The sequence below is a fragment of the Nerophis ophidion genome, linkage group LG08 (genome assembly GCF_033978795.1).
Source record: "Nerophis ophidion isolate RoL-2023_Sa linkage group LG08, RoL_Noph_v1.0, whole genome shotgun sequence".
Lineage (NCBI taxonomy): Eukaryota > Metazoa > Chordata > Actinopteri > Syngnathiformes > Syngnathidae > Nerophis > Nerophis ophidion.
In genome coordinates, this window is record NC_084618.1 from 28,641,777 (window position 1) to 28,713,865 (window position 72,089).

General features: G+C 40.4%; 1 protein-coding gene and 1 long non-coding RNA gene across 2 annotated transcripts; both read right to left on the bottom strand.

Moving 5' to 3' along the window:
• Positions 1-11,466: 11,466 nt before the first annotated feature.
• LOC133557607 (myb-related transcription factor, partner of profilin-like) lies at positions 11,467-22,117 on the bottom strand. The gene is made up of 2 exons (XM_061908191.1): positions 21,535-22,117; positions 11,467-12,373 (listed from the first exon to the last, which is right to left on the bottom strand). Exons 1-2 carry the CDS (start codon positions 21,974-21,976, stop codon positions 11,943-11,945), a joined length of 873 nt encoding a protein of 290 aa, XP_061764175.1. The 5' UTR covers positions 21,977-22,117; the 3' UTR covers positions 11,467-11,942.
• A 759-nt stretch (positions 22,118-22,876) lies between these two features.
• LOC133557609 (uncharacterized) lies at positions 22,877-27,724 on the bottom strand. The gene is made up of 2 exons (XR_009807801.1): positions 27,642-27,724; positions 22,877-23,486 (listed from the first exon to the last, which is right to left on the bottom strand). It is a non-coding gene; the product is annotated as an uncharacterized LOC133557609 (long non-coding RNA).
• Between the last annotated feature and the right edge of the window lie 44,365 nt (positions 27,725-72,089).

Consider the following 72,089-nt stretch of genomic DNA (forward strand, 5'->3'; position numbering starts at 1 on the left):
TAACTTTTAAGGGGCCCATTTTTTCCCACATAAAAGAAGTGTCAGATGGGTTCTAATTAAGGGTGGGTATCGATACCTGGGCAATATCGCAAATTTACCAATACCGGAAGTGTCATCTGATGGGGGCGGGCCTTCGGCGTATCGATACTTTTGAAAAACATATTTGTACTTCTGCTTTTATTAATTGATTATGATAATAATACAACACAGGACAACGATTTGATTCAAAAAATAAAATATTTATTACAAAAGTAATATCAGTAGCAATAAAGTAATGCATATAAGGTGCAAACAAGAAATTAAAATAAAAAAGTAATGGATCCATTATGGATCGAACTTTCACTCACACACTATGGCCGCTCGACATCCATTGCTTTCCTCCTCTCCAAGGTTCTCATAGTCATCATTGTCACCGACGTCCCACTGGGTTTGAGTTTTCCTTGCCCTTATGTGGGCCTACCGAGGATGTCGTAGTGGTTTGTGCAGCCCTTTGAGACACTAGTGATTTAGGGCTATATAAGTAAACATTGATTGATTGATTGAATTTCAATAAAGTGAAGAGTGCAAATAAGGTGAAAACAAATACTGAACTTGGCTAGTCGCCTCACAACACACAAGAACTTAAGTAAAAAAGACAACACTAGTTAGTAAACAGCAAGGGCGTAGAATTGGGTAAGGACGCTAGGAACACGTCCCTACCAATATCCAGCCGCTACTGTGTAGTCACTATCAATACAAGCGCTGCCCGTAATGTTTAGTCAATGATTATGGCACAGAAAGGGTTAAATGTCGGTCCCCGCTAGAAGTCCCTCCTCTAACCTAAATATCGCTCCCTGATTGGTTGCCGCTTTCATGTTAATTTACGTGTGATTGGCTGTACCCGCTGTCACTCCTTCTGCTTGTATAAGCTAGCCTACATGCTAGTTTGCTGGCAGGGACCAGAAGCAGTTAATGCATTCAAGGCTGATCTTTTAAAGCAAGACTGGCAACATGTTTTTGTGGAGGATACTAATGAAGCATACGATACATTCCTGGATATATTTCTGACACTTTATGACCATCTTTGTCCAATGAGAGAATATAAGCAAAATACTAAAAAGAGTGATAAACCATGGATAACAAAGGGTTTAGTAAAAGCCTGTAAAAAAAAAAAAATTGTGGAATTTATTAAGAATCGAACAAAGGAAAATGAGGACAAATATAAAAAGTATAAAAACAGATTGACATGTATCATGAGGCTGGAAACAAAAAAACTATTATGAACAATTGCCGCATAAACATAAAAAGAATATCATTGAAACCTGGCATGTGCTTAATACTATGATTGAAAAATCTAGCAATAAGGATTTTACAGCATATCTGGTAAAAGATGACAACTCAATTATTGAAAATATAGAAGAAATAGCTGAGGAATTCAATAAGTTTTTTTGTGAATGTTGGACCAAATTTAGCAAAAAATATTAATTTAAAAATGAAGCATGAGGAAAAAGTTAAAGCCTGTATCTCACATAAACAATTCAATGTTTCTTGGTGGAGTTTGTGAAAGTGATGTGTCAGAAGTGGTCAGAAAGTTTAAAAATAAAAAATCTGTCGATGGTAACAACGTGGATATGTCACTTGTTAAAGAAGTGATGGATTGTGTCCTGAAGCCGTTTACTTATATATGCAATACATTTTTATCAACTGGAATTTTTCCTGACAAAATGAAAATCGCAAAAGTTATTCCAATTTATAAAAATGGTGATAAACATATGGTCTCAAATTACAGACCTGTGTCCTTACTACCTCAATTTGCAAAAATTCTTGAGAAATTATTTGTATATAGACTTGACAAGTTTATTGACAAACATGAGCTATTGAATGACCATCAGTATGGCTTCAGGAGTAATCGATCTACATCCCTCGCAGTGATGGACTTTGTAGAAAACATAGCTACAGCAATAGAAAAAAAGCAACACACCCTTGGAGTATTTATTGACTTATGTAAAGCTTTTGACACAATCGATCTTTCCTTACTTTTGCAGAAATTGGAAAAATATGGCATAAGAGGTGTTTCGCAACAGTGGTTAAGTAGTTATTTAAGTAACAGATCTCAACATGTGGAAATTAATAAGATTAAATCACAGCCAAGAAGAGTAACTTGTGGGGTTCCACAAGGCTCGATATTGGGACCTTAGTTATTTATACTCTACCTAAATGATATTTGTTCAGTATCTAATCAATTAAAATGTATTATGTTTGCAGATGATACAAATGTATATTGTTCAGGAGAAGACTTGAAGGAAGTGTTGAGGATAATAGAGGTTGAGTTAATTCAGCTGAAAAAAATGGTTTGATATTAATAAGTTATCATTAAATGACAAGAAAACTAAATTTATGGTGTTTAGTGGTGGGTGCAAGGACAAATTGTGAAGCAAAATTAAAATTAAATCAAGTAGAAATTGATAGAGTATATGAAACTAAATTCTTAGGAATAATAATTGATCATAAACTGTGTCGGAAACCGCATATTGAGTATATAAAGGGAAAAATATCCAAATCTATTCCTATTCTTTATAAAGTAAGATTGAATAAGACATGCGTGCATATGTTGTATTATCCATCCATCCATCCATTTTCTACCGCTTATTCCCTTTCGGGGTCGCGGGGGGCGCTGGCCCCTATCTCAGCTACAATCGGGCGGAAGGTGGGGTACACCCTGGACAAGTCGCCACCTCATCGCAGGGCCAACACAGATAGACAGACAACATTCACACTCACATTCACACACTAGGGCCAATTTAGTGTTGCCAATCAACCTATCCCCAGGTGCATGTCTTTGGAGGTGGGAGGAAGCCGGAGTACCCGGAGGGAACCCACGCATTCATGGGGAGAACATGCAAACTCCACAAAGAAAGATCCCGAGCCTGGATTTGAACCCAGGACTGCAGGAACTTCGTATTGTGAGGCAGACGCACTAACCCCTCTGCCACCGTGAAGCCCTATGTTGTATTATTCTTTTATTTTTCCATATTTAACGTATTGTGTTGAAATTTGGGGAAATGTTTATAAAACAAACATAGACCCAATAATAAAACTTAAAAAAGGGTCATTATAATAATACACAAAGCCTGCTACTATGGACATACCAATCCATTATTTATGAGTTCAAATGTATTAAAATTTTCAGACATTGTGTTTTTAAAAACAATTGAAATTATGTTTCGAATAAAGAACAACAGCCTTCCAGCTTGTATTCTCAGGCTATTTCATTTAAGAGGAGAAAACTATAATTTACGGGGGATATTGATTTTTGAAATAGGTAAAGCGAGAACAAATATAAAATACAAATGTATTACAGTTTTAGGAGTTAAATGGTGGAACAAGCTCAGTGATGAGGTGAAGACATGCACGTCTTTGGTAAGGTTTAAGAAAAAATTGAAAGGTGAAATAATTTTAGTTGCTTTACCCTATAACATCTGCATGACGTGATGGGTCAGAGTCTCGGAAAACTGGCGTGCACAAGCGATCCCTCAGAAAGCTGGCGTGCACATCACCTGTGCACGCCAGCTTTCCGAGACTCTTATTTTGTTAGCGCAGGCAGCATGAATCAGGGCTTTTATTGTGAAGATAGGAAATGTGCAGTGGGCCTTTAGAGTTTTGACGGAAAGGACGGCGCGAAAGTCCGTTGAAATGAAAAGTGTTTCTCGCCTTCCTCTCTGTCATTTTTTCATAATAATGAACTGGCAGCAGCCAGCGTCATCTCACAAGACCCTCGGGTGTTGGAATGTCAATCAAGCAAGCTACGGAATTTGCCGCCAATGTTTTTCTTGTAAAGTGTATGGAAGCTGGATGAATTAGATGCCAAAAACCAACCACTTTCATGTGGTATTGTACAGAAAGGACAACTTTTTTTCTCCTCCATTTGAAAATGTGGGCGTTATCATCATTACTGTCTGATTCCAATCAATGCAAGTCATCAGAATCAGGTAATACACCAACTTATATTCTTGTCTTCGTGAAAGAAAGACATCTATATGTGTTACACATGCTTGTATTATCATTAAACACATTTAACTTGTTTACAAAAATGTCTCTTTCATAAATAAATAAATATAAATGATATATATAAATGAGGTAGATCCCCTCGAGTTGGTCAATTGAAGGGTAGCTCGCCTGCAGAAAAAGTGTGGGCACCCCTGCTTTACAGTATAAACACATTTGAAAAAACAAGGGCAACTGTACTTATTTGCACAAAAGTGTTAACATTGTATTTCCATGGCATTTTGCATTGTAACTAGTTCATCAGCAGTTTATATCATGTTGTTACCTTATCTCATTGATCTCATCTCATACTGTATGTGTTTATGTGTGCGTACACATGAAAAACAACAAATACATGAACATAACAATGAACAGTGCTGTACTTGTTAGATGTCAGGGCTCTATGGAATATGTACACATATTATTAATATAGTATATGTTGGGATGTCGCATGGCTGCAGTTGTGTGACCTCAAGTATGCAAAAATCCAGGAGAGCAGAAAGCAGGTAAGATGATCTTAATTTCATCAAAGTAAAATATATAAACAGAAAGCAGTCTTGCATGGAGATGTTCCCAACATAGGTTTTAACTTCGAGCACTGAGGAGTGCTCGAGTGAAACATAAATAGACCTATGTTGATTGACAGCAGCTGAGGACCGCTGCCAATCAACGGCGAGTGTGACAAAAACAGTGCTCAGCGGAGTAAACAGGAAGTATGACAAAATAAGAGCACTGAACAGGAAATAAAGTACAAAACACGAAAAACTATCAGAAAGTAAGTGACAGATCGTTACAGGACCTCCCCCTCAAGGAACAGATACCAGATGTTCCCTGGAAAAGAAAAATGGAAAAAAATGTCCACAAAGTAAGGGAGGATGGAAGGAGGATTTGGTGGAAGGTCGCCAAACCTCGTGTCCCCGCAGCCAGCGAGGGAAAGTCAGGTGGCGACGGCGCGTAGAGCGCCGCTGGAACTGGCGGGGCGGGCGGCCACGGAACAGCCACATCATTGGCCGAAAAAGAGACGAGTGCATCCCGCGAGGAGGACGCCCAGGGCACGGCCACATCCGCGGCTGACGTGGAGGCGGGCGCGCTGAAGCAGGCCCGGAGACAGCAGACAAAGCGGCGGGGGCTGCAGCCAAAACAGATACCTCTGCAGGAGGCGGCTGAGGAGCCGATGTTGGTGCCGGCGTGGAAGCGGCAGACGTCATCAACGGCGTGGAAGCGGAAGACGTCATCGGCGGCGTCGAAGCGGCAGACGTCATCGGCGGTGTCGAAGCGGCAGACGTCATCGGCGGCGTGAAAGCGGCAGACGTCATCGGCGGCGTGAAAGCGGCAGACGTAATCGGCGGCGTGAAAGCGGCAGACGTCATCGGCGGCGTGAAAGCGGCAGACGTCATCGGCGGCGTGAAAGCGGCAGACGTCATCGGCGGCGTGAAAGCGGCAGACGTCATCGGCGGCGTGAAAGCGGCAGACGTCATCGGCGGCGTGAAAGCGGCAGACGTCATCAACGGCGTGATTGTTGCAGATGTCATCGGCGGCGTGAAAGCGGCAGATGACGCCGGGCGAGGAGCAGCAAATGCTGGCCGAGGAATAGCGGATGCCGGCGGTGACGAAGCCCGGCGTGGTGCTGCTCTTGGCGGCGTTGGAACCGTGCGTGGAGCCGGCGTTGGGGCTCGGCGTGGAGCCGGCGTTGGGGCTCGGCGTGGAGCCGGCGTTGGGGCTCGGCGTGGAGCCGGCGTTGGGGCTCGGCGTGGAGCCGGCGTTGGGGCTCGGCGTGGAGCCGGCGTTGGGGCTAGGCGTGGAGCCGGCGTTGGGGCTAGGCGTGGAGCCGGCGTTGGAGCTGTGCGAAAGCCCGCTAGGGACGTAGATGTCTCCGTGGAAGGAGACGCTGGCGGGGATGACAGCGGTGTGTGCCTGGCTGCACCGCAGTGTATAGTGGGCCCCCCTCCACTAGGTGGCTGCCAGACACCGTTCACACATGCGGGAAAACGTGCCTGCTCGTCGGAGTCCCCCGGTGCGAAAACCAGGGACGGGCGGGAGGGGACCAGGAGGAGGGACGAAGACACGTCCCGTGCCGAGTCCCAGCAGGAGGACAAAAGCGACCTCACTGTGGGCTCCACTGGAGCTCTCGGCGAACCAAAAAAGAGAGCGGGAGCTGGCAAAAAGAGCAGCCGGGGAGCAGCCGCTGGAAGCTGCGTAGGAGCAGGGAGAAGCAGCTCAGCAGACGACGGGAAGGATGGCGGCGGCGGACGTGCCGGTCGGAGAGCCGCAGTCGGCGACGGAGCCGCAGGAGCCGCGAGACGTGAAGGAGGAGGCGGGCGCGCCGGTCGGTGAGCCGTAGCCGGCAGCGTTGCCGAGAGGAAGGATGGCGGCGGAGGACGCGCCGGTCGGAGAGCCGTAGCCGGTAGCGTTGCCGCGGGAGCCGCGAGGCATGCAGGAAGTGGCGGACGTGCTGGTCGGAGAGCCGTAGCCAGCCGTTGAGCCGAGAGGAAAGATGGCGGCGGGGGACGCGCCGGTCGGAGAGCCGAAGCCGGTGGCGTTGCCGCGGGGAGAGGGTCCGCGTCTGTAGGCTGGGACCGCACAAACCTGGCCTTCAAGTCCTCCAGGAATTGTGCGGTCCAGAACGTCGGCTGAGGATTGCCGACAGGGATTCTCGCGAGGTCACAATTTTCTGGCTCGAAGTTACTGTTGGGATGTCGCATGGCTGCAGTTGTGTGACCTCAAGTATGCAAAAATCCAGGAGAGCAGAAAGCAGGTAAGATGATCTTAATTTCATCAAAGTAAAATATATAAACAGAAAGCAGTCTTGCATGGAGATGTTCCCAACATAGGTTTTAACTTCGAGCACTGAGGAGTGCTCGAGTGAAACATAAATAGACCTATGTTGATTGACAGCAGCTGAGGACCGCTGCCAATCAACGGCGAGTGTGACAAAAACAGTGCTCAGCGGAGTAAACAGGAAGTATGACAAAATAAGAGCACTGAACAGGAAATAAAGTACAAAACACGAAAAACTATCAGAAAGTAAGTGACAGATCGTTACAGTATACATTTTAACTGACCTTTATTTGACTATGTTTGTCCATTTGTAGGTGGCTAAAATACGCGGTGCTGCTTTCCGCCATCTAACGTTACGTTACTGTGTGTGATACATTCACTAACGTAACGTTATGTGTAGGTACCTCATGCAACCCTGCTTAAAAAAAAATCACTTGACAAAAAGTATGAATAAGGTAGCGAACTGCAGTGGACGCAACAGATTGGCGTGTTTGCAATGACGTTATAACCATAGACATCTTATAAGTAGACGCAGAATTGGGTGCTATGACGGAAGCAATTTGGCCGCCATCTTGAAGTAGTGATGAGGAGCCGGCAAGCAGCCTAAACTGACAGTTGACAGGTAGAAAACAAAGATGCTGGACTGTTATTCAGTGTTTTCCTGCTCAATTGAGCGGACTGTTGAAAATAGGAATTGGAGGATTAATTTTCACAAGTAAGAATTTACATTAACATACTATTGGTTGTATTTTGTGAAAAGAATATTACCACAGAGTTAAGCAGGAGCAAAGAACTACAATATTTGTATGTGAAAATCACAAAGAAATCTTCTGAGGGAGGATGATCCCCCTACAGGTATTTGGTTTACAAACTTTCAGGCCCACCTAAAACAAAATTCACCAGCCGCCGCTGATTATGATGCATTGTCATTTTATTGTAACCACAGATAAGTCTTCAAGTAACAATATTCAAATACTAACTTTGTTGAGTAAGACAGAATTTGGTTTTATTCTGAATCCAGTGAAACAGATTGGTGGTGTTAGCTAAAATAAAGACTTTCAGGTGTTTATATATGATCAAGTATTTGGCAGACACTTTTATCCAAAGCAACATACATGAAAAATACATATAAAACAATCACTGTAAACATGATCATTTAAAGGAAGAATGTAATAGAAAATATCAATATAAAGTGTCAAGACAGAATAAACTCTCTGCTGTTGCAGCAATAGAGATAAAGTCTATAACAGAGGTTCTCAACCTTTTTTCAGTGATGTACCACCTGTGAACATTTTTTTAATTCAAGTACCCCCTAATCAGAGCAAAGCATTTTTGGTTGAAAAAAGAGATAAAGAAGTAAAATACAGCACTATGTTATCACGTTTTGATTTATTAAACTGTACAACAGTGCAAAATATTGCACAATTGTAGTGGTCTTTCTTGAACTATTTGGGAAAAAAAAGATGTAAATATAACTAAAAACTTGTTAAAAAATAAACAAGTGATTCAATTATAAATAAAGATTTCTACACATAGAAGTAATCATCAAATCAAAGTGCCCTCTCTGGGGATTGTAATAGAGATCCATCTGGATTCATGAACTTCATTCTAAACATTTCTTCACAAAAAATAAATCTTTAACATCAATATTTATGGAAGATGTCCACAAAAAAATCTAGCTGTCAACACTGAATATTGCATTGTTGCATTTCTTTTCACAGTTTATGCATTTACATTCATATTTTGTTGAAGTATTTTTCCGTCCATCCATCCATCCATCTTCTTCCGCTTATCCGAGGTCGGGTCGCGGGGGCAACAGCCTAAGCAGTGAAACCCAGACTTCCCTTTCCCCAGCCACTTCGTCTAGCTCTTCTCGGGGATCCCGAGACGTTCCCAGGCCAGCCGGGAGACATAGTCTTCCCAACGTGTCCTGGGTCTACCCCGTGGCCTCCTACCGGTTGGACGTGCCCTAGGGAGGCGTTCGGGTGGCATCCTGACCAGATGCCCGAACCACCTCATCTGGATCCTCTCTATGTGAAGGAGCAGTGGCTTTACTTTGAGTTCCTCCCGGATGGCAGAGCTTCTCACCCTATCTCTAAGGGAGAGGCCCGCCACCCGGCGGAAGAAACTCATTTCGGCCGCTTGTACCCGTGATCTTATCCTTTCGGTCATGACCCAAAGCTCATGACCATAGGTGAGGATGGGAACGTAGATCGACCGGTAAATTGAGAGCTTTGCCTTCCGGCTCAGCTCCTTCTTCACCACAACGGATCGGTACAACGTCCGCATTACTGAAGACGCCGCACCGATCCGCCTGTCGATCTCACGATCCACTCTTCCCCCACTCGTGAACAAGACTCCTAGGTACTTGAACTCCTCCACTTGGGGCAGGGTCTCCTCCCCAACCCGGAGAAGTATTTTTCAATAAATATATTTATAAAGGATTTTGAATTGTTGCTATTTTTAGAATATTTAAAAAAATAGCATGTACCCCTTGGTATACCTTCAAGTACCCCCATTTGAGAACCTCTGGTCTATAGGTCCGTAAGATATATAGATATCTAATGTATTCATACATTGTTTATGTAGGATATACGCATGTATTTACAACCTAATCATATTGTTTCTTCAACTTCAAAATAGCTGACTGTTTTTTTCCCCTTCTCTGGGATTATATTCCCAGTTTTGATCTCAGACGTCTGGTCACTTATAGCATGTAAGAATATTCTATTAATATTAATATCGCTAAAATTCGCTCCATTTTGTCCACTAAAGACGCCGAGATCATTATCCATGCATTTGTTACGTCTCGTCTCGATTACTGTAACGTATTATTTTCGGGTCTCCCCATGTCTAGCATTAAAAGATTACAGTTGGTACAAAATGCGGCTGCTAGACTTTTGACAAGAACAAGAAAGTTTGATCACATTACGCCTGTACTGGCTTCCTGTGCACTTATGATGTGACTTTAAGGTTTTACTACTTACGTATAAAATACTACACGGTCTAGCTCCATCCTATCTTGCCGATTGTATTGTACCATATGTCCCGGCAAGAAATCTGCGTTCAAAAGACTCCGGCTTATTAGTGATTCCTAGAGCCCAAAAAAAGTTTGCGGGCTATAGAGCGTTTTCCGTTCGGGCTCCAGTACTCTGGAATGCCCTCCCGGTGACATCTGAGGTCCTCTCCAAGGTTTCTCATAATCAGCATTGCCACTGGCGTCCCACTGGATGTGAATTCTCCCTGCCCACTGGGTGTGAGTTTTCCTTGCCCTTTTGTGGGTTCTTCCGAGGATGTTGTAGTCGTAATGATTTGTGCAGTCCTTTGAGACATTTGTGATTTGGGGCTATATAAATAAACATTGATTGATTGATATTACTGTTAAGCAAATTATGAACACGCCAAGACATGTGTCCTTTATCATAGTTACATGTATGACAAAAAAGCGCATGAATATAAGTGGTATTTAGTGAGTTAATATGAATTAAATGCGCAGACAGTTCATTGCTCCTGACAAATGAATTGCCCTGAGTGGAGCGGATCACCACTCCAAGATGGCGGCCCCGCGTCTCGTCAGCAGCAATGGTCGATGCTGCGTCTACTTAAAAGATGTCTATGGTTATATCGTTAGCAGCGAATTTACAGCCTCACTAATTTAACTACACAGCAAATAAAAGTCACGTTACTCAGCCAATAAACGTTAGTTTACATCCAAAACGTACCCTTCTTTGTGCAACTTCAAATGTCAAACGAAGTTGTAAATTGATGAGTCTCCGTCTGTATTCTTCCAACCGCATGTTTTGCATACGGCAATTCCTGTTTTGTTGACCAAGTCGTACTTTTAATACCCGAACGAAACACTTTATGGCATAATTTTCTTCACTTATTCTTGTTTGAAAGCTCTTCTTCGTTGGTTTTCCTGCAATTTGATTGGCTGAATGCTGTGTGACGAAAACAACGTGGATGTAATTTGATTGGCTGTTGTATTGACGGGTAGCGCACGGGCTGTCATCTCACACATGTTGACAAACACGCGCACACAATAAAAGATACGGAGCGCTCCTGAATAACTTTTTAATCGTTGGGTTTTTGGGGGAAAGTAGCAAGTCATGTCAAGTCAAAAGGCTCAAGTCCAAGTCAAGTCACGGGTCAATGATGTTAAAGTCTAAGTCGAGTTGCAAGTGTTTTTACATTTTGTCAAGTCGAGTCTAAAGTCATCAAATTTATGACTCGAGTCCGACTCGAGTCCAAGTCATGTGACTCGAGTCCACACCTCTGAAACAAACACTTACCAATCGATGGATTTAACTTAATCCAGTGTCACAAGATGCGAAACTTCCGATCGTTGGTCTGCACATTTTACCGGCGAAGCTAAGGCAAACATGGCCAAATAGCATCAATAGCTTCAGTTTCTTCTTCAATTTTGTTTTCTCTATTTGCCTCCATACTCCAACCATCCGTTTCAATACATGCGTAATCTGTTGAATCGCTTAAGCCGCTGAAATCAGAGTCTGAATCCGAGCTAATGTCGCTATATCTTGCTGTGCTATCCGTATTGGCATCACAGGAAAATGGACGATGGATGGATAGCGAAAATCAGGAACTTTAAAGCTTTTTTTAGGGATGTTTCGGGATGGGTAAAATTTTGAAAAAAATTTCAACAAATAAAATAAGCCACTGATTTTTATTGGTTTTAACCCTTCTGAAATTGTGATAATGTTCCCCTTTAATCGACTGGAAGTGGGTCTTGCCTTTCTTAAGCAGCACTAATTTTACACCAATTTGTTTTACTGTAATTGTCAGCATAATTTTATGTAAAAATAAACAGTCCACAAAATTCAAATGCAAAATATTCACTTGCATAAATTCAGACACAAAATAACCTTCGGTGAGCGCTTCTGTAAGACCCAGAAAAGGTGGCACACATTATTATCTGTGGTCATAACATGGCAGTATGGAGTGTGAAGCTGCAGGACTGAAGACGAGGCCAATAGGAACCAAAACCACTTCACAAAAGCCAGTTAAGGTATGCATTTTTAATGCACCTAAAAAGGCACAGATGAACTTATACGTGGCATGTTTTGAAACAAACTTTACCGTCACCATAAAACTATAGACAATATTTACAAAAAATATATTTACTATTTCTTTCTTTTCTTTAGAACAAATTCTTTAGTCGGGGCATTGCGTTTCCGCAGGTTGCGTGACTTCTCTCCTTCTGTAGTGTCCTCCTGTTGCTCCGTGGAAGGCCCACTGCGACTAAAGGACCTCGCGACTGTTGCAAGGGCGTTGACCGCCATCGTCAACCCGGACACGGCATTGACCAGCTGCCTGGTGTGCGCAGCGATGTCCTGCGTGTCCCGGCGGAGGGCCTGCGCCGCACTGGACGCAGCCCTCACCTCCTGGGCGATGGCCTGCAAGCCATCAGTTAGTTTTTTTTGCTGCTCCAGCAACTCCTGATCGATGTTTTCGTAATCAGCTGGACGCCGTCGGGGCTCTGCTGAAGAGGACGCGTCGGACCTGAGCTGATTGGAGATGTGCGGCGGGGATTGTCGGTCATACGATGAAGAGTCTGTGTCCAAGACAAAGAGAGAAACATTTTTTAACAGGTTAGAACTTTTTGGCATATATATAAGTCGCAGTTTTTTTTCATAGTTTGGCCGGGGGTGCGACTTACAGTGGGGCAAAAAAGTATTTAGTCAGCCACCGATTGTGCAAGTTCTCCCACTTAAAATGACGACAGTGGTCTGTAATTTTCATCATAGGTACACTTTAACTGTGAGAGACAGAATATGAAAAAAAAATACAGGAATTCATATTGTAGGAATTTTTAAGCATTTATTTGTAAATTATGGTGGAAAATAAGTATTTGGTCAACCATTCAAAGCTCTCACTGATGGAAGGAGGTTTTGGCTCAAAATCTCACGATACATGGCCCCATTTATTCTTTCCTTAACACGGATCAATCGTCCTGTCCCCTTAGCACAGGGGTAGGGAACCTATGGCTCTAGAGCAGGGGCTGGCAACCTAAAATGTTGAAAGAGCCATGTTGGACCAAAAACACAGAAACAAATCTGTCTGGAGCCGCAAAAAAATAAAAGCCATATTACATACAGTGTCATGAGATATAAATTGACTTATGAGGACTCAAAGGAAACTAAATAAGCTCAAATATAGCTACAAATGAGGCATATCGATGCAATATGTACATACAGTTAGCCTAAATAGCATGTTAGCATCGATTAGCTTACAGTCATGCAATGACCAAATATGTTTGATTAGCACCACACATAAGTCAATAACATCAACAAAACTCACCTTTGTGCATTCATGCGCAAGGTTATAAGTTTGGTGGACAAAATGAGACAGAAAAAGAAGTGGCATAAAACACTTCTTAGAAAGTCGGAGAAAGTTATACATGTAAACAAACTGTGTTGAGTTCAAGGACCGCCAAAATTAGTAGGACAAAACGGCGCTCGCCAAATACTCGAATCAGTGAGGCATGTTTAATATAAACAGTGTGCTTTATAGCAATTAGAGAGGTTTGTTTCATGTTTGTCCTCCTACAGAAACCAAATTAAAATAAAAAATGTTTTTTCCCCCTCATCGTTTCCATTTTTCATATATTTTTGAAGAAGCTCCAGAGAGCCATTAGGGCGGAGCTAAAGAGCCGCATGCGGCTCCAGAGCCGCTGGTTGCCGACCCCTGCTCTCGGGCCAGATGTGGCTCTTTTGATGACTGCATCTGGCTCTCAGATAAATCTTAGCTGACATTGCTTAACACGATAAGTAATGAATAATTTTGCTGGCAATCACAGTGTTAAAAATAACGTTCAAAATATATGTATTTTAATCCATCCATCCATTTGCTACCGCACCTGTTCAAGAAGTCACATTATTGATTAGAAGTATTTTATTTATTATTGGTTAGCTTTAGAACAAAAAAAATTTATCAAAATAATATGAGACTTATTGTACTCAACAAATGTTATTAATAAAAAAATGCATGCATTTAGTTGTATTCATTGTTAGAAAATATTATATGGCTCTCACGGAAATACATTTTAAAATCTTTGGCTTTCATGGCTCTCTCAGCCAAAAAGGTTCTCGACCCCTGCCTTAGCAGAAAAACAACGACGAGTTGAGTTTATACCAAAATGGATACATGGATGATACAGCAGAGGACTGGGAGAACGTCATGTGGTCAGACGAAAACAAAATAGAACATTTTGGTATAAACTCAACTCGTCGTGTTTGGAGGAAGAAAAATACTGAGTTGCATCCCAAGAACACCATACCTACTGTGAAGCATAGGGGTGGAAACATCATGCTTTGGGGCTGTTTTTCTGCTAAGGGGACAGGGCGATTGATCCGTGTTAAGGAAAGAATGAGTGGGGCCATGTATCATGAGATTTTGAGCCAAAACCTCCTTCCATCAGTGAGAGCTTTGAATGTTTGACCAAATACTTATTTTCCACAATAATTTACAAATAAATTCTTTAAAATTCCTACAATGTGAATTCATGGATTTTTTTTTTCACATTCTGTCTCTCACAGCTGAAGTGTACCTATGATGAAAATTACAGACCTCTGTCATCATTTTAAGTGGGAGAACTATGGCGTCACATTAGTGCCAAAAATCCAAGCGCATAAAAACTGTTATCGCGCGCTGATTCTCCACTTCGTGCGCGCGTGCAGCGCCTTTTTGCGTGCATGAGGTGTCTTTGAGCGCGCGGCGCCTTTTTGCGTACGCGCGGTGCCAATGTGCGCGAGCGTCGTCTTCGTTTTGGCACATTGTGGGCGGTTATTCTTACACGGCCCCTCCTTTCTGATTGACATCAATAAAATGATTGGAACCAGCTGTCTGAGGTAAGATGGAGAAACATGGAGTGTTTATTCATATCTATGATGAAAGGTCCATGGCAGTTCCCTGGGATTGAAAAGAAAGGAAATCACGTTTTCATGGGGCTATCATGGCTGAACAAGTAAGTCTTACACTATTATCTCTCAGATTTAATTTGCCTAATGTATGGAGCTAGCTTTTTTGTTGTTTTTTTAAATACATATTTTTAACTCTGCCATCTATACTGATCTGGGCTGATATCAAATTGTCCATTGTTTGAGTTGTTTGCAGAAACCTAAATACTTTTTAAAGGGGAACATTATCACCAGACCTATGTAAGCGTGAATATATACCTTGATGTTGCAGAAAAAAGACCATTTATTTTTTTAACCGATTTCCGAACTCTAAATGGGTGAATTTTGGCGAATTAAACGCCTTTCTGTTTATCGCGATGGAGACGATGACGTCAGAATGTGACGTCTCCGAGGTAATACACCAACCATTTTCATTTTCAACACATTACAAACACCGGGTCTCAGCTCTGTTATTTTCCGTTTTTTTGACTATTTTTTGGAACCTTGGAGACATCATGCCTCGTCGGTGTGTTGTCGGAGGGTGTAACAACACTAACAGGGAGGGATTCAAGTTGCACCACTGGCCCGAAGATACGAAAGTGTCTGCCGCCAGACCCCCATTGAATGTAAAGGGAGTGTCTCCACATTTTACCGGCGGTGCTAAGACAGACATGACACAGAGATGTATGGATAACCTGCAGATGCATTTGCAACGTTTCCTTCCACCCACATTTAATGCCAAAAAAACACTTACCAATCGACGGATTTAAGTTGCTCCAGTGTCAAAAGATGCGAAAGTCCTGATCGTTTGGTCCGAACATTTTACCGGCAATGCTAACACAGCTATTCAGCCATGCTGTGGCTATGAATAGCGTCAATAGCTATTCGCTCAATAGCTTCAGTTTCTTCTTCAATATTTTCATACTCCAACCATCTGTTTCAATACATGCGTAATCTGTTGAATCGCTTAAGTCGCTGAAATCCGAGTTTGAATCCGAGCTAATGTCGCTATATCTGGCTGTGGTATTCCCATTGTTTGTTTACATTGGCAGCACTGTGTGACGTCACAGGGAAATGGCCAGTGTCTTCGCAGAGAGCGAAAATAAGGCACTTTAAAGCTTTATTTAGGGATATTCCGAGACCGGTAAAATTTTGAAAAACACTTCCAAAAATACAACGAGACACTGGGAACTGATTTTTATTGTTTTTAACCCTTTTGAAATTGTGATAATGTTCCCCTTTAAAGTAATATTAAAACCATATTACTTAATTGTAGGGATAACCTGTCATTCATTATTCTACTAAAATAGTAATTGCAATCATAACATCAATAATTAGGCCCATATGCTAATCACGTGGTCCTGATTTGAAGTATGCATAGATAAGTGGGTTCAGGTAGACTCTGGTGTAAACTTAAAATAGATAGAGGAAAGAAAATTAATAGTACAACATTGTGGCATACATTCAATATTTACATATACAAATATGACAAATATATATATTTTTTTAAAAACAGACAAGTAAGAAAAGAAAACATATTTGAAAATATAATTTCCACCATTGACTGACATGTGTGGACTGGTTGTATGTGTACGAAAAGAGAGATATTGATCTTGACACAAAGAAATTCGAAGAGTCTTTGAAGAAGGTAATGTCTCATCTGTTGAGAGAACATCACATAGTTAATGAAGTTTTATGATCAATATCTCTCTTTTCATACACATACAACCAGTCCACAGATGTCAGTCAATGATGGAAACTATATTTTCTTTCCTCTCTTGTCTGTTTTAAAAAAATATATTTTTTTTTCTAATATTTGTATATGTAAATATTGAATGTATGCCACAATGGGGGACTATTAATTTTCTTTCCTCTATCTACTTTAAGTTTACACCAGAGTCTACCCGAACCACTTATCTATGCGTACTTCATATCAGGACCACATGATTAGCATATGGGCCTAATTATTGATGTTATGATTGAAATTACTATTTTAGTAGAATATTGAATGACAGGTTATCACTACAATTAAGTAATACGGTTTTAATATTACTATAAAAAGTATTTACGTTTCTGCAAACAACTCAAACTATGGAAAATTAGATATCAGCTCAGATCAGTACAGATGGCAGAGTTAAAAATATGTATTTAAAAAAACAAACAAAAAAAGCTAGCTCCATACATTAGGCAAATTAAATCTGAGAGATAATAGTGTAAGACTTACTTGTTCAGCCATGATAGCCCCATGAAAACCTGACATTTATAACAATTCAACCCGCTTGGAAATGAGTTGAAAACTGAGCAAGTTATGGTTATTTAAATAGCCGACTATGTACAGGGCGGGGCCAGCTGCCTGAGGTAAGATGGCCGCCAAGTTGCCATTGACTGACAGCGCTTAGAGCCAATCAGAAAGAAGGGGCTGTCCAACTATTCCCGCCCCCAAAGTGCCAAAACAAACATGAGAGCGCGAGGATAGGTGCCAGACCGAGACGGAGCGAGCACGCGCAAAATGGCACCACACGCGCGCAAAAGGGTGTCGCGCGCGCGAAGTTAAGAATCAGCGCGCGATAACAGTTTTTATTCGCTTGGATTTTTGGCACTAATGTGACGCCATAGAGAACTTGCAGAATCGATGGCTGACTCTAATACTGTTATGGAGAGTTATAAAGGACTGTATGGTTCTATAAAGGTAGTCTCATTCGCCCCCGGGGCGTCGGTCAGGACACAATGGACAGGACAGTTGGTTTGGCATATTAGCAGTTTACTTGTTTAGTAGGCAGGTTGACAGGCATGGCAGGTTACATTGAATTGGTTGAATGGTACAACACTGGTAAGTATTAGTGGTTCTGCAGTAAACAGATAAGAACATCATAACCAATTAGTATAGAATAACATAGCCTACGTAGTAATAGTACATATCACCTTAGTGCAATAATATATCATGGATACACAATAGGCTTCACGGTGGCAGAGGGGTTAGTGCGTCTGCCTCACAATACGAAGGTCCAGCAGTCTTGGGTTCAAATCCAGGCTCGGGATCTTTCTGTGTGGAGTTTGCACGTTCTCCCCGTGAATGCGTGGGTTCCCTCCGGGTACTCCGGCTTCCTCCCACTTCCAAAGACATGCACCTGGGGATAGGTTGATTGGCAACACTAAATTGGCCCTAGTGTGTGTGTGTGTGTGAATGTGAGTGTGAATGTTGTCTGTCTGTCTATCTGTGTTGGCCCTGCGATGAGGTGGCAACTTGTCCAGGGTGTACCCCGCCTTCCGCCCGATTGTAGCTGAGATAGGCGCCAGCGCCCCCCGCGACCCCGAAAGGGAATTAGCGGTAGAAAATGGATGGATGGATGGATGGATACACAATATAGCATACACAAGTAATAATTGGCATTTAGTACACATTAGCTTCACCAGTAAACAGTAAGCCCTGCCATATACACTACAGGATGGCATCAAACTAAACACTCAAATAACATCATACCAACATTTAACTGAACTTAAATGTCTTAACTAGACCAGAAGGTGTCACTGTACGCTACAGAAGGCACGTAAATGTGGTGCTTGTGACCTGCCGTCCAGGATAAGGTGCTCGCTTACATGTACAAAGGCACAAAATGTCCCAAATGTTCTCTTTGAAGAGATAAAGGACTGTTACATGAAATACATTGTCTAGACGCTGTAACAAGGCACGCTGCGCGCCAAACAACTATATAATGAACTTACATTCGTCAGTGATGCACCAGGTACCGCAGTGCTATACAATCTTACAAATTGTAGATATATATATATATGTTTATATACATACATACATACAGGCAGCAAATGTAAAGGACTGGCATTCACCACTCTGTGCTATGTTTGGTTAGAATGAATAAGCGCGCCCCACAATGCCTTCCGCTCTTAAGGTGGACTGCTCACAATAGTCTCTTAAGGTAGCACAGAGTTTGGGAACCTTTCTGACAAATACTTTTTTGCCCCACTGTATATGTGAAATTATTAACACATTACCGTAAAATATCAAATATATTATTAAGTTCATTCACGTAAGAGACTAGACATATAAGATTTCATCGGATTTATCGACTAGGAGTGACAGATTGTTTGGTAAACGTGTAGCATGTTGTATATGTTACTTATTTGAATGACTCTTACCATAATATGTTACGTTAACATGCCAGGCACCTTCTCAGTTGGTTATTTATGCGTTATGGTTAATCATTCACTATTCTTTATTTATTTGAAATTGCCTTTCAAATGTCTATTCTTGGTGTTGGGTTTTATCAAATAAATTTCCCCCAAAAATGCGACTTATACTCCAGTGCGACTTGGATATGTTTTTTCCTTGGATGTGCATTTTGGGCAGGTGCGACTTATACTCCGAAAAACACGGTACATGACTCTTGTCTTACATTAAACAATAAGAAAACGGCAACAGTGTATTTTGTGAACAAATCTGTCTGTGTTGGCCCTGCAATGATGTGGTGACTTGTCCAGGGTGTATGCCGCCTTCCGCCCGATTGTAGCTGAGATAGGCACCAGCGCCCCCCGTGACCCAAAAGGGAATAAGCGGCAGAAAGTGGATGGATGGATGGTTCTCTATCGAGCAGGTCAGTGTGTGTTGCTCTACTACTGTAACCTATTTTTATGGTTTTGCCTCTTTCTGATGTTAAGTTCCTGGTATACAGTATATGCCTTGAGCACTTATTTTGAAGGGGAAAATAATGGAAATGATGTCATCTTGGAATGGAGCGGAGTTTTGAAGACAAACGAAAGTGGTCCTCGTGTAAAACACGGAGGCGATGTCACGCTAAATTTCTTCCCCCCTACAACTCCCTCCAGTTACTTCTGGGGTCATGATTAATACAGATGTTTAGGTAACGCTATATTATAGAAATATAATGTTATATTATAAAAATACAGATGTTATATTAACACTATATTATAAAATATTTTAAAAAAATAAAAAAAATTTTTTTACAAACAAGCTATGGGATGACGTAGGGAAACGCTTGTGTTCGTAAATTGTTTTTTTTATTTTATTTTTTATGGTATAGCGTTAACAAAACATCAGTATTTTATAATATAGTGTTATATTTTTATAATATAGCGTTAACAAAACATCTGTGTTAATCATGACCCCGGAAGTAAATGGGGGGGAGGTTTTTGTAGGGGGAGAAGAAATTTGGCGTGACAGCAACAGTTTTACACGAGGACCGCTTTATTTAGTTTGTCTTCAAAGCTCTGCTCCACTGCAAGATGACATCATTTCCGTTCTGTTCAACTTCAAAATAAGAGCTCAAGGTAAATACTGTATAACAGGAACTTAACATCACAAAGAGGCAAAACCATAAAAATAGGTTACACTACCTTTTGTTGTTGTTCCGGTCAGGCACAGACTAGGACCCTGAAAAGAGACATTGCGCATGCGCGAAGCACCCATATGTCCAAACATTGAACGGGGAATAGAGAAAATTGTTTCTCATTTTAGCTCATATTTCGTTTTTTTTTTAACTCATTATTAAATTCGGATTACATGTAACCTGAAATCCACGACCGCCCTAAATTTTGGCAGGCCCGTTAGATCAGGGGTCACCAACCTTTTAGAAACCAAAAGCTACTTCTTGGGTACTGATTAATGTGAAGGGCTACCAGTTTGATACACACTTAAATACATTGCCAGAAATAGCCAATTTGCCTTTAACTCTATGTTATTATTAATAATTAATGATATTTATCTTTGTGGAAACACTGATCATCTTAATGATTTCTCACAATAAATATATATAGAAAAAGATAAATATACAAAAAAAGGGGTATTTCTGTCTGTCATTCCGCCGTACATTTTTTTCCTTCTACGGAAGTTTTTTTGTAGAGAATGAATTATGAAAAAAACGCTTAATTGAGCGGTTTAAAAGAGGAGAAAACACGAAAAAAAAAGAAGAGAAAAACTAGGTAATTCGAATCTTTTTGAGAAAAAAAAAAAATTTATGGAACATCATTAGTAATTTTTCCTGATTAAAATTAATTTTGATGACATGTTTTAAATAGGTTATAAGCCATATTTCTAACAAATACATTTTTTCTTCTAGATTTTCTGTAATAAAAATTTTAAAAGAAATTCACAAGAGTTTGAAATAAGATTTAAATTTGATTCTACAGATTTTGTAGATTGGCCATAATATTTTTTTTAATCATAATAAGTTTAAAGAAATATTTCACAAATATTCTTCGTCGAAAAAACAGAAGCTAAAATGACGAATTTAATTAAAATTGATTCATTATTCTTTACAATAAAAATAAAAAAAAATTACTTGAACATTGATTTAAATTGTAAGTAAAGAAGAGGAAGGAATTTAAAAAGGTAAAAATTTATATGTGTTTATAAATCCTAAAACCACTTTTAACGTTGTATTTATTCTCTAAAATTGTCTCTCTGAATGTTATTAGAAGCAAAGTAAAAAAATAAATGATTTCATTTAAACAAGTGATAATGCTATATTCTAAAATATTTAAAATATTTTCTTGGATTTTCAAATTCTATTTGAGTTTTGTCTCTCCTAGAATCAAAAATGTCGAGCAAAGCGAGACCAGCTTGCTAGTAAATAAATACAATTTAAAATAATAGAGGCAGCTCACTGGTAAGTGCTGCTATTTGGGCTATTTTTAGAATAGGCCAGCAGGCGACTCATCTGGTCCTTACGGGCTACCTGGTGCCCGCGGGCACCGCGTTGGTGACCCCTGCATTAGATGTTATGATATCAGTATCGGATCAGTACTGATGACTATCAGTGATATCACACATGACTAATGGGCGTACCTTGGTCTGTGATGTTCGGCTCCAAGGACTCATACCCCCCGATCCCAACAATGTGCTGATCCAGGAAGGAAACGTGGACCTTTTCCTCAACCGGGGACGGCGGCTTCTCCTCTGCTGGCTCCCCTCCTCCATGATTTGCGTCGATGTTATTAAGGCAAGCCTTCTCTCGCGTTCGCCGGCGATAATCCTGCAATCTCCTCTTGACGTCTTCCGCTGATCTCCTAGTCCTGCTCACAGCGTTGACTTTTTCGCAAATCGCGTCCCAAATTGCTCGCTTCCCGGCGGCGCTGAGGTCCCTCTGCTGCAGCTGATCCGCGTATGAATCCGCCTGCTCCACCAGGACGGCCAGCTCGGCGGCCTCGAACTTCCTCTTCCGTTTGCGGCCGCTCTCCTCCACCAGGCCTTCCGCTACAGCCGCCGGCAGCACACGCAAACTCCTCATCTTGCATTGGGCGATCTGCGCCTTTTTTTAGCACGCCCGCGCAGTTGTGGCAGTCCGCACGCAATACGGAGGCCGCGACGTCGCAGATTGCACCCGCTTTTTAGCACGTGGTATCCGGCCCATAAGGTTCTTGTATGACGTTTGAGGACCTAATAGAAGACAAGCGCTTGCCTTTGTTGTCGTTTGAGGACGTAATGGAAGACAGACACTCGTCCCTGTGGGTGTGAACTTAGCACTCCCTGGTGGAAATACAGCGGATCTGCAGCCTTCCTGGCAATACCCTACAGCAGTGCTCCCCAACCACGCGATTGGTACCGGGCCGCAGAATTTTTTATTCATTTTTATTAAAAAAAAAAATATATATATATTAAAAACCAACCTAAAAAAACACAATATACACTTACAATTAATGAACCAACCACAAAAAACTCCCTTGTTCATGACAAAGGGAAAACATTAAAAATAGGATCAACCGCCCATACCCGGGCCGCGGACCGGTCAACACTTAATAATTTGTCCCACGGCCCAGGGGGATGGATCCTTTTTTTTTTTTTTTTCTTTGTCGTGAAAAAGGGACGTTTTTGTCATGAAAAAGAGAGGTTTTTGTGGTTGGTGCACTAATTGTAAGTTTATATTGTGTTTTTTATGTTGATTTGGTAAAAAAAATATATATATAATAATAAATATATTTATTTATTTTATTTTTATTTATTTTTTAAATAAAAATGAATAAAAAATTCTTCTGCGGCACAGGTTGGGGACCACTGCCCTACAGCAGTGGTTCTCAACCTTTTTTCAGTGATGTACCCCCTGTGACATTTTTTTAAATTTAAGTACCCCCCTAATCAAAGCAAAGCATTTTTGGTTGAAAAAAAGAGATAAAGAAGTAAAATACAGCACTATGTCATCAGTTTCTGATTTATTAAATTGTATAACAGTGCAAAATATTGCTCATTTGTAGTGGTATTTCGTGAACTATTTGGAGAAAAAAAAAGATATAAAAATAATTTGGTGGAAAAAAAACAAGTGATTCAATTAGTCACACTCAGAGATACAATGGGGAGGTAAAGTTAGGTCCATTTCTAAAGTTCAAAATGTTGTAGGTCATAGATTGTCTTCAAATGGGGTGAAAATGAAGGCAAAAAAATACACCCAAAAATAAAGAGCCGATGTTGAACTTTGTCAAGAAGTGTTCACCTCTCATGTAAACAACTTGATTTTCAGCTTCTGTATCTTTGTGTTCAGTTTGTGACCAGCCAGGTTCATTAGGATCTTCTGGAAAAACTCAAATGTGTACTTGAGGTTGTCTGGAACGCTTAAATCAAGGGCATAAATGAGCCCCAAACATCATTATTATCCCCATGATGACGGTGTCCACGTTGCTTAGGACTTTGATGCCTTCGATAACAATTCCAACATCCTCTGGCTGCCTATCGCCATCTCCATGGATGATGTTTATCCCCATGACTGTGAGGGCGGTGACCCTTTCTGCATCCTCAGTGGCGGAGGCCTGAACCACGACACAAAAACAGAACACTTGTGTTAGGTAAAATGCTGAACAAGTCCTCATTGCGTGTCAAATCAATCATTTATGTATCACGAGTTAAACGTGATTGGAAAGTTAACCATATATATAAAATAATAATAATAATAATATAATGTTTGAAATTGGCCTGTAAAATGTGGAGACACTTTGGCACATTCAATGGAGGTCTGGCGGCAGACACTTTCGCATCTTCGGGCCAGTGGTGCAACTTTAATCCCTCCCTGTTAGTGTTGTTACACCCTCCGACAACACACCGACGAGGCATGATGTCTCCAAAGTTCCAAAAAATAGTAAAAAAAACGGAAAATAACAGAGCTGAGACCCGGTGTTTGTAATGTGTTGAAAATGAAAATGGCGGCTGTATTACCTCGGCGACGTCACATTCTGACGTCATTGCCTCCAGCGCGATAAACAGAAAGGCGTTTAATTCGCCAAAATTCACTCATTTAGAGTTCGGAAATCAGTTAAAAAAATATATGGTCTTTTTTCTGCACCATCAAGGTATATATTGATGCTTACATAGGTCTGGTGATAGAGACTGCCACACCAAGCTTGAAAAAATGATCAATCTGCAAAAGATGATAACATATTGAGTTGTGAGTGCAAGTACCAGAATACCCAGAAATGCAGACAAGTTGAATTTGAATAAAAGCTCTGACCAATAAAACAAGATAACATTTGAACATTTAGAATAGACTACCAATTATTTGACAAACAAATAAGTTTTAATAATTAAGTTAAAGACATGAAATTATTTCAAATTTGGCCATTTTATTAGAATATAAAAACACACAGGAATAATATTAACCTTCCTGTATGTACTCACTGTAAGGCTGAAACGACGCGTCGACGTCATCGATGACGTAAATACGCCGACGCCGCTTTTGTGCCTCGACGCGTCGTATATTTACGTCACACTACCGTCACGGCGGAGCGCAAAGCAGACGGTGCGAGCGGTGCAAGCAAGGGGAAAAAAAGCACGCCGAAAGTCATCAAAAGTGTGGGAGTATTTCAATAAACGGCCTAATAATGTTGTTGTATGCACACTGTGTCGAGCTATGAAGGAACATTTGCCATTACCATCAACAAGTCAATCGTCCGCGTGAGTGTACGTTGTCATCATTACACAAAACCTCGAATGTGTCATTTGTATCTGCGTGGTAAATTCATAAACTAAAGCACCGTTTTGCTCTGAGAGGCGCGTTTGGCGTGCCTGTTCAGTGTTTACAAAGACGTGCTCCTCTTTAACGCTGACGGTAATTAGTTGTGCAAATACCTTTTACAACATTAACAGTCACATATACTATGTACAAAGGAACAATTCACTTTCACTTGAATCATACCATCATTGTTGTGTTATTAAACCAAGTGAACAAGATCATGTGTGTAGTTAGTTACTAGACACACTTCTTGGCTCAGATTCAGATGAACTCAGAAACAATGAGGAAGACAACAATGACAGTAATGATGCTGAAATGGTCAGAAACAAGTTAGTGTCTTATTTTGGAGAATCCCCCATTTCCAAGGATGAAAAACCATTAAATGGTGGAAAGAACATCGGGCAAGGTTTCCAAATCTGGCAATGCTTGCTCTCGGTCTTACCTCTCAGTTCCAGCCACATCGACCCCTTCCTAGCGCCTATTTTCAGCTGCTGGGAATATAGTAAACAAGAAAAGAACCAGCCTTACCCCAGAGCATGTAGACATGCTAACCTTTCTTCATTACAACTGTTTGTCATGCCTGTTAATCAGGTTTATGTTTGATCATGTTTATGTTTTGTTTTTGGACTCTCGTTTCCCGTTTTGCACTTCCTGGTTTTGTTTATTTCCATAGATACTCATTAGTTTCCACCTGGTCTCCAAGTCACGCCCCTGTCCCCAGCCTCACACCTGTTTCTTATCATCATCATGGTCACTATTTAAGTAATTTTTTTTTCTGTTCCCCGGCCTGGGAACTTTATTTGCCTACCTACCTACCTACCTATGCTGCACATCCTTCATGCCCTCAATCACCTGCCACGCACCTTGCTATTCATGCCCCTTGTTTTTGGTCACAGTAAGTGTTTTGTTTTAGTTGTTCATAGCCATGCCATCGTGCTGTTTTTGTTTATAGTTCATTATTATTCATGCCATTGAGCAAATGTTTTGGTTTCATGTTTATAGTTATAGCCCCAGTTCTAGTCCTTTGTTTCATAGCCCTGTTTTGATCCGCCATTGAGCGTGCCCTTTGTTTTCTTGGTTTTTTTAGTATTATAGTGTTTAAACAAATTAAACATGTACCCTAATTCACACCTGGCTCGTCCCAAATTCCCTCTGCGTCGAAGAAGCAAAACAAATCCAAGTCAAAGTCCTGACACTGTTAGTCACTCACTGGAATGAGTGGAATTTGTTTATTGTGTACTGTGTTGGACTGGATGTTTATTTTGCACATTTTAAAAGCAATACTTAATGTTTACAGTGCTCCAGAATATTTAGATTGGCACTTTTTTGTGCTGGATGTTTATCTTTATTTGTTCACATTTTAAAGCAAAACAAGCAATACTTTTACTTTTGTTGAAATGTTTACACTGTTAGATTTTTTTTGGGGGGGGCACTTTTTTGTATTGGATGTTTATCTTTATTTTTGCACATTTTAAAGCAAAATAAGCAATACTTTTACTTTTGAAATGCTTATACTATTGTAGAATAATAATTAATCTATAGATTAATCGATTAATTAAAAAAATATATGTATAGATTAATCGATAGAAAAATAATCGTTAGCTGCAGCCTTAACTCACTGACCATCTGTAACCTAAACTCTACATTTACTGCTTAATCGACAGCTTTACTGAAGGAGAGAGGGTGTAAGAGGCAGAGACCGGTGGAGATGATGGAGTTCAACAAAACAGGGAAATCACAACATCAACCGGATCTGGTGCCTGAACTTCAACCAGATCCGTGTGTGTTGTGTGTCTGCTCCTGTCCGTCAAGGCTCCTGTCCATCAAGACCACTTCCACCACCGGCAGCGGTCTCCCTCCGCATCAACGAGAGCACAGCCGGTCTGCTGGTGTGCCGAGACAAATGAATTCTCGCGATAACAAAAAAGATTCACCCGCGATAGCGCGGGATAATACTCTGTATGAGGTATAAAACACTATATAATATTTATAAACACATATTTAAACACACATGCAGGCAGTTTCCGGACAGCCGTGTCATGATCCACGTCTTGGATCATGGCATATTCTGGTTTTGATTCTGTTTATCACATTCTGTCTAGTATTTGTCTTCTTCAGTTCTTTGTGGCACTTCCTGGTTTTGTTTTCCGTTGTCATAGTTACCCATTTAGTGTCACCTGTCTCTGCTTTGATCAGTGCACCTGCCCTTGATTATTTATCTCCCTATATATGCCCGCCTCTGTTTGACATTCAGTCTTGGACTCTTGCTTGCTACACGCAACACTTGACTCCGCTCTTCCAACATTGTGGTGAATCTATTTTTGTATACTTGTTAGCTTATATGTTATTTTGTTTGTTTATGTCCCTAGCTTCCACGCTAGCGCCCTTTGTTCTTTTTAGCTCCCAAGCTAGTTCTGTTGTTTTTTTGGTTAGTGCCTTTGTGTAAGTGTTTTTGTTCTTAGTTTGTTTTATTATATAAATGAATTCTTATCCCTACCCTCACGCTGTGTTCCATCTTCCGCTGCACCCACGAGAGAACAACTCGTCACCGCAATGCCACAGAGACGTCACAAGCCGGAGCTGACAAGCAGCGCAGTGGAGCCGGTGGAAACACACACATTGAACAAAGTCAAACTACACGGGCAGACATTGCATGCATCTATGTCCGACTGTCGCGTCAATAATCTTCCATCCTCACGCTGCTCCTGACTTATGTAATAGTGAGGGAAAGTTCCTTCACCTCACAACCATCTTGCAGTTTTCCGACTGCCGTGTTCATGTGTGGACTATGAAAATAGTGCCCATTCTGGAAGTTACCAAGCTAGCATGCAAAGTCGGACTTTAAAAGTAAAGTTCACCCCCATAAACAATTCACCAAATGTGGTGTAAAGCACTGAATACACCAGCGGTACAGTCTACAGTACTACAGCTTTATATAAATAAAAAAAAGAATACTTACCAAAGACCGAGCTCCAACCTGCTTCCCGGTTTTTGCTGATGCGGTGCACTCCCGCCAGAAGACGTTATCCTAATGAGTAATGCCCACGAAGATGATATGCGCATGCTCCGAGTTCTGAACTCATTTATTTTGCGTTGATCAACATCAAATCAATCCCATTGGATCAATTATGAAAAATGTTATGCTTCACTGACTAAATATATATGTGTATATTTTAAAACTAGATATTTTTGAATAAATTCAACAATACTTAAATGTGTCACATCTAAGGGGGGCTTGAATAATTTTTTGGAGTGCAGCTGCCGTCGACAACACCCGGCTGTGGACGTACACTTCCGACTATCAGGTACTGTTAAACTCACTAAAACACTAGCAACACAATAGAAAGATAAGGGATTTCCCAGAATTGTCCTAGTAAATATGTCTAAAAACATTTAAAAAAAGTATTAATTTAAATGAATTAATATACAGTTAATCTGGATGAGTTTTTGTCTCATTCCTGAAGCATTTAGCCAAGGGAACAGGGGTTGGTCAATTTATCTAGGGGCTAATTTCAGTCTGCTCGAACAACCGCCAGGCGGCATCTGTGAGCAGATAATACTCTATCATCTCTTTCTCGTTCGGAATTATCGGTTTTTCACATGAGGAGACACCATTCTTTACGCATTCTTTACTCAGCCTTTAAGTGAAGGATGAGGCAAAAACTAACCCGGGCCTCCTGCATATAAAACACTAATTTAAAATTCAAAAATAAATAAAACAAATTGTGCTATGTTTTATATAGATTCAAAAGAGGAAGTCAGAGTTAATTGCTACAATGAGCATGGCAGGGGCTCCTGCCACTTTATTTGAGAAAGACTATACTAACTTGTGCTAACTTTGCCACACGCTTAAACTTTACGTGCCTATTCGTCATAAATTACACTTCTGTACTACAGAGGGATCCCAAGAGCAATAAAAGGAAAAAAATAAATGTTCTTTGCTGTGTTTTATTAGTTATTAAAGCTGAGTGTTGAATTATGTGATCTCTAAAGTGGAACGAATCAAGCATTCATCAGTTTTGAATCACACACAATTTTTTTTCTGGCAATACCGACAAAAGGCCACAAGATGTCACTGTTGCTCAGCAAATACCTTCATGTATGCGCCCCCTACAGTACCTACTTCAGTGGTTCTTAACCATGTTGGAGGTACCGAACCCCGCCAGTTTCATATGCGCATTCACCGAACCCTTCTTTAGTGAAAAATAAAATGTTTTTTTCTTAATTTAATGATGTTACTATATTAAATAAATACTAATAAATATATATCTTACAAACAGAAAGTTACAGGAATGTACACATGATCCCATGTTTACATCTCATTGTGCAACATGTGAATGTTTTAGTGGGACCTAAATGCGATATCTGAAAGGGGTACAAATTTTTTCCAACCCCACCTTGTACAGAGCTCATGAAAAACAATGTTGTTTTTTTGTCATAGTAAGTGTGCCAAAACACTTATATTAGAAAATAATCTCATGGAAATGATTGCTGTCATTTGATTATAATAATAAAACATTGAACTTGTTATTTATTCAGGTTTGGACGGAGGCTCCGTCGAACCCCTGAGGCCTGTTACGTCTGTTCGGCATCGTGGTGCCGGGTTCGATTCCCTCGAGGATGCGTCGAAATACAACACAGCAAAGGAAATGTTTAACTATTCATTTGAATAACAAAAGGTGCTAGATTACAAAAATACTGGAGCTAAGAAAAGGCAAACAAAAGACGCTAGCATGAAAGCTAGGATAAACAAATAGTAAACTAAACTGGTACATAGGCACACAATGGGGAAAACAAAACATTTAGCATGAGAGCTAAGAATGAATAAAATTGCGCAGTGTGAGATCTCGCGAGAATAATACAGGAATTGCATGTAAGCAAAGGTGCAAAGCAGACGTACCGTTGTGTGAAAACAAACTAGAGTCCCAGGCAGGAGAATGAAAAGAGGAAGGCTTATAAAGGGAAGGTGATTAACAGAGAACAGGTGTGCAGGAACCGGGAGTAGCAGTTGAAACTAATAAATAACCATGGTGATGGACTAAACGGGAAATAAACGGATCAAACGGAGAATGAGAACAAAGATGGAAAAATAAACAATAATATGTGAAGATCCGAGTCACGGATCGCAACAAGGCCGACTGAGCGAAACCCTTGGGTTCGATCAAACCCAGGTTAAGAACCACTGACCTTCTTAGACAGTGGTTAACTTGACTTTTTTTACACTTGAACGACATCAAGTGTGACTTAAAACGTAATAATGGTTTTATACGGGCAACAGTTTGACCCGGGAACAAATAAAACGAGCTTGTGTCTTCCAAGGACAAGATGTTTAGCAGTGGGTGAGAATTGAAATATAGCATTGAAGTGTGAGTGCGTGTGTTAAGATTGAAGTGTGAGTGCGTGTGTTAAGATTGGTAATAACAGTCATTATAAAACTGGGTGCCGCCATTAAAACACACCCCCCGACACAACACCACAACACTTCTCATTACAGGCTCCCTGCCCCCATACGTCCCCCGAGGCCATGGCTACGCCATCGGTCATGGCCTCTAAACATACACAAAATATTTATATCAAACCCAAAAGTGGCTGGTGTGGTTGAAGTCTGACAGACAACGGCGACGGAGGACGCGCGACGAGGGTCTGCTCCCAGATTTACGACGCTGTCCAAGGGGCTGACTCACTTTAAAGACGATATTCTCATGATTGTTAAATATATTCTAAGACAGTGGTTCTCTAACTATTTTCACCACGTACCACCCCGGAAAACACTTGGCTCTCCATAATGACCAACATGAAAATACAGTAGCTTCGTAGGCCTAAGTATTCATTAAAAAACAAGGCAGATGTTTTATTTAACTATCACATTTACTATTTTGGGCCTCTGTAACATTACACACAGGTTGAATGGTAACACCGTGTTTGAATATGTCATGAAGTCAGTCTTTCGCGTACCACGAGATGTAGGTACCCAAGGTTGAGAATCATTGTTCTAAGACAGGGGTCTGCAACCTTTACCATTCAAGAGCCATTTTGACCCGTTTCACAAAGTAAAGAAAACAATAGGAGCCACATAACTCTTTTGAAATTTATAATGAAATAATACTGCGTACAGAGTTTTTTATTGCTTTAAACCAGGGGTCTGAGACACGCAGCCCGCAAGTTTTATATGAATGCCGCTTGACAGCGTCACACCTGCCAACTGTCCCAATTTTCCCGGGAGACCCCCGAATTTCAGAGTAACTATTCTCTCGAATGTACGCTGGTGTTCACCCAATGAACAATAATAAGGGCGTACAATGATGGCACTACCGCCCTCTACAGCTTGTACAAATAGCTTGCCAGTCCAAAGAATTGTTTGACGAGGCTATTGCAGACACACGTAAGAGACTGCAAGGCATCCTTATTCAACAGCAATATAGGTTGCACTGAGGGTGGCCGTTTAAACATCTTTAGCACTATTACTAACATGCGCCACACTGTGAACCCACACAAAACAAGAATGACAAACACATTTCAGGAGAACATCCGCACTATAACACAACATAAACACGACAGAACAAATACCCAGAATCCCATGTATCCTGACTCCTCCGGGCTCCATTATACACCCAGCTACCACCAACCCAACCCCCCACCCCTCCGTGCGTCGGTTGAGAAGCCAGGAAGAGGCAGGATACATGGGATTCTGGGTATTTGTTCTGTCGTGTTTATGTTGTGTTATAGTGCGGATGTTCTCCTGAAATGTGTTTGTCATTCTTGTTTGGTGTGGGTTTACAATGTGGAGCATATTTGTAAGAGTGTTAAAGTTGTTTATATCACAACCCTCAGTGTGACCTGTAAGGCTGTTGAACAAGTATGCCTTGCAGTGGCGTATGCATTCAGATAGAGGTCGCATCCAAAATGTGACCGGATGGCCGGCACGCAGATAGCAGGGTGAAAATCCTGGCGCGATGACATGTAGAAAGGGTGTTAGAGGCATTGTCATCACGGCACGCCGTCAAAGTTGATGTCCGGGTGAAAATCGAAAAATGTTTACCCAGGAGATTTCTGATAGAGACATTAAAATTGGAAATCTATCGGACTTCTCCGGGCGGTCGGCAAGTATGCGGCTGAGCCACATCAGAGTGGTCAAAGAGCCGCATGCGGCTCCGGAGCCGCGGGTTGCCGACCCCTGTTCTAAGGTATCCAAGAGTTACCGTATTTTCCGGACTACAAGCCGCTATTTTTTTCTTATGCTTTGAAACCTGCCGTCCATAAAACGGTGAGGATAATTTATCAATTCTTCTTCGCTAACGGCCAAAATGTTTTGAATTCCACAAATAGTTTGTTATATTACATGGACGGTGACACTGAAAAGGTGTGTTATTGTTTGTGTCGGGGCGCCATCTTTCGGACGAGTTCGCTCACTGTCAATCAATCAATCAATCAATCAATGTTTATCTATATAGCCCTAAATCACAGGTGTCTCAAAGAGCTGCACAAGCCACAACAACATCCGCAGTACAGAGCCCACATAAGGGCAAGGAAAAACTCGCCCCAGTGGGACGTCGGTGACAATGACTAAAACTCAACTAGAATTTGAAAATCCAAGAAAATATTTTAAAGACTTGGTCTTCACTTGTTTAAATGAAATCATTAATGTTTTACTTTGCTTCTTATAACATTCAGAAAGACAATTTTAGAGAAAAAATACAACCTTAGAAATGATTTTAAGATTTTTAAACACATATACCTTTTTACATTTTACATTTCTTCCTCCTCTTTCCTGACAATTTAAATCAATGTTCAAGTAAATTAAATTTTTTTGTTGTAAAGAATAATAAATACATTTTAATTAAATTCCTCATTTTAGTTTCTGTTTTTTCGACGAAAAATATTTGTGAAATATTTCTTCAAACTTATTATGTTTAAAATAAAAATAAAAATATTCTGGCTATTCGAGAACATCTGTAGAATCAAATTTAAATCTTATTTCAAAGTCTTTTGAATTTCTTTTAAAAATTTTGTTCCAGAAAATCTAGAAGAAATAATGAATTGTCTTTGTTAGAAATATAGCTTGGTCCAATTTGTTATATATTCTAACAAAGTGCAAATTGGATTTTAACCTATTTAAAACATGTCATCAAAATTGTAAAATTAATCTTAATCAGGAAAAATTACTAATGATGTTCCATGCATTATATTTTTAATTTCCTCAAAAAAGTTCGAATTAGCTAGTTTTTCTCCTGTTTTTTTCGGTTGAATTTTGAATTTTAAAGAGTTGAAATTGAAGATAGACTATGTTTCAAATTTTAATTTTCATTTTTTTCGTGTTTTCTCCTCTTTTAAACTGTTCAATTAAGTGTTTCTTTCATCATTTATTCTCTACAAAAAACCTTCCGTAGAAGGAAAAAAAATGTACGACGGAATGACTGACAGAAACACCCTTTCTTTTTGTATATTTATCTTTGTCTATATATGTTTATTGTGAGAAATCATTAAGATGATCAGTGTTTCCACAAAGATAAATATCATTAATTATTAATAATAACATAGAGTTAAAGGTAAATTGAGCAAATTGGCTATTTCTGGCGATTTATTTAAGTGTGTATCAAACTGGTAGCCCTTCGCATTAATCGGTACCCAAGAAGTAGCTCTTGGTTTCTAAAAGGTTGGTGACCCCTGTTCTACGCCAAAAAAAGAGAGGAAGTAGGCCATATTTGGGAAGGGATCAGCGCGCTCCCACGAGCCAACAAGGTGTGAGTACCTCCTCAATCTATTAGTATTTTGTTTTTGCATTATATTTCCATCCATCCATTTTCTACCTCTTGTCCCTTTTGGGGTCGCTGGAGCCTATCTCAGCTGCATTCGGGCGGTAGGCGGGGTACACCCTGGACAAGTCGCCACCTTATCGCCGGGCTGTATTGTTCTTATAACCTAATATTTTTTTTACACTTGTATAAAGAAATAGCGATGTTTAAATGTGACTCAGAGCCTTTTTATGTTTCCAAACCTTTGATGATGACCACAGTTTGGTTATTTCTTACAGATCTTGGACTGTAGTCTTTCTTGATGATGATCTCCTTTGTTGTATTAATACTTCCTTGTGTGCGTGCAGCTTTTAGCATGTTTCAGGGCAAAGTTTGATGTTGCCTTTAGAGAATCTTCACTGATCCCATTTTAGCTTCTGGAAATGGTTCCGCTCTTCTTCTTCTTCTCTTGTCTTTTGTGGTTGTGACAAACTTTTTGTTCTTGTTTTAAAGGGGTTATTGTTAGCATTTCTTTTTGTGCACTTCTAATTTCGTTCGTACTTCCTGTGTTTTACTTAAGTAAAGGGTGTTGCAGACCTGCACCTCGCCTGCCGTCTCTGCAACTCGGGTTCAAGACTAACTACACCAACAAATAAATGATCCACAATTACCATTTTTCAGTTGTAGTTGTCACAAAAATATCAAATACAATGAACTTTAAAATGGCTTCTAAAGCTCTGACACCCTGAATTCTGTCACGCCTATGGTTCATCTTTAGTTTTGGTCATGCTATGTTTTGTTTTTTTGGACATTTAGTTCTGTTTTGCATTTCCTTGTTTGTCTTGGTACCATGCCAACTGATTTAGTTTTCATCTGTCATGTCTGATCATGAGTTTTGTATGACCATACTACCCTTAGCATCCCCAATCTCATCTGTTCTCAAAGCTAAGCAGTGTCTGGCCTGGTTAGTACTTGGATGGGAGACTTCTTAGGAATACCAGGTGATTTTGACCTTTGGACTCTAAGTTCCTTTTTTTTCACTCCCTGTTTTGTTACCATGACGACCGATCAGTTCACCTGTCTTGTCTCACACCTGTTTTCACTTATCATGTTCATTATTTAAGCCACAGTTACCATGTAGTTGGTCTGGCAACATCACCTCCTTCACGACCTCGATTATCTGTTTCATTCATATGCTGTTCATTTTGTCCACGTACGTTTTTGTCATTTATGCCATAGCACAAGTGTTTTGTTTCATGTTTATAGTTTATAGCCTTTGTGCTAGTCTTTTGTTTTATAGCCCAAATTTTGTACCTCCATTGTGAACGCTTTTTTTTTGTTCCTGTTTTTAGTTTATGAGTAAATAAATTAAATATGTACCTACCTTCACGCCGTTTCCACTCCATTCGCTTCGCACCTCGGGAAAACAACCCAAGACCAAGTCCAAGCCTGACAAATTCAAAGCAAACGTCCTTACATTTATCAGTAAAATAAATCATTGGAAAATGTCCCCAGTATTTTTTACAGTTTTATATTTTGCTATCAGTTTTAAATCTTTCTTTATCTGAATCAAACGGTGTTATTTTTAGACTTGGCCTAAACCTGGGTTTAGCATAGGGGGCGTGGCATCACGACACATTATAGTCAAACTAAATTGTATTTATTTTTTTATTTTCATTTTTCACACATTTTTAAAAAAAATCAACATCGAAACTTTATTTTGCAGTTTCAAAGTTTATTAATATTTAAAAGTACAACACGTTGATCCTTAGCTTTTGGGCACTGTTTAATAATAGATCGTTGCTAAATCCTAATTGCTAAAATGCTACAACTAACACCTAGCAAGGTAAGTTGTAATGTTTGTTTTAACAATGCCATTAATGCTATCTAAATGAGTTATATAGGCTAAGTGTTAAGTCTGCCACCTAATTTCATTTAGTAGATCCCCGATTCAAAAAAATTGATTCACATCCAAATCACAAATTTTGAGAATTAATGTACATTTTAATTTTGTTTTAAAAATAATCGCTTTTTGGATCAAAAAAATTAAAGAACTATTAATATTATCGATATTATTATTATCATTGATATTGTTGCTTTTATTCAGAGCTCGGTCCGCATACCCGGCAGTAAGTCAGACCTGTTTCCAGTGAGGGTTGGACTCCGCCAAGGCGGTCCTTTGTCACCGATTCTGTTCATAACTTTTATGGACAGAATTTCTAGGCGCAGTCAAGTCGTTGAGGGGTTCCGGTTTGGTGGCTGCAGGATTAGGTCTCTGCTTTTTGCAGATAATGTGGTCCTGATGGCTTCATCTGGCCAGGATCTTCAGCTCTCACTGTATCGGTTCGCAGCCAAGTGTGAAGCGACTGGGATGAGAATCAGAACATCCAAGTCCTAGTCCATGGTTCTCGCCAGGAAAAGGGTGGAGTGCCATCTCCGGGTTGGGGAGGATATCTTGCCCCCAGTGGAGGAGTTCAAGTACCTTGGAGTCTAGTTCACGAGTGAGGGAAGAGTGGATCGTGATGCGAACGCTGTATCGATCCGTTAAGGTGAAGAAGGAGCTGAGCCGGGAGGCAAAGCTCTCGATTCACCAGTCGATTTACGTTCCCATCCTCACCTATTGTCGGGGGCTTTAGGTTATGACGGAAAGGACAAGATCACGGGTACAAGCGGCGGAAATGAGTTTCCTCCGCAGGCTGGCGGGTCTTTCCCTTAGCGATAGGGTGATTAGCTCTGTCATCCAGGAGGAGCACGGAGTAAAGCCGCTGCTCCTCCACAAGGAGAGGAGCCAGATGAGGTGGTCAGAATGCTACCTGAACGCCTCTCGAGAGAAGTGTTTCGTGCACATTCGACTGGTGGGACACGTTGGGAAGACTATGTCTCCCGGCTGGCCTGGGAACGCCTTTTGGATCCTCTACGGGAGGAGCTGGACGAAGTGACTGGGGAGAGGGAAGTCTGGGCTTCTCTGCTTAGGCTGCGGCCCCCGCGACCCGACCTCGGATAAGCGGAAGAAGATGGATGGATGAACGGGTTTTTCTTTTTTTAGTATTGTATTTTAAATAAAGATACATAAAAAAAGCATTAATTAGACGGGATGTTAAAAAAAGTTATTCACATCCAAATCACAATTTTTTTTAAATCAATATACATATTTTTTCTTTTTAAGAATACATTCTGGATTAAAATCAAACCATAATTATTATTGTTGATATTATTATCATTGTTGTTATAATTGATACGGTTGCTGTTATTAATTTTTGGTTTTCCTTTTTTTATTGTTGTGTTAAAAAAAGAAACTCTTTCATGTTAAAGGGGAACATTATCACCAGACCTATGTAAGCATCAATATATACCTTGATGTTGCACAAAAAAAGACCATATGTTTTTTTTTAACCGATTTCCGAACTCTAAAAGGGTGAATTTGGCGATTGAAATGCCTTTCAATTGTTCGCTGTCGGAGCAATGACCTTTCACCCGTAACGTCACAACAGGAAGCAATCCACCATTTTCTCAAACACATTACACACACAAGTCAAATCAGCTCTGTTATTTCCCGTTTTTTCGACTGTTTTCCATCATGGCTCGTCGGTGTGTTGTCGGAGGGTGTAACAACACAATCAGGGACAGATTCAAGTTGACATACGTGGAGTGTGCTAATCAGACATATCAATGGTCAAGGAATGCTAATCGATGCTAACATGCTATTTAGGCTAGCTGTATTTACATATTGCATCATTATGCCTCATTTGTAGCTATATTTGCATTCAGCCTTTCCCTCCACGCACATTTAATGCCAAACAAACACATACCAATCGACGGATTCAAGTTGCACCAGTTGTCAAAAGATGCAATCGTTGGTTAGAAGGCGATCGCCGAATTCGTCCTCGTTGCCGTTGTCTGTCGCTTCAGTTTCTTCGTCAATTTCGTTTTCGCTACCTGCCTCCACACTCCAACCATCTGTTTCAATACATGCGGAATCTGTTGAATCGCTTAAGCCGCTGAAATCCGAGTCTGAATCCGAGCTAATGTTGCTACATCTTTCCGTTCTATCCACCATGTTTGCTTGTATTGGCATCACGCAGTGACGTTACATAGCGTGATGGTGAAAATCAGGCACTTTGAAGCAGTTTTTCGGGACATTGTGTGATGGGTTAAATTTTGAAAAAAACTTCGAAAAATAAAATAAGCCACTGGGAACTGATTTTTATTGGTTTGAACCCTTCTGAAATTGTGATAATGTTCCCCTTTAATATGTAAGGCGTGCTCTAAAGAGTTTCATATCCAAATCTCATTTTTTAAAATGTATTCCTTTTCTAAATGGATTCATATTTTTTGAGAATTGATGGGGAAAATATTTTGTTTTGTTGAATTTGTTTTTCTCTTTTTTTTTTCTTTAGAATCAATGTTATTGATATGGTTATTACTGGTGATTCTGTTGCTTTTTCAACATTTTTGGTTTTCATTGTATTTGTCAAGTTGGGATTGGTTGGAGTTGCTCTATTTTTTGTTAGCTTTATTGACATTCCGGGTTTGTTGTAAATAAAATGTTAAAAAAAAACAATTTAAGGCAAGGCAAAGCAAATGTATATAGAGAGCAAAATTTGTAGTCAAGGCAGTCCACAGTGCTTTACAGGAAATTAATAGAAGGAACAATTATTTCAATTAAAACCAATCAAATACTGTACCTAAAAATTGTTCTTTAGTTATATGCACAATTATATACAAGTGGATTTGAACGCACCTTCGGAATGACTATTCCAGATCTTATGAGCATAAAACTGTTTGGTCCTGACTCTGTTCTTTAGGCCAAGACTGTGTTTAAGTCGTCCATAAGCATCTAAGGCAGTGGTTCTTAACCTTGTTGGAGGTACCGAACCCCACCAGTTTCTTATGTGCATTCACCGAACCCTTTTTTAGTTGAAAATTTTTTTTTTTTTTTTCAAATTCAAGACAAAGTTATGTTTTTGGTAACACATTAGTATAGGGAACATATTCTAGGTAACAAAGACTTAATTCTGTCATGACCTGTGGTGTGAATTATATTTTTGTTTTTTTTTTGTTAGTTTTTGGACCCTTTTAGTTCCTGTTTGCGCTCCCTTGTTTTTTGTTACCATGCCGACTTATGATTTTCACTTTCCTCTGGTGTTCGGACCGCGCACCTGTTTCTAATCAAGACCCTTATTTAAGCCTGTCTTTGCCAGTCAGTCGGCCTGGCGTCATTGCTTGTTTTCATGCGATACCTTAGTTCAGTGGTTCTCGACCTTTTTTCAGTGATGTACACCCTGTAAACATTTTTTTAATCCAAGTACCCCCTAATCAGAGCAAATAATTTTTGGTTGAAAAAAAAAAGATTGAGAAGTAAAATACAGCACTATGTCATCAGTTTCTGATTTATTAAATTGTATAACAGTGCAAAATATTGCTCATTTGTAGTTGTCTTTCTTGAACTATTGGGGAAAAATGTGTAAAAATAACTAAAGACTTGTTGAGAAAAAATACAAGTGATTCAATTTTAAATAAAGATTTCTACTCATAGAAGTAATCAACTTAAAGTGCCCTCTTTGGGGATTTAATAGAGATCCATCCGGATTCATAAACTTAATTCTAAACATTTCTCCACAAAAAAAGAACTCTTTAACATCAATACTTATGGAACATGTCCACAAAAATGAATATTGCATTGTTGCATTTCTTTTCTCAGTTTATGAACTTATACTCAATTTTTTCCAATATATTTATAAAGCTGAATTGTTGCTATTTTGAGAATATTTAAAAAAAAATCTCACGTACCCCTTGGCATACCTTTAAGTACCCCCAGGGGTACGCGTACCCCCATTTGAGAACCACTGCCTTAGTTCATGTTGCTCGATTCATGCCGTGACCACGTAAGTCTTGTTTACTTCTTGCCATAGTTTTGTGTTTGTTCGAAGCCATAGTTTTTTTGTTTACCTCATCCCCTGCCAGATTTATTGAGTTAATAAATATGTTCCTACCTGCAAGCCTTGTCCGGAATAGTCCGTTTGCATCCCGGGAGAACAAACCTCGCAGTAAGCTAGGGTTAGAGGGTTAGGGTTATAATAAGGCCAATGCCGAATAAGGCATTAATAAGTACTAAATGACTAGTCAAGAGCTAATATGTTACTAATTCGCATGTTGATAAGCAACTAATTAATGGTGAATATGTTCCCCATACTTAAGTGTTACCATGTTTTTTTTACTGGTGCACGAATTGAACCATGCATGAACATCACCTTGTTCAAAGAACAAAACCCACACAGTGCATGAACTCACAACAAGTTACACACCTGCAAATCAGTCAGCTGTTGCCGTATCCGTAATACACCGATAAGGAGAAGTTTGTATTTACACGATGAGTCAGGTGTGTTTTGACCTCCGCCGAACCCGTGAGGCTGACTCACCGAACCCCTAGGGTTCGAGCGTATCAAAACACGAATTCGTATGTCAGACTTAGCCCTGTCTTTGTCTAACTCTTATCTTACTGACAGGGTGCAGTGTGTCTCCCATAACAGTGTGACTTCGGACTATGTTAATGTAACATGTGGAGTTCCCCAGGGTTCGGTCCTTGGCCCTGCACTCTTCAGCATCTACATGCTGCCGCTGGGTGACATCATACGCAAATACGGTGTTAGCTTTCAATGTTATGCTGATGACACCCAACTCTACATGCCCCTAAAGCTGACCAACACGCCGGACTGTAGTCAGCTGGAGGTGTGTCTTAATGAAATCAAACAATGGATGTCCGCTAATTTTTTGCAACTTAACGCCCAAAAAAACAGAAATGCTGATTATCGGTCCTGCTAGACACCGACCTCTATTTAATAATACAACTTTAACATTTGACAACCAAACAATTAAACAAGGTGACTCGGTAAAGAATCTGGGTATTATCTTCGACCCAACTCTCTCCTTTGAGTCACACATTAAAAGCGTTACTAAAACGGCCTTCTTTCATCTCCGTAATATCGCTAAAATTCGCTCCATTTTGTCCACTAAAGACGCTGAGTTGATTATCCATGCGTTTGTTACGTCTCGTCTCAATTACTGTAGCGTATTATTTTCAGGTCTCTCCATGTCTAGCAATAAACGATAATCAATCAATCAATGTTTACTTATATAGCCCTAAATCACCAGTGTCTCAAAGGGCTGCACAAACCATAACACAAACCACTACGACATCCTCGGTAGGCCCACATAAGGGCAAGGAAAACTCACACCCAGTGGGACGTCGGTGACAATGATGACTATGAGAACCTTGGAGAGGACGAAACCAATGGATGTCGAGCGGGTCCAACATGATACTGTGAAAGTTCAATCCATAATGGATCCAACACAGCCACGAGAGTCCAGTCCAAAGCGCATCCAACACAGCAGCGAGAGTCCCGTTTTCAGCGGAGCCAGCAGGAAACCATCCCAAGCGGAGACGGATCAGCAGCACAGAGATGTCCCCAGCCGATACACAGGCAAGCAGTACATGGCCACCGGATCGGACCGGACCCCCTCCACAAGGGAGAGTGGGACATAGGAGAAAAAGAAAATAAATGGCAGCTCAACTGGTCTGAAAAGGGAGTCTATTTAAAGGCTAGAGTATACAAATGAGTTTTAAGGTAAGACTTAAATGCTTCTACTGAGGTGGCATCTCGAACTGTTACCGGGAGGGATTACAGTTGGTACAAAATGCGGCTGCTAGACTTTTGACAAGAACAAGAAAGTTTGATCATATTACGCCTGTACTGGCTCACCTGCACTGGCTTCCTGTACACTTAAGATGTGACTTTAAGGTTTTACTACTTACGTATAAAATACTACACAGTCTAGCGCCATCCTATCTTGCCGATTGAATTGTACCATATGTCCCGGCAAGAAATCTGCGTTCAAAGGACACCGGCTTATTAGTGATTCCTAAAGCCCAAAAAAAGTCTGCGGGCTATAGAGCGTTTTCCGTTCGGGCTCCAGTACTCTGGAATGCCCTCCCGGTAACAGTTCGAGATGCTACCTCAGTAGAAACATTTAAGTCTCACCTTAAAACTCATTTGTATACTCTAGCCTTTAAATAGACCTCCTTTTTAGACCAGTTGATCAGCCGCTTCTTTCCTTTTTCTCCTCTGTCCCCCCCTCCCTTGTGGAGGCGGTCCGGTCCGATGACCATGGATGAAGTACTAGCTGTCCAGAGTCGAGACCCAGGATGGACCGCTCGCCTGTGTATCGGTTGGGGACATTTCTACGCTGCTGATCCGACTTCGCTTGGGATGGTTTCCTGTGGACGGGACTCTCGCTGCTGTCTTGGATCCGCTTTGAACTGAACCCTTGTGGCTGTGTTGGAGCCACTATGGATTGAACTTTCACAGTATCATGTTAGACCCGCTCGACATCCATTGCTTTCGGTCCCCTAGAAGAGGAGGTTGCCCACATTTGAGGTCCTCTCCAAGGTTCTCATAGTCATCATTGTCACTGGCATCCCACTGGGTGTGAGTTCTCCTTGCCCTTATGTGGGTTCTTCCGAGGATGTCGTAGTCGTAGTGGTTTGTACAGTCCTTTGAGACATTTGTGATTTACGGCTATATAAATAAAGATTGATTGATTGATTGATTGATTAATTGATCGAACCCAGGTTAAGAACCACTGATCTAAGGGGATCTTACGCATACCTAATATTATATTATGAGGATTGTGTTGAATTGAGAATCGATTCTGAATGGAATCGTGAGGTGCCCAAAGATTCCCACCTTGATTAATTAGCGTTTATGAGCATAAAGAGTATGGAAATACAGTCCTGTCATGGTCACATGATCCAGTTCAGTGGCCATATCGTGTCGTCCCGTTCTCAAAAGCATACGTAGACTTCATGACGGCAGGCGTGCACAGAAGGCGCTTTTGGGCGCTGGCGGCGGACGCGCGCTCTCGTAAACAGATGAGAAAGTCAACATGGTGGCTGGAGGCCGAGGAAGGCGTCAAAAAGGCTTTCATCTGCGCTTAAATGACGCCTTTTGATGCACGCGGCGGTAAAACGGGCCTCAGTGCGCGGCCTTTGTGGGGCCCGGGGCCCCCCGGGCCGACACAGCGCTGCTGTTCTCACGGCGAATTCTCAAAAGTCCATCTGTCTCTTCTGGGCCTGTTTGGATTTGTGCAGGAAGTTGAGTTAGCGCGCCTTCTATGATATTAACGAGGTTTGGAGAAAGACCTCATTGATGACGACGCTCGGGGAGGAGGAAGAAAGAAAAAAAAAAAAGAAGCCTCACGGGGGTTTAGTCCGGCACGCATGCCGCCTCACGGACCGGACTGGAATGGTCGGACCTGCACACTCATCTTCTTTGAGCCCGGTCGCCTGGAAGGAGAGCTATGGACTCATAGACTCCATCCTGAAGACAAGTCTGTCATTAAGGAGGCCTCGTACGGGACCAGAAGGAGTCCTTGTGGGGACTCTTGGCACTGGCAGCACACAGCTGGGGACGACTGGGAAACATATATAAAGCTAATTATTGTATATGCTCGGAGAAAAATATAGGACGCCCGTTAGGAGCTACTAATTTTCCTCGACTATTCTCCCTGCTTTCGAGGCTCAGCTTTGTTGTTTCTCATGGAAACCACTTGAAAGCGCCGTGACTCTTTTATTCCCTCTAATATTTTGTGTTTGATTGCCAAGTAGGGTCAATCCAGAGTCTCCTTTGGAGGATGCAGCTTGCATTGACAGCCTACACCCGCTAGAGGGAGTAGTTAATTTCCTTCCTACTTGCACTCTAGAGCAGTGGTTCTCAAATGGGGGTACGCGTACCCCTGGGGGTACTTGAGGTATGCCAAGGGGTACGTGAGATTTTTTTAAAATATTCTAAAAATAGCAACCATTCAAAAATCATTTATAAATGTATTTTTTGAATAATACTTCAACAAAATATGAATGTAAGTTCATAAACTGTGAAAATAAATGCAACAATGCAATATTCAGTGTTGACAGCCAGATTGTTTGTGGACATGTTCCATAAATATTGATGTTAAAGATTTATTTTTTTGTGAAGAAATTTTTCGAATTAAGTTCATGAATCCAGATGGATCTCTATTAAAATCCCCAAAGAGGACACTTTAAGTGTATGTGGGTTCTTCCGAGGATGTTGTAGTCGTAATGGTTTGTGCAGTCCTTTGAGACATTTGTGATTTAGGGCTATATAAATAAACATTGATTGATTGATTGAAGTTGATGATTACTTGTATGTGTAGAAATCTTTATTTATAAGTGAATCACTTGTATATTTTTCAACAAGTTTTTACTTATTTTTATATCTTTTTTTCCAAATATATCAAGAAAGACCACTACAAATGAGCAATATTTTGCTCTGTGATACATTTTAATAAATCAGAAACTGATGACATAATGCTGTATTTGACCTCTTTATCTCTTTTTTTCCAACCAAAAATACTTTCCTCTGATTAGGGTGTACTTGAATTTAAAAAAAATTTCACAGGGGGTACATCACTGAAAACAGGTTGAGAACCACTGTTCTTGAGCAGTGGTTCTCAACCTTTTTAAATTCAAGTACCCCCTAATCCAAGGGTCGGCAACCCAAAATGTTAAAAGAGCCATATTGGACCAAAAATACAAAAACAAATCTGTCTGGAGCCGCAAAAAATTAAAAGCCATATTACATACAGGTAGTATGTCATGAGATATAAATGGAATTAAGAGGACTTAAAGGAGACAAAATTAGCTCAAATATAGCTAAAATGAGGCATAGTAATGCAATATGTACATATAGCTAGCCTAAATAGCATGTTAGCATCGATTAGCTCACAGTCATGCAGTGACCAAATATGTCTGATTAGCACACTCCACATAAGTCAATAACGTCAACAAAACTCACCTTTGTGCATTCACGCACAATGTTATAAGTTTGGTGGACAAAATGAGACGGACAAAGAAGTGGCATAAATCACGTCTTAGAAAGTCGGAGAAAGTTATACATGTAAACAAGCCACGCTGAGTTCAAGGACCGCCAAAATTAGTAGGACAAAACGGCGCTCGCCAAATACTCGAATCAGTGATCACTGATTTGTATTAAACATGCTTCAAAGAATGTTTAATATAAACATTGTGCTTTATACCAATTAGGGAGATTTGTGTCACTTTTGTCCTCCTACAGCAGGGGTCGGGAACCTTTTTGGCTGAGAGAGCCAGGAATCCAAATATTTTAAAATGTATTTCTGTAAGAGCCATATAATTTTTTTTTTTAACACTGAACACAACTAAACAAGTGCATTTTTAAGTAAGAACAACATTTCTAGAGTATAATAGGTCTCTTATTCTTTGTATTAACATTGTTATTATGAACCTAACTGTGGAGGGGTCGTGGCCTGAGGGCCTGCAGCGAAGCGGGGTGTGTAGATGGCCCACCTGGGCCTTGGTATCTAATCACATGTCGCTCTGTTATACTGTAAGCATCAGCCAGGAGGACAGACAGGGTTGGAGCTGGAGCTAGAGCGCGAGCGAGAACGAAAGAGAAAATACAATTGCTGGAGAGCAACTGAGAGACTTATTGAAAAATAAAACAATATTGTAACCCTGAAATAGGCTCTCATGTCAGTGCTTGGTGGTCTGAAGAACCCCCAGGAGGACAAGCCCTAAACTAACCAATAATAAATAAACAACATCTTACCATTAACGCAACTTCTTAAACATAAAAAAGCATAAGAATGTTTTATATATTGAACGTTATTTTTAACACTGTGATTACAAGTGGAATCATTCATTACTTATCGTGTTAAGCAATGTCAGCTCAGATGTATCTGAGAGCCAGATGCAGTCATCAAAAGAGCCACATCTGGCTCGCGAGCCATAGGTTCCCTACCCCTGTCCTACAGAAACCAAATTAAAACAAAAATATGTTTTTTTCCCTTTCATCATTTCCATTTTTCATATATTTTTGAAAAAGCTCCAGAGAGCCACTAGGGCGGCATGCGGCTCCAGAGCCGCGGGTTGCCGACCCCTGCATTTTTGGTTGAAAAAAAGAGATAAAGAAGTAAAATACAGCACTATGTCATCATTTTCTGATTTATTATATTGTATAACAGTGCAAAATATTGCTCATTCGTAGTGGTCTTTCTTGAACTATTTGGAAAAAAAGATATAAAAATAACTAAAAACTTGTTGAAAAATAAACATGTGATTCAATTATAAATAAAGATTTCTACACATAGAAGTAATCATCAACTTAAAGCACCCTCTTAGGGGATTGTGATAGAGATCCATCTGGATTCATCAACTTAATTCTGAACATTTCTTCACAGAAAAAGAAATCTTTAACATCAATATTTATGGAACATGTCCACAAAAAATCTAACCGTCAACACTGAATATTGCATTGTTGCATTTCATTTCACAGTTTATGAACTTACATTCATATTTTGTTGAAGTATTATTCAATAAATATATTTATAAAGGATGTTTGATATTTTTAGAATATTTTAGAACAAATCTCACGTACCCCTTGGCATACCTTCAAGTACCCCCAGGGGTTCGTGTACCCCCATTTTGTTGGAGGTACCTAACCCCACCAGTTTCATATGCGCATTCACCGAACCCTTCTGAAGTGAAAAAATAAAATGCTTTTTTCTCAAATTCAAGACAAAGTTGTACGATTTTTTTTCTACTGGTGCACAAAATGAACCATGCATGAACATCACCTTGTTCAAAGAACAAAACCAACACTGCATGAACCCACAACAAATGACACACCCGCAAATCAGTTGGACTTCTGCTGTTGCCGCATCCATAATACACCGATAGGGAAAAGTTTTTATGTACACCTGGCCTGGGCAATTATTTGGACTCGGTGTCCAAATTTAGAGAAAAAAAAATGTCTCTGGTGGCCGGTATATCTATTTTTAGGAACACTAATACAAAACCTTGCAATAATGTCAGATCGAATACTAAAAACGTTATGACAGACCGCCTTAAAAACGGAATGCAATTTTACTTTTTTTTTTTACTGAATGAGACCGCCGGAATGTACATGAAAATAAAGAATGTGCAGATTTACAATATCAACTATGAAGGATCAAACACAGAATAATGACAACATATGAACGTCACACCCCCTCTCCAACCACATATTTTACAATCAAGTGAAACACAACAAAAATGCAACAAACAGCGAAATGTGAATGGAAATGGTAAAAAAAACCAACAACAAAAAACACCTAAAATCTGATATATATTGTAAAAATCTCCTTCCGCGTCTGTCCTTGACACCTGCATTTTACAGTTGTGATCAAAATTATTCAACCCCCACACACTTTTGGTGTTTTAGCAAATTGGACATTTATTCCGTATTTTGTTTATAGTCATATCAAATAAAGATGTGTCAAATAGACGAATGCAACTTAAATTGTAACACTGTATTTTACAAAATACCAAAAAAGGACATTTTTCTTAATATCTCATTGACAAAATGATTCAACCCCCTAGTTACATGCATCTTTAGTACTTAGTAGAACACCCTTTGGCAGTAATTACATCCTTCAAACGTGATACATAACCGGACACAAGCTTCTTGCAACCATCTACAGGTGTTTTAGCCCATTCCTCTTGGGCAAAGGCCTCCAGTTCATTCATATTCTTGGGCTTGCGTGCTGCAACTGCCTTCTTCAAGTCCCAACATAGGTTTTCTATAGGATTTAGGTCTGGCGACTGTGAAAGACACTCCAGAGTCTTCCAGCCCTTCTTCTGCAACCACTCTGATGTTGATTTGAAAGTATGCTTGGGATCGTTGTCCTGTTGGAAGGTCCAATGTCTCCCAAGCCTGAGCTTTGTCACTGACTTCATGACATTTGCAGCTAATTTATCCTGGTAGGAAATAGAATTCATAATGCCTTGAAGTGGGGTGCGCCTGGGATTTCTGGCATGGAGCCCTTCATCTCGTAGTGCGCGCCTTATTGTCTGGGACGAAACCTGCGTTCCCCCCTCTGCAATGTCCTGTTGTAGTTCCTCAGCTATTACCCGGCGGTTTTTCACCACTGTACGCACACAGCATCCTCTTTCTACCACGCCCAGGTAGTGTTTTCACCTTTAGCTTTAAACTTGCGAATTATGCTCCCAACTGTCTTTTGGAATGTGTAATGTCTTTGCTATTTTCTTATATCCGTATCCTTTCTTATGAAGAGAAATTACCTCATCTCTTGACTTCTTTGACCACTCCCTGGACTTCACCATGTTTCAAATACGTCATTGACCATCTACAAGAAGCTGAGCGTCACAGTCTTTTTCAATCAGTTTAATTGTTGCCCGTTATGGTTCTAATCACATCTACAGGTGTTTTCAACACCTGATTAAAAAGACCTTATTCAAATTCTGTTCTTAAGAGTTATGATCTTCAAGGGGTTGAATAATTTTGTCAATGAGATATTAAGAGAAATGCCACTGTTTGGTATATTACAAAATATAATGTTGTAATCAAGTTGCATTTGTCTATTTAATGCATCTTTATTTGATATGACTATAAACAAAATGCGGAATAAATGTCCTACTTGCTAAAATACCAAAATTGTGTGGGGGTTGAATAATTTTGATCACAACTGTAGGCTCTGGAAACACTCCCCACACACACTGCTTGGTGCCTGGTCTGAGCTGCTGTTACTTAGATGACCAAAGTAATTAATTAGATTACCCATCCATCCATCCATTTTCTACCGCTTATTCCCTTTTGGGGTTGCGGGGGGCGCTGGCGCCTATCTGAGCTACAATCGGGCGGAAGGCGGGGTACACCCTGGACAAGTCGCCACCTCATCGCAGGGCCAACACAGATAGACAGACAACATTCACACTCACATTCACACACTAGGGCCAATTTAGTGTTGCCAATCAATCTATCCCCAGGTGCATGTCTTTGGAAGTGGGAGGAAGCTGGATTACCCGGAGGGAACCCACGCATTCACGGGGAGGACATGCAAACTCCACACAGAAAGCTCCCGAGCCTGGATTTGCACCCAGGACTGCAGGACCTTCGTATTGTGAGGCAGACGCACTAACCCCTCTGCCACCGTGAAGCCCTAATTAGATTACCATAGTAACTAATTAGATGACCATAGTAACTAATTAGATGACCATAGTAACAAGTATATAATGCAAAAGCGCAGATTTCAACCATTGAAACACTTTGTATAGTTCAGGACTTACGATCATTATAAAACATGAGTGCACATCATAATGGCAGCTATACTTTCCATCTTAAAGATCTAAAAAAAATACTTGGGAATTTCCGGCGGGCCAGATTGAAAAACTTAACGGGCCGCATGTGGCCCCTGGGGCCTTAATTTGCCCAGGTCTGACGTACACAATGAGTCAGGTTTGGCTTGACCTCCACCGAACCCCTGAGACCGACACACTGAACCCCTAGGGTTCGATCAAACCCAGGTTAAGAACCTCTGCTCTAGAGACACACAAGGAGTCTCTTTTCACGTCCACGCAGAGACTTTCCATTGCAGCTTCGTTTTGTGTTGCTAAAACTGCGGTCGCCACACTCGCTCCGAGGGCCCCCCTTTTACCTGGAGGCGTGTGGGGCCGCAAAGCGAGGGTTCTGCAAAAAAATAATGAGGAGTGCGGGGAAGGGATTCAAAACAAAATGAGTTTAAATAAGAGCGTGAGGGATGGAGTGTGAAAGGAGGCCATGTTGGGGTTTTGGGGGGGATTAGAATGTTTAAAAATAGATAACTTGTTGCCAATGTTAGGACTAACGCCGTTTCTTTTACTAGTAACGGGTACTTTTTTCCTAAGTTGACATCACATGGACAAAGATAAGACCTTCTGGAGGAAAGTTCTGTGGTCAGATGAAAGAAAAAATGAGCTGTTTGGCCACAATACCCAGCAATATGTTTGGAGGCAAAAAGTTGAGGCCTTTAATTCCAAGAACACCATATCTACCGTCAAGCATGGTGGTGGTATTATTACTGTATGCTCTGGGCGTGTTTTGCTGCCAATGGAACTGGTGCTTTACAGAGTAAATGGGACAATGAAAAAGGAGGATTACCTCCAAATTCTTCAGGACAACCTAAAATCATCAGCCTGGAGGTTGCGTCTTGGGTTGGGTGTTCCAACAGGACAGTGACCCCAAACCATACCTGCCAACCATCCCAATTTTCCCGAATTTCAGTGCCCCTCCTGAAAATCTCCCGGGGCAACCATTATCCCGAATTTCTCCCCATTTCCACCCTGACAACAGTATTGAGGGAATGCCTTAAAGCAGGGGTCACCAACGCGGTGCCCGCGGGCACCAGGTAGCCCGTAAGGACCAGATGAGTAGCCCGCTGGCCTGTTCTAAAAATAGCTCAAATAGCAGCACTTACCAGTGAGCTGCCTCTATTTTTAAAATTGTATTTATTTACTAGCAAGCTGGTCTCACTGTGCTCGACATTTTTAATTCTAAGAGAGACAAAACTCAAATAGAATTTGAAAATCCAAGAAAATATTTTTAAGACTTGGTCTTCACTTGTTTAAATAAATTGATTTATTTTTTTACTTTGCTTCTTATAACTTTCAGAAAGAAAATTTTTGAGAAAAAATACAACCTTAAAAATGATTTTAAGATTTTTAAACACAAAAAACCTTTTTACCTTTTCAATTATTTCCTCTTCTTCCATGACAATTTAAATCAATGTTCAAGTAATATTTTTATTTTTTTTATTGTAAAGAATAATAAATACATTTTAATATAATTCTTCATTTTAGCTTCTGTTTTTTCGACGAAGAATATCTGTGAAATGTTTCTTCAAACTGATTATGATTAAAATTCCCCCCAAAAATTCTGGTAAAATTAGAAAATCTGTAGAATCAAATTTGAATCTTATTTCAAGGTCTTTTGAATTTCATTTAAAATTTTTGTTCTGGAAAATCTAGAAGAAATAATGATTTGTCTTTGTTTGAAATATAGCTTGGTCCAATGTGTTATATATTGTAAAAAATTTAGATTGGATTTTAACCTATTTAAAACATGTAATCAAAATTCTAAAATTAATCTTAATCAGGAAAAATTACTAATGATGTACGACAAATTCTTAGAATTTTTTCAAAAACATTCGAATTAGCCAGTTTTTCTCTTCATTTTTTTCGGTTGAATTTTGAATTTTAAAGGGTCGAAATTGAAGATAAACTGTGTTTCAAAATGTAATTTTCATTATTTTCGTGTTTTCTCCTCTTTTAAACCCTTCAATTAAGTGGGGTTTTTTTAATCATTTTTTCCCTACAAAAAACCTTTCGTAAAAGGAAAAAAAATGTACGACGGAATGACAGACAGAAATACCTTTTATATATATATATATATATATATATATATATATATATATATATATATATATATATATATATATATATATATATATATAGATTTATTTATTAAAGGTAAATTGAGCAAATTGGCTAATTCCGGCAATTTATTTAAGTGTGTATCAAACTGGTAGCTCTTCGCATTAATCAGTACCCAAGAAGTAGCTCTTGGTTTCAAAAAGGTTGGTGACCCCTGACTTAGAGCCACTGCCTTTAACGTCCTCTACAACCTGTCGTCAAGTCTGCTTTTTCCTCCATACAAACAGCGTGCCGGCCCAGTCATATAATATATGCGGCTTTTACACACACATAAGTGAATGCAACGCATACTTGGTCAACAACTGTACAGGTCACACAGATGGTGGCCGTATGAACAACTTTAACACTGTTACAAATATGCACCACACTGTGAACCCACACCAAACAAGAATGACAAACTCATTTCGGGGAAACATCCGCACCGTAACACAACATAAACACAACAGAACAAATACCCAGTTACCCTTGCAGCACTAACTCTTCTGGTAAGCTGCTATATACACCCCTCCCTTACTATCAACCCCCACCCACCTCAACCACGCCCCCCCCCCCCCCCCCCCCCACATCCCCCAACTCCTGAATTGGCAAGTATGCCCCAAACACACGTCAAAAGTAATAAAGGAATGGCTAAATCAGGCTAGAATTAAGGTTTCAGAATGGCCTTCCCAAAGTCCCGACTTAAACATGTGGACAATGCTGAAGAAACAAGTCCATGTCAGAAAATAAACACATTTAGCTGAACTTCACCAATTTTGTCAAGAGAAATGGTCAAAAATTTAACCGGAAGCTTGCCAGAAGCTAGTGGATGGCTACCAAAAGCGCCTTATTGCAGTGAAACTAGCCAAGGGACATGTAACCAAATATTAACATTGCTGTATGTATACTTTTGACCCAGCAGATTTGGTCACATTTTCAGTAGACCCATGATAAATTCATAACAGAACCAAACTTCATGAATGTATTTTGTGACCAAGAATCTGGAAAAATCACTCCATGTAAGCGGCATGGCCGGAAACCAACATTGAATGACCGTGACCTTCGATCCCTCAGACAGCACTGTATCAAAAACTGACATCAATCTCTAAAGGATATCACCACATGGGCTCAGGAACACTTCAGAAAACCACTGTCACTAAATACAGTTTGTCGCTACATCTGTAAGTGCAAATTAAAGCTCTACTATGCAAAGTGAAAGCCATTTATCAACAACATCCAGAATTGCCACCGGCTTCTCTGGGCCCGAGATCATCTAAGATGGAGTGATGCAAAGTGGAAAAGTGTTCTGTGGTCTAACGAGTCCACATTTCAAATTGTTTTTGGAAATATTCGACCAAAGGGGAAGCGAACCATCCAGACTGTTATCGACACAAAGTTCAAAAGCCAGCATCTGTGATTGTATCGGTGCATTAGTGTCCAAGGCATGGGTAATTTACACATCTGTGAAGGCACCATTAATGCTGAAAGGTACATACAGGTTTTGGAACAACATATGCTGCCATCTAAACACCGTCTTTTTCATGGATGCCCCTGCTTATTTCAGCAAGACAATGTCGAGCCACATTCAGCACGTGTTACAACAGCGTGGCTTTGGGAAAAAAAGTGCGGGTACTTTCCTGGCCCGCCTGCAGTCCAGACCTGTCTCCCATGGAAAATGTGTGGCGCAATACGACAGCGGAGAACCTGGACTGTTGAACGACTGAAGCTCTACATAAAACAAGAATGGGAAAGAATTCCACTTTCAAAGCTTCAATAATTAGTTTCCTCAGTTCCCAAATGTTTATTGAGTGTTGTTAGAAGGAAAGGTGATGTAACACAGTGGTGAACATGCCCTTTCCCAACTACTTTGGCACGTGTTGCAGCCATGAAATTCTAAGTTAATTATTATTTGAAAAAAAAAAATAAAGTTTATGAGTTTGAACATCAAATATCTTGTCTTTGTAGTGCATTCAATTGAATATGGGTTGTAAAGGATTTTCAAATCATTGTATTCCGTTTATATTTACATCTAACACAATTTCCGAACTCATATGGAAACAGGGTTTGTATTTTGTTTTTGTAAATTGTAAATATGCATACATATGTATGTGTATATAAATATATATATATATATATATATATATATATATATATATATATATATATATATATATATATATATATATATATATATATAAATATATATATATATATATATATATATATATATATATATATATATATATATATATATATATATATATATATATATATATATATATTATTTTGTCAAAGTAAATACCTGTGACTAGGAATTATTTCAAAACCTTTTTATGAAAGTGAATTATTCTCTTTTTCTTGTTTACCCTATCAATGAACAGCCTGTCTTAACACTGATTGGAGCATATTATACTAAATGAAAGTCCTTCGCCGCACGCCGCTGAGAAGAAGCAACGTTGTCTTTTCCCGCCGGCTTAGCATGAATTCAGCTTTTGTGACGTACCACTGTGTTGACCTCTCGGGACCAAATGAGGGCGTTTGCTCGAACACGCTAGCTGCTCGAAATGTTTGCCGGGCTCCCGTGTGCTCAAAGAGGGCCGCTGGTCCTGGCGCCAAAATAGACGAACAGGCCTGGAGCAGCTCCTCCCTCCTCCTAGGAATAACAGAAGTGCATAGAGGCGGTATTCAACGTCAAAGTAGAAGTCACATGTGTCCAGCTTCACACGAAACATGCATAGGTCCACCCAGGCCAGTACATCCAGGATTTTGCTGGCTTTTTTTGTGAGCAGCAGAAAAATTAGAAAGGTTTTGAGGCTCTTTTTTTAAAATATTGAATCAACTTTTATGATTTTTTGTAAAATTGGGAAAAAATATTGTATTGATATTTTGCTCGTTTTATACCACACTGACGTAGACTCTAGAGATGGCAATGCATACTCAGTGCATTGTCAAATTATTGTTCTATTTTAATGAATTATCACTTATAATGGTAACAATTAATTATTATTATTATTATTATACAAAGAAAGCTCCACAATTGCACACGATATCTGGTGGTGTGACCCTAGGTCAGGGGTCACCAACGCGGTGCCCGCGGGCACCAGGTAGCCCGTAAGGACCAGATGAGTCCTTCGAAAAGAAGCTCAAATAGCAGCACTTACCAGTGAGCTGCCTCTATTTTTTTTATTTTTTATTTTATTTACTAGCAAGACATTTTTTATTTTAGGAGAGACAAAACTCAAATAGAATTTTAAAATCCAAGAAAATATTTTAAAGACTTGGTTTTCACTTGTTTAAATGAAATCATTAATATTTTTTACTTTTCTTCTTGTAACATTCAGAAAGACAATTTTAGAGAAAAAATAGAACCTTAAAAATTATTTTAAGGTTTTTTAAAAACATATACCTTTTTACCTTTTAAATTCCTTCCTCTTCTTTACTGACAATTTAAATCAATGTTCAAGTATTTTTTTTTATTGTAAAGAATAATAAATCAATTTTAATTAAATTCTTCATTTTAGCTTCTGTTTTTTCGACGAAGAATATTTGTGAAATATTTCTTCACACTTATTATGATTAAAATAAATAAATAAAAAATATTCTGGCCAGTTTAGAAAATCTGTAGAATCAAATTTAAATCTTATTTCAAAGTCTTTTGAATTTCTTTTAAAATTTTTGTTCCAGAAAATCTATAAGAAAAAATGATTTGTCTTTGTTAGAAATATAGCTTGGTCCAATTCGTTATATATTCTAACAAAGTGCAAATTGGATTTTAACCTGTTTAAAACATGTCATCAAAATTCTAAAATTAATCTTAATCAGGAAAAATTACTAATGATGTTCCATGAATTATTTTTTTAATTTGTTCAAAAAGATTCGAATTAGCTAGTTTTTCTCTTCTTTTTTTTGGTTGAATTTTGAATTTTAAAGAGTCATTTTTTTCGTGTTTTCTCCTCTTTTAAACTGTTCAATTAAGTGTTTTTTTCATCATTTATTCTCTACAAAAAACCTTCCGTAGAAGGAAAAAAAATGTACGACGGAATGACAGACAGAAATACCCATTTTTTTTGGTATATTTATCTTTTTCTACATATATTTATTGTGAGAAATCATCAAGATGATCAGTGTTTCCACAAAGATAAATATCGTTAATTATTAATAATAACAGAATTAAAGGTAAATTGAGCAAATTGGCTATTTCTGGCAATTTATTTAAGTGTATATCAGACTGGTAGCCCTTCGCCTTAATCGGTACCCAAGAAGTAGCTCTTGATTTCTAAAAGGTTGGTGACCCCTGCCCTAGGTTGTAGAGAGGGTTGGAAAAGTGCAGAAAAGAAGGTCTTTTAATTAGGACTAGGCATGCAAAAATCCAATGGCACATCATCATTAGTCAACAAATCAGTGTAGCAAGGAGGGAGACACTGGCAGGGGGACCACCTGTGCAAAGTTGGCCCCACACCGTCTCCAAATCTCCCCAAACTTCTTACATTTGTTTGTGCGGCGATATTATTTTCTCCAACTATAATTACTATTAACGTTTCAATAATCATTAAATCTCCCCAAATTGTTCGTGTTTCGTTTGTGCTAAAGTTGTGCGAAACGTTTTGGTTTAAGTATTATAGTTTTTATGTTATTAACAATTTACGGTTTTATGTTATTACTGTGTAATTAACATGTTATTGATCATAACTAGACCCCCACCTCCCTCACCCAAACTTTACAAAAATCTCCCCAAACCTCTCCCATTCGTTTGTGCTATGAAATGTTTTGGTCTAACTCTTATAGTTATCAAGTTAACATTTTATGGTTTTATGTTATTAATGTGTAATTAACAGGTTATTAATCATAACCAGACAACCCCCGCCACCACCCGCACACACCCACTCACACAACCCCCAAACTATGTCAATATCTCCCCAAACTTGTCCCATTCGTTTGTGCTATGAATTTTTTTGGTCTTACGCTTATAGTTTTGAAGTTATTAACACTTAATGGTTTTATGTTATTAATGTGTAAATAACGTGTTATTAGTCATAAGTACCGGTATGCTAAAATCTCACCAAACGTGTCCCATTCGTTTGTGCTGCAAAAATAAATTGTGTAACTATTTGTCATTTACGGTTTACAGAGCTTGTTATTAACCGTAGTTTGTTGATAACTTAAAAACAATCATAGTTCGACCAAAAATTTTTGCAGCACAATCGAATGAGACACGTTTGCGGTGATTTGGACAAGGTGGGGTGCTGGATGACATCACTGGTCTGAAATGTAATAACTTAAAGGCCTACTGAAATGTGATTTTCTTATTTAAACGGGGATAGCAGGTCCATTCTATGTGTCATACTTTATCATTTCGCGATATTGCCATATCTTTGCCGAAACGATTTAATAGAGAACATCCACGATAAAGTTCGCAACTTTCGGTGCTAACAGAAAAGCCCTGCATTTATCGGAAGTCGCAAACGATGACGTCACAAGTGTGGGGGCTCCTCACATATTCACATTGTTTTTAATGGCAGCCTCCAACAAAAAGAGTTATTCGGACCGAGAAAACGACAATTTCCCCATTAATTTGAGCGAGGATGAATGATTCGTGTTTGAGGATATTGATAGCGACGGACTAGGAAAAAAAAAAAAAAAAGTTAAAAAAAAAAAAAAACGCGATTGCATTGGGACGGATCCCGATGTTTTTAGACACATTTACTGGGATAATTCTGGGAAATCCCTTATCTTTCTATTGTGTTGCTAGTGTTTTAGTGAGTTTAATAGTACCTGATAGTCGGAGGGGTGTGTCCACGGGTGTCTTGACGCCAGTGTCTCAGGGAAGTCAACGGCAGCTTTATGGGCGGCACAAGCTCAGCTGATCTCCGGTAAGAAGCGACTTTTTACCACAATTTTCTCACCGAAACCTGCTGGTTGACATTCGGTCGGGATCCATGTTCGCTGTGATCCATAGTACTACTACTGCAACTCATTTCTTGTCGGGATCCCCAGCAAGAACATCCAGAAGCTGCAGTACATACAAAATAGTGCCGCGAGGATCCTGATGAGAGTGCGGAAACATGACCACATCACACCAACTCTCAAATCCCTTCACTGGCTTCGTGTTCCAAATCTCCCTACTAACTCATCAGTGCCTCCAAGGAAATGCCCCCTCTACCTCAAGGAACTGCTCACCCCCAAATCCTCCACACGACACCTCCGCTCCATACAGGCTAACCTCCTCCAACCTCCACGGACAAAGCTTCGAACAATGGGAGACCGGGCTTTCTGCTCCGCTGCTCCCAGTCTGTGGAACGCTCTCTCTGACCACCTGAGGGCACCTCAGACTGTCGATGCTTTTAAAAAAGGCTTAAAAACCCATATTTTTAAAAAAGCCTTTCTATAGACATGCATTCTGGTTGTAGCTTTTGGGCTGTTTCTAGTTTTATATTTTATTTATTTTTATTATTACTATTTTGTACACTGTGGCACTTTGAGGTTGTTTGCTCAACATAAAGTGCTTTTTACAAATAAAATCTATTATTATTATTAGTAGTAGTAAAGTTTCACCTCCTGGAATTTTAAACAAGGAATCACCGTGTGTTTGTGTGGCTAAAGGCTAAAGCTTCCCAACTCCATCTTTCTACTTTGACTTCTCCATTATTAATTGAACAAATTGCAAAAGATTCAGCAACACAGATGTCCAAAATACTGTGTAATTATGCCGTTAACGCAGACGACTTTTAGCTGTGTGTGTGTGCAGCGCTCATATTTCCTAAAAACCCGTGACGTCACGCGTACACGTCATCATGACGCGACGTTTTCAAGAAAAAACTCCGGGGAAATTTAAAATTACAATTTAGTAAGCTAAACAGGCCGTATTGGCATGTGTTGCAATGTTAATATTTCATCCTTGATGTATAAACTATCAGACTGCGTGGTGGGTAGTAGTGGGTTTCAGTAGGCCTTTAAAAAACGTGACAACACAAACAAAGATTTTAGCAACACAAACTAGCACAATTTTAGCACAAACAATTGTTAATCGCAGTTTGGGGAGATTTGGACAAGGGAAGGGCAGTGTGATTCGTTATTAGGCGCATATGAGTCGCCTAATCACTAATCAAGAGCAGGTGAGGAGAAACAGTGGTCGAGCTAGAGTTCAAAGTGGCTGAGAAAAGAGGACAGACAGGAAGTAGCACAAAAAATAAAAGAGTGCGGGACAAGAGACATTCTCTATGTATGTTTTATGCCTCAGTTTATTGTCATGGCACAATAATAAATATATTGCCTTGTACATGAAACCTTTCTTGTGTTCCTGTTAATTGGTTCCAGGCCGGACCACAAGTACGAATTATTTATCAATCAATCAATCAATGTTTACTTATATAGCCTTAAATCACTAGTGTCTCAAAGGGCTGCACAAACCACCACGACATCCTCGGTAGGCCCACATAAGGGCAAGGAAAACTCACACCCAGTGGGACATCGGTGACAATAATGACCCAGTGGGACGTCGGTGACAATGATGACTATGAGAACCTTAGAGAGGAGGAAAGCAATGGATGTCGAGCGGGTCTAACATGATACTGTGAAAGTTCAATCCACAATGGATCCAACACAGTCGCGAGAATCCAGTCCAAAGCGGATCCAACACAGCAGCGAGAGTCCCGTTCACAGCGGAGCCAGCAGGAAACCATCCCAAGCGGAGGCGGATCAGCATCGCAGAGATGTCCCCAGCCGATACACAGGCAAGCAGTACATGGCCACCGGATCGGACCGGACGCCCTCCACAAGGGAGAGTGGGACATAGAAGAAAAAGAAAAGAAACGGGAGATCAACTGGTCTAAAAAGGGAGTCTATTTAAAGGCTAGAGTATACAAATGAGTTTTAAGGTGAGACTTAAATGCTTCTACTGAGGTGGCATCTCGAACTGTTACCGGGAGGGCATTCCAGAGTACTGGAGCCCGAACGGAAAACGCTCTATAGCCCGCCCCCTTTTTTTGGGCTTTGGGAATCACTAACAAGCCGGAGTCCTTTGAACGCAGATTTCTTGCCGGGACATATGGTGCAATACAATCGGCAAGATAGGATGGAGCTAGACCGTGTAGTATTTTATACGTAAGTAGTAAAACCTTAAAGTCACATCTTAAGTGCACAGGAAGCCAGTGCAGGTGAGCCAGTACAGGTGTAATGTGATCAAACTTTCTTGTTCTTGTCAAAAGTCTAGCAGCCGCATTTTGTACCAACTGTAATCTTTTAATGCTAGACATGGGGAGACCCGAAAATAATACGTTACAGTAGTCGAAGCGAGACGTAACAAACGCATGGATAATGATCTCAGCGTCTTTAGTGGACAGAATGGAGCGAATTTTAGCGATATTACGGAGATGAAAGAAGGCCGTTTTAGTAACGCTTTTAATGTGTGCCTCAAAGGAGAGAGTTGGGTCGAAGATAATACCCAGATTCTTTACCGTGTCGCCTTGTTTAATTGTTTGGTTGTCAAATGTTAGAGTTGTATTATTAAATAGAGTTCGGTGTCTAGCAGGACCGATAATCAGCATTTCCGTTTTTTTGGCGTTGAGTTGCAAAAAGTTAGCGGACATCCATTGTTTGATTTCATTAAGACACGCCTCCAGCTGACTACAATCCGGCGTGTTGGTCAGCTTTAGGGGCATGTAGAGTTGGGTGTCATCAGCATAACAGTGAAAGCTAATACCGTATTTGCGTCTGATGTCACCTAGCGGCAGCATGTAGATGCTGATGAGTGCAGGGCCAAGGACCGAACCCTGGGGAACTCCACACGTTACCTTAACGTAGTCCGAGGTCACATTGTTATGGGAGACACACTGCATCCTATCAGTAAGATAAGAGTTAAACCAAGACAGGGCTAAGTCTGACATACCAATTCGTGTTTTGATACGTTCTAATAAAATATTATGATCGACGGTATCGAAAGCAGCGCTAAGATCGAGGAGCAGCAACATAGATGACGCATCAGAATCCATCGTTAGCAATAGATCATTAGTCATTTTTGCGAGGGCTCTCTCCGTGGAGTGATTTGCCCTGAAACCGGATTGAAAGGTTTCACATAGATTGTTAGACGCTAAGTGTTCATTTAACTGCTCCGCAACAATTTTTTCAAGGATTTTTGAAATAAAGGGAAGGTGAGACACCGGTCGGTAGTTTACCATGAGGTCAGGATCGAGGTTAGGTCTTTTAAGAAGAGGATGAATAACCGCTTTTTTGAATGCTAGGGGAACAGTGCCCGAGGAGAGTGATAAGTTTATAATATTTAGCACTGATGGACCTAATAATACAAAGAGCTCCTTGATCAGTTTCCCAGGAAGAGGGTCAAGTAAACATGTTGTCTGTTTTATTCTATTTACACGTTGTAACAATTCCTCTAATGTTATTTCCTCAAAACGAGAGAAACTATTTTGGAGGGCAGTATCCGCCGTATATACAATCGTATCAGTGTTAATAGAACCCCGTTGTAGCTGGGACGCATTGTCTTTAATCTCCTTTCTAATTACTTAAATTTTCTTACTAAAGAATTGCATAAAGTCATCAGCCGAGTGGGTTGAGCTACTGGAAGGGGTCCCTTGTTGGGTTAGCGATGCTACCGTACTAAACAAAAATTTAGGATCGTTTTTATTACGGTGGATGAGATTTGAGTAATATTTAGCTTTAGCTAAGGTAAGCATGCGTTTATAAGTTATTAAACCCTCACTCCATGCTTGATGGTGCACCTCAAGTTTAGTCGTGTGCCATTTGCGTTCCAGCTTTCTACATAATAATTTCTGAGCTCTAGTTTCTTCTGTAAACCACGGGGTGCGCTTTTTTGGAGCCTTTTTTAACTTTAGCGGTGCTATGTTATCAATGGTTTCGCGCAGGGCGTCGTTAAAGTTGTTAGTAAGGTTATCAATAGAGCCCACATACTTTGGGAATGGGTCCATTACCGAGGGCAGTAGGTCAGCAAGAGTTGTCGTTGTGGCTGTATTAATGTTGCGGCTGCTATAGCAGTTATTATTATTATTAGTTTGACGAACATGCGTCTGAACCTCGAATTTTATAAGGTAATGATCGGACAATACTTTAGTATACGGGAGTATCGTAACTTTGGAAACGGTGATACCCCTGACAAGCACTAGGTCTATCGTATTACCGTTGCGATGCGTGGGTTCATTTATTATTTGTGTGAGACCACAGCTATCAATTACAGTCTGGAGCGCTACGCACGGTGGGTCCGATGGGGTATTCATATGGATATTAAAGTCCCCCATTATGATTATATTATCGGCGTGTGTCACTAGATCATCAACGAACTCTGAGAATTCATTGATAAAGTCCGAACAGGGCCCTGGGGGGCGGTAGATAACAGCCAGGTGTAGAGGCAGTGGTGTGACAGACCTCATAGTAAGCACCTCAAACGATTTATATTTATTATTTATGTTAGGACTAAGGTTAAAGTTTTCGTTGTATATTAGTGCGACCCCCCCACCCCTTTTAAGCGGACGGGCAATATGCACATGTGTAAAGTTAGGAGGACATGCCTCATTTAGCGCAAAAAAGTCGTTTGGTTTAAGCTAGGTTTCGCTGAGACCGATGACGTTAAGATTGTTGTCTCTGATAATATCATTAACTAATAACGTTTTGGGAGACAATGATCTTATGTTTAAAAAACCTATATTATAGGTAGTGGGCTGTTTCAGGGAATTTTTGATCAAATTATCCGTAGTAGCAATATTAATAATGTTGTGTTTATTATGCCCAGTGCGTTCAGTATAATTACGACCATATCTAGGAATTGATACGACAGGAATTTTCCGATTGTTTGATTGTTGTTTTGATCAACTGCACGCATCATGGTTAGCCACCTCAGTAACGGGGATTTTCCGATTGTTTGTTTGTTGCTTTGATAAACTGCACGCATCATAGTTAGCCACCTCGGTAAAACACATGTCCAACTCTGAAACACTCAAAGCAGAAAAAACGTGTTCTAATTTAACTGACTCCTTACCCAGACCAGTAGTCTCGCATTTTCCATTTAAATCCGTCTTCAGGATGGAGGGAAGTGGTGTTCTGTGGGGATTAGCCTTCTGCTTTGTTTTTAGCCCCGCTCGACATCCGCGTTTCCGATCACACCGCTGGCGTCTGCTCCGTAGACGGCCCCCGCTGCTACTATACTCCCCTGCTTCACAGGCCGCTGGATGTAGCCGCCGACGTATTCCCATGCTAGTTAGCAGGTTTAGCACGCAAGCGTCTATCAGTCCAAAACGGCCCGATATGTCCACATCCAGAAGTGTCTGGCGGTCGTACGTGATCACGGAGTGACCACGATGTGAGCCAGCCATAAAGTTTGTAGAATTGTCCGGTATTTCTGCCAAATGTTCCATCTTTAGCAGCAGCTCCGCAATGTTGCAGCCCGTACGGGCGCCGCCATCTTGGAACTGCAAAACCATGAAATCCAATAGTTTCAAAGCTGGAGCATAAAAAAAAAAACCCTGTTTATGGCCTTCTAAATATGGTTTGTAACATGATAAGATCCCTCTTGACATGAAATAACACCTACAGCAGTGGTTCTTAACCAGGGTTCCATCGAACCCTAGGGGTTTAGTGAGTCGGCCGCAGGGGTTCAGCGGAGGTCAAAACACACCCGACTCTTCGTGTAAATACAAACTTCTCCCTTTCGGCGTATTATGGATACGGCAACAGCTGACTGATTTGCAAGTGTGTCATTTGTTGTGAGTTTATGCACTGTGTTGCTTTTGTTCTTTGAACAAGGTGATGTTCATGCACGGTTCAATTTGTGCACCAGTTAAAAAAAACATGGTAACACTTTAGTATGGGGAACATATTCACCATTAATTAGTTGCTTATTAACATGCAAATTACTAACATATTGGCTCTTATCTAGTCATTATTAAGTACTTATTAATGCCTTATTCGGCATGGCCTTATTATAACCCCAACCAAATAACTCTGAATTAAGTCTTTATTACTTAGAATATGTTCCCCTAGTGTCCAAATAACTCTAAATTTGACATGATCTATGGTCTGGATCATGGTTTTGCACTCTCTTAGAACCTGTTTGTGCTCCCTTGTTTTGTTTGGTTACCATGCCGACTTATCCAATCCAATCCACTTTATTTATATAGCACATTTAAACAACAATAACGTTTCCAAAGTGCTGCACAATATTAAAAAAACAATATTACGCTCCACCAATGACTGAATAAAAACGAAAAATAAATAAATATAAAACCAATATAAAAAAAAAACAATATAAAAACAAATATGATTAAAAACTATTTTAAAGGGTCAAATCAATTCAAACAGTAAAATAGAAATCAAAGTGTATAAAAAACACAGAGGACAACAGAGGACAGAGGACCACACAACTCACGTAGTGTTAAAAGCCAAAGAATAAAAGTGGGTCTTAAGACGAGACTTAAAACACTCCACTGTGGAAGCAGTTTGAACGTGGAGGGGCAGAGTGTTCCAGAGCTTAGGGCCGACCACGGAGAAGGCCCTGTCTCCCCTGGTCTTAAGTCTGGTCTTGGGCACCATGAGCTGGAACTGGCTCACGGACCACAGAGCGCACGCAGGAATGTAAATTTGGATGAGGTCCGAGATATATTGAGGTGCCAGTCCAAGTAAAGATTTAAAAACAAACAGCAATGTTTTAAAATCAATTCTAAAATGAACAGGGAGTCAGTGCTCCTGTGACTTATGATTATTCTGTCATGACGGGGGGGATTCGCAACTTACTGCAAGGTTTGTTCTCCCGGGATGCAAAAGGACTATTCCGGACAAGGCTTGCAGGTAGGAACATACCGGCGTGGCGAAGTTGGTAGAGTGACCGTGCCTGCAATCTGAGGGTTACTGGTTCGATCCCCACCTTCTACCATCCTAGTCACGTCCGTTGTGTCCTTGGGCAAGACACTTCACCCTTGCTCCTGATGGGTCTTGGTGAGCGCCTTGCATGGCAGCTCCCGCCATCAGTGTGTGAATGGGTGAATGTGGAAATACTGTCAAAGCGCTTTGGGTTCCTTAAAAAGGGGTAAAAAAGCGCTATACAAGTACAACCATTTACCATATTTATTAACTCGATAAATCTTGGCAGGCCATGAGGTAAACAAACATAAACAATAGCGGGGAACAAACACAAAACTGTGGCATGAAACAAACAATTGTAAACTATGGCTTTGAACAAACACGAAACTGTGGCAAGAAATAAACAAGACTTACGAGGACACGGCATGAATCGAGCAACATGAACTAAGGTATCGCATGAAAACAAGCAATGACGCCAGGCCGACTGACTGGCAAAGACAGGCTTAAATAAGGGTCTTGATTAGAAACGGGTGCGCGGTCCGAACACCAGAGGCAGGTGAAAATCATAAGTCGGCATGGTAACCAAACAAAACTAGAGAGCGCAAACAGGAAATAAAAGAGTCCAAAAAAATAACAAAAACCTGATCCAGACCACAGATCATGACAAAATTAAGTCTTTTTTACTTAGAATATGTTCCCTATACTAAAGTGTTCCCAAAAACATTTTATTTTTAACTAATGAAGGGTTAGGTGAATGCGCATATGAACCTGGTGGTACCTCCAACAAGTTTAAGAACCACTGATCTACAGTCACGTTTACACTCCTTTGATCCAATCTAGTAATGCTGCTTGAGGCTGAGCCAATCAGTGGCCACCCCACTGATTGCTTTGGTCTCATACTACTGCTGACTTTAGCATGGTGGATAAAAAGTCAATGACGCTTTTGCAACAGTAAGGGGAAAGCAGAAGACAAAAAAATATTCCTCTAAATGCCAGGATGTCCTGGGAGAGTTAGGAGGGGAAAATGAGACAAAAACAGAATAAGACGTCAATAAAAGTCCAGAAGCTCTTATTCAGGTTACACCTGGTTGTCATGGATATCTCATCACATGGAAATAAGCAAAAAAAGCTATCAGAAAGATGCTATGGAACTACATTGCTCATGATTTTGGACAACATCAAAATGATTAGTTCCACATTCGAACACTTATGCAGTCATAAAAAAATGTAGTAAAATTTTATTATTACGAGGCCGTTATGCTGATTTAATTTGACGGCAGGAGACGTACAACACACAGCCTTTGTGTATTTGTGCTGCACTTAAAAAATACTGCAGACACGTTTGCACATGCTGCAACTGATTGTGAAAGACACGTGCTCATTTCCCTAATAGTGGCGTTCGTACTTTAAAACGTCCCACATTGCTGCGTTTCTGTTTGAAATCTGAGCATTTAGAGCAGGGGTCACCAACCTTTTTTAAACTAAGAGCTACTTTTTGGGTACTGTTGCGTTTTGGACCCGTTCTTCCTTCGGTCAACGCCCCCGGATTGTTTGATGACACATAAGATGGTTTTAAATCAATCAGAGACAGAGGTCGCTCATTTTTCTATTTAATAACCAAAGCGCCTTGGGAGATCAATCTGGATACAACATTTCAAAGCTCGGTCCAAATTGATCTAATCCTAAAATGGCAGTTTCTCCCTCCTCACTCACTCTCACCCGCCCCTCTTCTTCTCCTCCCTACCTTGGACAGTTGAGATAACAGATTGTTATGTCTTCATTCACACATTCCAAATTCAAGGTCTATGTAAAAAGGCTCACACTTTAGCTGTTCTAAAATCTGACTAGGAAATAAAAAGACAACCACATCCAACAGTCCCCCTTCAGATCTTCTAAAAAAGATCTCTCAACACAACTACAATACTTCTAAAGCACCTACCTCACACTGAAGTTTTAGCAAGCTCGCACTAGAAAGGGAAACTAACAATTCTCGAAAGTCATCACTTTGCTTCACTCCCTTCAAAGACATAGCAAACCCAGAAACAGGGTGGGGTTGACCTTCTACGGCTCTAACAATGATGCGGGTGCAAAGAGACTTAGCACATGGGGCGATGAAGCAACCGCATGAGAATAGAGTGGCCACGAAAACAGCAAGGGAGACCAGGACAGACTTAATTAGGTCAGTCCACCTGCCAAAGGTGCTGTGAAGACAATCTTTGAAGGGGTCAGAGACTCCGGACACTTCAGTAAGTTCCCTAGACAGGGATTGGAGGCCCTCTAATGCCCTCTGAACCGAGCCATCGGGGGCGGTATTATTTGGAATGAAGGTACAGCATTGGTCACCAAACATTGCACACACACCTTGTTCCTTGGCTAGGATGCGGTCAAGGGCTATGCGGTTCTGAATGGCCATGAGGAAGGTCGGGGCAAGTTACTCAGCAAGTCCCTCAACAGCGTCCCGAGTCAGGTTGGTCAGTCTTAACAGATTATAAAAAACAGTTAATGCGTTCTACATTTTTAGTAGCAGTCACAGGGAAAATAGCACCAATGATAGGAAGGTTCTCGAAACCTGCACAGGATTCACACCACAATTTATGTTGTCCGGGGACCCCCCTTGGTTGCCTTATTGCATCAAAGTAAACACCATCCGGGTTTTTCATCAAATCAAAGGAGCCCCTTACACTCCTTCTAGATAGAACATGACGGCGTCGGCAGGAAGTTAAAGAGGCCGATGAAACAGGAGTTACAGGGGGTGTTAATTTGGTACCCACTAGGGTGAGTGGGGTCACCAGTCTAACCACAGCACAATGCCCAACGGCTGACGTCGGGATTCAAATGTACAATCTGTGTTCCCCACAATACCAGAATATGTCAGCCCTTGCCCAAGGGCCTATTTTGGAGCCATCTATCAGTGTGGTGCACCAGGAAGGGTCAATGTCACCCAATTTGTTGGGAGCCGAAGAGGGTCCTGTGAATTGAAAACACGTGTAATTCATTTTCTTCGGCCACAAGGGGAAGAAGTCGGATGAAATTGTCAACAGGAGGGTACACACTAGCCAACAAATTGCACCCTGGCGGCGTGGTTTCAGAAAATAAGGAGATAAGCCAGTTTGGGCCATTTGTGTCAGTCAACTTAAAAGGGGCGGGGTAAGTGTTGGGAAAAGGACTTTTAGCGGAACAAGCAACACAATCACCCATACTTTGGCGCCCTCTCGAGGACATTAATTTTGATAATCCCTTTAGATCCTTTACCAGTCAGGTCAACCCCTAAAACAACATAAAACGGACTGGGCCAATTGGGCATGACACCCACGTTGGCATTTGTAAGGGCGATGGGGTTCTGGGAACGATCAAAGTTCCTCTGGAAGGTCATCCCTTCCCGAGTAGTTTTGATGTAATACTGGGGCCAGTGGGATTCCAATGCCCGGTGTAGTGGGTTACCTCCTTTCACCAGGGTCACCACACCCTAGAGTATGTATTCTGCTTCCGACACCAATAGCTCAGAGTTGCGTCGTATCAAAAATAGAGGTTACTACCACGGTAATAGCTACTATGTCCCTCGCTATCAATCACACTGCACAGATAAAAAAAATAAGTCTTGCTGTCCCCCTTGATCACGTCTATTTCAAGTCCTCCTTATGTTTTAAGACACTTGTCAGTCACTGTCGTCAGGAAGGGAGGACTGAGGGGACAAGGACATTAGAACAAGCTTAAGTACCAATCTGTCAGGGAATACTGCTGGGTGTAACATCCTACCTTTCGTCTATCAAAATCAGAGTAATTTAGGTAACTAAACGGGGATAAACATCAAACTTTTCACTTATTGTAGCAACACCAATAGTTATGCTGAAAACAAGTAAGAGAAGTTATATAACATCGAGTATATACTGTAGGTTGATCTCAAGTGATGATAGCTTTGGATATATGAAACAGCAGTTGAGTAGGTCTGGTAGATCTACACGACGGTAGACGGCAGCTCAACGTGGGGAGATCTCTCTCGGCGTCGTCTTCTGGGTTGTGAGGCTATGTGTATAAGTTCTGCAAGGGGACCGAGTGGGGCCGGTGATGTGGCGATGGCGGCAGTGACATCTGCCAGCCGAAGGGAGTGAGACATCAGTTCCACGACCTCAAAGGGACCGGTCCACCTGGGCTCCATCCGCTTGCGGTTAATGACCTTGGGAATTTGGTGTGGTGGGCTGTCATCCTCAAATCTGCACAGAGGAACTGGCACATAATTCTGAATTTGCTCAACTTACAAGTTTGGTTTTACGCTGATTCCTCCTTCCAGGGGGCGGCTGGACCTGGGAAGGGCTGATCTGTGTGCATTTCATAGGGTGAAAGACCAGTTTTGTTCATGGACATTCGAGTGGTCATCAAAGCCAATGGTACTGCGTCAACCCACTTCAATTTGGTCTGTGCACAGATTTTAGCCAATTTGTTTTAATTCTTGTTCATTCTCTCGACCTTACCTAAAAAGACGATGGTACACCGAACAAAACCTGTGTTTTAGTTCGAGATCCTTTTCGACCAAGGCTAAGTGAGCATTTTTAAAATGGGTGCCGTAATCTGACCTAATCTTTTTGGGTTCACAATGTCGGGCTATTAGGTCATTAACAAGCCTTTTTATTACTGATTTTGCATCCTCTTTTTAGGTTGTGGTTGTTTCCGGCCAACCACTGTAATTGTCAACGCAAGTCAGCAAGTACCTTTTCCCTTGTACCTGATTGATCATATCAATGAAATTACAAACTTTACCCAGATGTTACCTCACCTCCTCCATATTCCAGATTAATCTACTAAACCACTATCGATGTGCAACATTGTATTTTCAAATTAAATTTAGTTACATCTTTGTACCCACTGAAAAAAAGTTACAACTACTCCACTTCTCCCTTACCTTGCCCTGACAGCAGTCTTGCCTACATCCAATCATGGCACCTTTTACATTTCTGTTGTGACAACCAAGAGAGTAACCATTGGGAAACTTAGCCACCCTGCTAACCTAAACAATCTCATTCCTATCTTCTCCTAATCAAAGCCAACATCGAAGCTTGTCAATAACTTCCTCAGTATGGGTTTGTTGAATGTCAGGTCTCTGAATAACAAATACTTTTTAGTCAATGATTTTATTACCTCATTCTCAATTTGACTTTGTTTTTAACTGAAAAATGTTAAAACTATGGAAATTGTCAGAGTCGGATGATTGTCGATTTTTTTTTTTATAAGGAGTCTGACTCCACCCTCAACTCTTCCCCTTTCTGTTTCTGAAGAAGGGACATCAAAGGTGTTTGTAATACTTTTCCTTTCAGAAACATCTAAGAAAAAGTTTAGCTGATAGTCAAGTAAATTATTCAACCTGGTGAAGGCGACAAAATATGCTTATATTTATATTGACACAAATGCTAGAAAAACACCAACCTTATGGCGGATGCTTTTGCAATAGTAATTTGACATTTTACCACACCTGGTGGCCGCGTTAATTCGTTAAGTAAAGCTCATGTTGTAGAAAGTTGAATGATGCGGACACGTTTGTTACCGAATACTTTCTATTAGACTTCTGTCTTGACTACTTTGTGCATGTAATAAGCAACTATAATTATTTGATGTGCTTAAATGTCATGTGTAGTTTTAGCTCAGCTGTTGTGTAGCTGCTAGCTCCTTGTAGCCTACAGCCGCAGTGTCCAAAGTGCAGCCCATAGCTATGTGTTTAACAGACAACTGAAACAATTAATAATGTGGTATTTGTGTGGTTTCATCATTGGACCTAAGTCTTTAGTTTCCGTAGGGGGGGACAGAGAGCAAGGGAACAATGTGGGGCAGCATTGGTGTCTATCTTAAACTATGCTAGTTGTTTCACAGATATGTCAACGTGAGTAGCCACACCTTGAGTTCCAACATATATGTATATATATATATATATATATATATATATATATATATATATATATATATATATATATATATGTATATATATATATATATATATATATATATATATATATATATATATATATATATATATATATATATATATATATATATAAAGGAATCAAAGGCCTCCTGGTATGAGTCGTCTACTTGTGATCAAACAAATGGCGGGTCGGGTGGTGGTGCACACAGACACAGCTCAGTCAGCCAGGGTTTTCACTGATAGAACAGTTGCAGCAGGAGTTGAGGTACTCAGTAGGCGCCAGCCATGTTTGGTGCTCCAGGCTGTGGTATGAGCACATGCTCATGGAGGTGCCTTGATAGTGGTCCATTGTCCATTGACACTTATGTCCAGCATGGGGCCTGTCTGCATTTCCTGCTGGGGCTTCTGTTGTGGGCGCCCTCTACCACGCCTCCGCGTTTGCCTGGCGGCATGACGGGACCTTTCCTGTTCGGAAATGTTGGGACAGTCTTGTATCCAGTGACCAGGTTGGTAACAGGCGAAACAGTTTCCACCCTGGATTGACCTTGAAGCACCGCGTTGTCCACCATCCGAGTCCATCTGTCTGGTCTCACATCTGCTGCGGAATCTTTTCTCCGCCTGCTGGAACTCAAAAGAAAGGTCACCCACTGCTGAATATACTTTAGCTGATTTTTGTCCTTTCGGTTCTTTTGACATTTTTTTCTACAGTGATTTGAAAATTAAGGAGTCGTTTCCTTGTTACTCTGTCATCCGTCTTATCATCGTCATCCTGCTTTGCCCAATTATGCATATCGCGTTTTAAAACCACAACATTAATTGTCCCAATAAACGTTAATCAATACCCCTATTTCAACGATTTATACACATTCCTTTATGTATATTTAAGTAGCTTTCCTAAATCAACTAAAGATTATCTAAGAATCCTTTGAACTGCACACGCTTTGGCTTATCTATAAGTTATTGAGACTATTGTTTGTGTCTATCAGTTAGTTAGTTGTGCATTCTGACTTCCTGTCGTGTGTGATATTCTACAAAATAAGGGCATGTGTTTATTCTCATTCGTCTAAAACTATCAATGTGACACACACACCTATTTGTGTGCGCGAACGCACATTCCAAGAGATAAGGCGGAACACGCTCAAAGATGCCCTCGTTTCTAAGACAACTCTTATCTCACGGCTCACCCAGAAGCGCAGCTGTATCATATCAACCCTTAGTAACTGCAAACTACATTTACCATTCACTCTGACCTTCACAAACTGGCCCTGTGCAAGTGAAGTCACTGGGCCTCCCTGCTTCGGTTGCTGCCCCCGCGACCCGACCTCCGATAAGCGGAGGAAGATAATTAAATAGATGGATCACTCACTCATACGATTTCTGAACTAAGTATTATAAAAACAACTATAAAACACAAATGTATTTAAGTTTTAGGAGTTAACAACCAGCCATACAAACAAACAAATGCAGTGAACCCCCAACAGCATACGCTGACACACGAACACCATCAATACCTTCATTTCTCACATTCTCTTCCTTACTTCGACTTGCTCTTTCATTTTCAAACCACATCCTGTATCCATCTCTTCCTTACTCTTCAGACTGTTTCTATTTCTACTCTTCTCTCCTAGAAACCATTTACGTAAGGTTTTCACCATCCATTCTCTTCACCTTCAAACCTCTCTTGCTCTCTCTTTCTACGTTCCACTTTACGATAAAACTTCGAGTTACTTTTTTTAATTTACCAAATGTTTTAGTTCACTACTTTACGAGTGTTTTAAACACCCTCTTACCCCTTTCAAGAAACGTTCTTTTTTATTTTCTCTATTTTTTCTTCTTTTTTTTTTTATTTTATTTTTTTAATTGTCGACAACAGTACATTCAATTTTTCATTAAGCGGTAACGATTGATCACATTTTCCCAGCCGCCATTACGTTCCTCTCTGTCACACTCCTTTGCCATTGTGTCTTTTTCCTTAGTTTTAACGCACACCTTAGTGCCGCAGGGATCTCTCAACCGGGAACTTTATTGTACTCTTTACAAATGGCCTCCAACCTCGGAATTTCCGTGCACACGTTAACGTCATTTGAATCTCACAACCGGGGAGTATTTACTATCCACACAACGGTTATCCGTCCCGTTACTCTTTTAGGGGAGACCAATTCCCCAGGGCGAGCCACACCCGACTATTTGCCTACTCGTCAGTGAAGCAGCCCGTCACAGTAATCTAGACACAATGCCTTGAGTTGACCACTTATTTTCAACTATTATGTAATGGCGGACAAGGCAATAATGCAACCAACCTATCAAAATCAGCACCCCGTATCTGTGGTATATAACAGTGTTTGACTTACAAGACTTTTGGACAGACTCCTAATGCAGATTTTAGAAAAAGGCACTGCTTACCTTGATGTTGGCCAAGTGAGTCTGTCCGTAAATTTGCAAGAGCAGTCCAATTTTCAGCGTGTCATCCCGGACGAGCCCCCAAATTGTTGCGTTTTGGACCCGTTCTTCCTTCGGTCAACGCCCCCAGATTGTTTGATGACACATAAGCTGGTTTTAAATCAATCAGAGACAGAGGTTGCTCATTTTTCTATTTAATAACCAAAG

Excerpts from the sequence above, each read along its gene's own strand:
- LOC133557607 (XM_061908191.1), bottom strand. The coding sequence starts at position 21,976 with ATGAGGAGTTTGCGTGTGCTGCCGGCGGCTGTAGCGGAAGGCCTGGTG. Across the intron at positions 12,374-21,534 it reads GCCGAACATCACAGACCAAG|ACTCTTCATCGTATGACCGA; the intron begins GTACGCCCATTA and ends TCTTGGACACAG.